The sequence below is a fragment of the Rana temporaria genome, chromosome 6, assembly GCF_905171775.1.
Source record: "Rana temporaria chromosome 6, aRanTem1.1, whole genome shotgun sequence".
NCBI classification, from domain to species: domain Eukaryota; kingdom Metazoa; phylum Chordata; class Amphibia; order Anura; family Ranidae; genus Rana; species Rana temporaria.
In genome coordinates, this window is record NC_053494.1 from 60,239,493 (window position 1) to 60,311,581 (window position 72,089).

The 72,089-nt window shown below is 43.7% G+C and overlaps 1 protein-coding gene across 1 annotated transcript; it reads left to right on the plus strand.

Moving 5' to 3' along the window:
• Nucleotides 1-4,746: 4,746 nt before the first annotated feature.
• On the plus strand, nucleotides 4,747-56,009 carry LOC120943535 (palmitoleoyl-protein carboxylesterase notum2-like). The gene is made up of 13 exons (XM_040356895.1): nucleotides 4,747-4,853; nucleotides 6,902-7,280; nucleotides 7,358-7,410; nucleotides 8,286-8,381; nucleotides 13,802-13,862; nucleotides 23,619-23,677; nucleotides 25,901-26,000; nucleotides 36,174-36,362; nucleotides 38,621-38,721; nucleotides 49,599-49,746; nucleotides 53,031-53,078; nucleotides 54,397-54,768; nucleotides 55,797-56,009. The coding sequence occupies exons 2-12, from the start codon at nucleotides 6,970-6,972 to the stop codon at nucleotides 54,698-54,700; spliced, it is 1,470 nt and encodes a 489-aa protein (XP_040212829.1). The 5' UTR covers nucleotides 4,747-4,853; nucleotides 6,902-6,969; the 3' UTR covers nucleotides 54,701-54,768; nucleotides 55,797-56,009.
• Nucleotides 56,010-72,089: the final 16,080 nt, after the last annotated feature.

Consider the following 72,089-nt stretch of genomic DNA (forward strand, 5'->3'; position numbering starts at 1 on the left):
GTAGCATTTTACAAACACACTATATTGTCCAAATGTTTGCTTTCATTTAAAAGATGATCGTATGTCGGGTACATAGATACCAAACACGACATGCTTTAAAATTGCATATGCCCATGCAGCAGCGGCAAACTACATATATTTTTAAAAATTCTTTAAAAGCCTTACCACTTTAGATTTACAGAGGAGCTCTACTGCTAGAATTTCTGCCCTCAATCTGAGATTCGTGGTGATACCTCTGATGCATGGTGTAATTGCTGTATATAGGACACAAAACGGATGCTTGCGTTTGTCTTTGCGCCTTTGCCTTTATTTTTTATTTTTTTTATAATTGTTATTGTTATCACAAGGAATGTAAATATCCCCCATGATAGCAATAGGTAGTGACAGGTACTCTGTTTTGAAAAATGTGGGGTCTATTAGACTCTAGATCTCTCCTCTGCCCTTGAAGCATCTGACCACACCAAGATTGGTATGATAAGATGCTTTTCCAATTTCTCAATGGTGCTGTTTATAGCCGGCGAAATCAAAGTCATACAATGCTTGTAGCTTCCAGTTTCTTAGGCCATAGAGATGATTGGGGCCATTCTGGTCTCCGATCAGCTCTATGGTCAGCTAGCGTAAAAAACTTCTGCATTCTCGGTTAACCGATGAAGCTGACTGATGGTCCGTCACACCTACACACCATCGGTTAAAAAAACTATTGTGTCAGAACGCGGTAACGTAAAAAAAAGTGACGTGCTGAAAAAAACGAAGTCCAATGCTTCCAAGCATGCGTTGACTTGATTCTGAGCATGCGTGGATTTTTAACAGATGGTTGTGCCTACTAACGATCGTTTTTTTCCCCATCGGTTAGGAATCCATCAGTTAAATTTAAAACAAGTTGGCTTTTTTTAACTGATGGTTAAATAACCGATGGCGCCCACACACGATCAGTTTGGACCGATGAAAACAGTCCATCAGACCATTCTCATCGGTTTCACCGATCGTGTGTACGTGGCCTGAGAAAACCATGCAAGGTGGCGGGGGGGGAAGCTCCCTTCCACTGGTTGTTAAAGCAGTCTAGTGGCTAATTAGCCATTAGGATTGGTTTTACATGAAAGCCGGCCGCTGGCTGAAAAAAAACTAAATCAAGTTGCTGGTCCTTGTTGGGCATATATTTTAATGTTTTTTTTTTCATGTCGCCTGTGGGCTAAACGAATAAAGAAAACCTAAAATATTTCTCTATTCCCATCGATTGATGTGAAATTAAAAAAGGGTGTGGTATGCCCACCATTAGAATACCACCCTGCATGCACCCACTTCTAATGATAGGCATACATGCACTATTCTTTTTTTTGTTCAGCCCATGAAAAAAAAAGAGCCTAACAGATTCCTCCATTCACATCAATGTGGATGAAGAAATCTCTGCCAAGAAAAGTGAATACAATTATATGCCAAAGCATGTGGGCGATCTGCCATGCATCCACCCCAGCCCCTACGATTAGGCATATATGCTTTTTTTTTTACTGTGGTGGTGAAATCATCTCCTACAGTGCTGGGGACACTGATTTACATATTGTGAGAGCAAACCCTGTTGCTGTCAAAATAAACAAATCAACGCTGCAGCTGAATGGTGTACCTGCAACGCAAACAACGGTTAACAATAAATCACAGTATCAATAAAACATTAACTCTGGAAAACAACTTTTTTTTCAGCAATCTGTGCCAAAAAAGAGTAAAAAATATATGACAAAGCACAGGGGCAATCCTCCCTCTGTCCACCCAGCCCCTATGCTTCACCATTTATTCTCTTTTTTTTTAACTGTGGTGCTGAAAAACCCCTCCTACAGCAATGGAGTCACTGATTTTACGTATTGTGAGAGCAAACCCTGTTGTTGTCAAAATAAACAAATCAGTGCTGCAGCTGAATGGCGTACCTGCAAAACAAACAATGGTTAACAATAAAACACAGTAACAGTACCGTAAAACATTAGAATGGCATAACTGCAAAGCAAACAATGGTTAACAATAAAACATTACATTTTTGTTCAATAAAACATTACAGTATAGCATAAAATACAGTAAAACAGTAAGAACAATAAAACAACAAGCATTTTTGGCTTTTTTAAATTTTTATGTTTTTTTTTACACATTTTTCATTGTAACTAGAAAGGTTCCAGGTTAGGGTCTCTCAAAATGCGATAGCCATCTAACATCTTTCAAGACCCTATGTAAAAGTGTGCCCTTTTTTTTTTTACACTTACTCTACTACTAGAGTACCTTTCCATTGACAATTTGACTGCTAGTGCTAGCAGGGATCAGGCGTGACTCTGCTAACGCTGCGGTTTTGTGTACTGTGTATAGGAAGGGTCAGTGATCTACTTATTCTGCACTTGTTTAGGGGGCAGGCGGAGGGGCTTAACGCAGGTGCTGGCAGGTGTCGGGGCTAATCCTGCTAACACTGTGTATTTGTGAACACTATACTATTGGGGTTGGTACTACAGTTCTGATCAGATCAAAGATATTGATCCATTCAGCCACTATACTAGTAATGGAGGTGTGTAGAGTGTGTGTTAGGCCTTGTACACACGATAGGATCGCCAGAGGACAACGGTCTGAAGGACCATTTTCATCAGTCCAAACCGATCGTGTGTAGGCCCCATAGATTATTTAACCTTCGGTCCAAAAAATTAGAACTTGCTTTAGAAATTGAACCAATGGACGCCTAACCGATAGGTCAAAACCGATCGTTAGTATGCAAAAGCATCGGTTAAAAACCTGTGCATGCTCAGAATCAAGTCGACGCATGCTTGGAAGCATTGAACTTTGTTTTTTCAGCACGTCGTTATGTTTTACGTCACCGCGTTCTGACACGATCGGTTAATTAACCGATGGTGTGTAGGCACGACAGACCATCAGTCAGCTTCATCGGTTAACCAATGACAACGGTCCTTCGGACCATTCTCATCGGATGGAATGATCGTGTGTACGAGGCTTTAGTGTTACTGGCAATCAAAGGGTTAAAATCTGAGGCTGTCTGGGATTGACGCTAACTGACGTTGACGCTAACTGGCATCACCCGTGACACTAATACAGTGATCAGAATAAAAGATCTGTACACTGTACTAATGACAATGTGACCGGAAGTGAAAGGGTTAAATAGGGGGTTAAAACATTATTAGGGAATATGTGGCGGGACCCCGATGGATGCTATATAAGACTGATGCTGGCGCTAACTAGCTAACAAGCGTCACCCGTGACACTAATACAGTGATTAGAAAAAAAATCTGTACACTGTACTAATGACACTGTGAGGCCCCGTACACACGACCAAACATGTATGCTGAAACTGGTCCACGGACCAGTTTCAGCATACATGTTCGGTCGTGTGTAGGCGCGAGCGGGCCGAATTCCAGCAAACATTTGCCCGCCGGGCCTTTTCCCAGCAGACAAATATTCCTGGACGTGTTTTAAAACCGTCCGCTGGAATCCTGCCCGCTCGGACATGTACGGTCGTCAGTACAGACCTACCGTACATGTCCGAGCGCCCGCCGTCCCTCGCATGCGTCGAATGACTTCGACGCATGCGTGGAAGCCATTAAATGGCAGGCCCGCCTACGGCGACGACGCGGACACGCCCCGCGTATTGTTTACGCGCGGACTTCTGTACGATGGTTAGTACAGCCATCGTACAGAAGCCCTCTGGCAGACATGTACGGTGAAAACGGTCCGACGGACCGGTTTCATCGTACATGTTTGCTCGTTAGTACCCGGCCTGACAGGGAGTGAAAAGGTTAGCTGGGGGGGGGGGGGGTGATCAGGGGGTTAAGCCTTTATTAGGGAATATGTGGTGGGTACCCTGAATATATCTTGGACTGCCACTAACTGCCGCTAATGCTATTTAGCGTCACAAGTGACACTAATACAATGATCAGTAAAAAATCTGTACACTGTACCTGGTGACACTGTGACAGGGAATGAAAGGATTAACTGGGGGGTGATCAGGGGGTTAAATGTGTGCCTATGTGATCTAATGTCAGTGTAGTGCTTGTGTACTCATGGTAGATGCTCTCCTCTCATGCTGGAACCGAAAAGGGCGTTAAGTATTGTTTGGTGTCAACTTAGATGCACTGTAAATTACCTGGCGCTGCATACACCTACAGTATGGTTTTATGTTTTTGTGCATTTTGTATATTTAGCATTTTGATCAAGTTTTGATCACAGCACGGACCAGATACCTAGATATTGTCACCCACTCATCAAACCCAGGCAGATTCGCTCATCCCTGATACTCACAGAACAGAGGATTTGGGGATTTGGGGAAACATGGGGCGCTTAATCCAAGGAATATAAGGCAAGCCCACAGGTTTGCTTTAATAATTAATCCTGGTTGTAAAATCACAATATTTTTAACTTTATTTATCCCTTTAAACCATGTTTGGATATAATACTTAACTGAGTTAATTTATCTGATTTGCCATGTCTGCTTTCATACAATTTTAATATTAAATAATTAGAAGCAAAGCTCTAGTTATGCAACTTTTACTTCCTGTTAAATGGCAACAAACATGTTCAGTCTTTGGGGGAAACTCCTGTGCATTCTTTGTTCCACAGCAATGATGGTGTTAAGCAGTTTAACCTTGGCAAGGCATGTCTCTTTGATGTCTGTGGATGTCCTGCATTTCAGGGATGTGAGGGGACTAGGCTTGTAATCCCCTTTACAGATCAATGAGTCATCCAGCTGCCATCCAAAATACAGTATATGTGTACCACATCTACAGAGGAAGTGTTTTCTTTCGGAGTTAGACTACTGTCTGACAGGTCTGTCCTCAGAGCTCTCACACTCAACTGTGGTGGCTTATCCACAAACAGAGGTAAGTCCATTCAGCTTTTTGGTAAGATCTTAAAGGAACACTAAACATACATTACAGAATGTAAACATTTGAGATCAGAAGATACGTTATTTAAATGAATGTGATTTATCGGGGATCAGTATTTTAAAATACATGCCTTATTTCTTCTCCCATGTAAGGAAGCTGTCAACTTTCATGGCAGGTACCAATGGGTTTGCATACATTTTAATTTGATCTATACAGGTGTTTAAAATATTTTTGGTAATTTCTCAAATTAACTTTTATAACTTTTATAGATATAATGGTCGTAAAACAAATTACATATTTAAAATCAAATGTTTTTAATGACCAAACAAAAGAAATAAGAACACGTATGTTACTCTAACCACCATCTAAATAATGTTTTTGAGTTTTTGAGGAATCTTGAGTATATTGAATGACACTGAATAAAATATTTTAATATTCAGTACATCAGAGGTCCACAATCTTTTTCAGCATAGAATGTGGAACATGAAAACATAGTAGAAAACGTTTGCTGGATATCAATATTTGAGGAAAACAAATTAAGTTAACATTACTTGACTTCATGCTTATGGGATTATTTTTATTTAGGATGTGGTACATACAAAATGGTATTGAGTTCATGGTAAAAGGCTGCCAAGAACAACATAAAAGCATACCAATAAAATTATGTAGCTCATAAATCATTAACACTTCAGCCCTGGAAGATTTTACCCCCTTCCTGACCACTTTTTACAATTTGGCACTGCGTCGCTTTAACTGATAAATGTGCGGTCGTGCGATGCTGTACCCAAACAAAATTTGCGTCCTTTTGTTCCCACAAATAGAGCTTTCTTTTGGTGGTATTTGATCACCTTTGCCGTTTTAATTTTTTGTGCTATAAACTAAAAAAGAGCGACAATTTAAAAAAAAAATACAATATTTTTTACTTTTTGCTATAATAAATATCCCCAAATTATTATTTTTCTTTTTCAGAAACACATTTCTTCAACAGTTTAGGCCAATATATATTCTTCTACATATTTTTAGTAAAATCACAATAAGCATATATTGATTGGTTTGTCCAAAAGTTACAGCGTCTACAAACTATGGGAAAGATTTATGGCATTTTTATTATTTTTATTTTTTACTAGTAATGGCAGTGATCTGCAATTTTTTGTGGTACTGCGACATTGCGATGGACAGATCGGACACTTTTGACCCATTTTTGGGACCATTGTCATTTATACAGCGATTAGTGCTATAAATATGCACTGATTACAGTGTAAATGTCACTGGCAGGGAATGGGTTAATACTAGGGGGCGATCAAGGGGTTAACTGTGTGCTCTCTCACTGTGTTCTAACTGTATGGGGATAGGACTGAGTAGGAGAGGAGACATTTTGCTGTTCCTACTTACTGGAAACAAACAACACGTCTCCTCTCCTCTGACAGCACAGGGATTTGTGTGTTTACACACACAAATCCCCGTGCTGGCACTCGTGCATGCGACCCTCTGGTGGCTCTTAATGGGAAACCTGTATATATACGGTATTTCACCCAGGAGAGCCATTGCACCGCAGTAAATCTGCGTGAGCCGGTTGGGAACCGGTTAATAGGAGACTTCATGTAAACATTTCATCGTCATGTGTTTCTTGCAATAACTAGGTTGAGTAAACAAGATTATGGCAACACTAAGCCATTCAAAATCTGTAATAAGAAAAATTGCCCATTAGGGCATAATTAAGAAAAATATAATTTTTTTATGCACGTATCAGTAATATTCTGCATGTTCTATCTTGCTTATCTGTATATTTTTCTATAGAATATTAATACAGTTATGTGAAATAACAAAATAATTTAAAAATTTCAATAAATATTTTAACAGCAAGCAGTTTTTTAAAATACTATATTTTTCGGTATAGTAGTTGGTCTTTAAGCCACACGGTGCCTAATTATACAAAGAAACACTCAACTATGCAACACAATAAGTGAAATCACTTCAGATATTTGATGTCATATTTATTAATAAACCCAATAGAACTTCTGAAAACACAACTTTCTTAACAGGGGTGATTGCCAATATATGTTGAACTCCTTGAGGAAAGAGATTGATATAAGGTCAAGTACAAACAGCTATGAAGCTCACAGATTCCTTTGTGATTTTACTATTCCTATTCCTATATCAAGTCAAGTCTCAGAGGACACGGACCAATAAAATGATAAAGACTATATCTCAAGATAAAGGAATTTCTCACCAAGGCATTGAGGATTTCCCCTTGCCCATTCAAGCAATAACTTCATCTAACATTTCTATACTGGAACATCCAATGCTTTCAACAAGAGGCCCTATGCTGTCATCTCCACGTGAGCACAAATCCCCTGAGGATATGAAGCTCCATCTTCTGAAGAATACACATGTGACTTGTAATGATGGCACAACAGCAGGGTAAGACTATCTAGAGACCATTTATGCAAGACAGCACAACTACATGATTCTTATGGCTGTCTTTTCATTATTTGTAGGTACTACATACGAGAAGCCAAAGCAAACAAGCGTTGGATTATATTTTTGGAAGGTACTTATGGAAAGGGAAAGTGCAGGATTCCGCAGACTGGAAAAAAAATTGTGTAACTATAAAACAAATACAATAATGTGTAGCACTACCCCCGTAGGAGCTGCTGGCTAGTTTTGGGCCTGAATGTTACCTCAACACTTATTGTCTAGGGGAAGAAAGTCTGAAATAATTCCAATGTCCCCACAAGATGTAAAACCTCCAATTGTCAGGTTTTATTCTTTTGCTGAAAACTTGTGAAGAAGGTAGAAGGTTGAAGGGGAAGGGCAGGTTCAGGTACACGGTACAGATCACTTGGGAAAAACCCCTAAACTTCAAAGTAATTGAGTGGGTATTGCTCACCCAGAAAGACCCCTCTCACCTGGCCTAGCAGCCGGAATGAAGCATGAACCAGTTCGATAACAGTCTCTGCCACAGACTGCTAGAGAACAAATTGAACAGTCCAGAATCATCTGCCATAGGATGTATCACCCGAACTTCTAGCCGTACAGTTAAAGAGCCTTTAAGCCGACCCAGCGAACTGTAGGACAACCTTAATAAAGTCACCAGGCTTATCCCGAGACATAAGCCTTCCGCTTGGTCTCCTCCAGGGCAGGTCCTCCCCCCAGTTTCCTTCATTAAGTGTAGCTTCCTTCACAGATGAACAGCTTAGGATCCCCCTTGATTCATAGACCCCAGCCAGCATAACTGGGCCTACTAGCAGAGATGCAGCCTCGGGCCAATGTGGTCCCGGGGCTGGAAATCATGCAACACATACCTCGCGCCAGGAGGGCCACGAGGCGAAGGACCCCAAAACATGGCGTCTGCCCCTTAAGAGTTTTGAATATTGCATTATCTTATATTGCATTAAAATGATCTTCCACTTTCTCCATAAACAGGGGGATGGTGTTGTTACAGTAGAGAGACTTGTGATATCAGATATAAAAGTGCCAAACGGTTAATGAGTTCCTCAAACTGGCCAAAGACCAGAAAAGGTAAGTTACCATTGGCTGTTTAAAGTGTATGTTAGTCATTGTTCTTTGATTACACCAACTAAAATGTAAAACACATTTTTTTTGTAACTAATTAATTGATTTATTAATCAGTATTATAAAAGTAGTTGCTTGCCTTAATTATTAAAATTTTTAGCATTGTTCTATTGCTCACCCTGCCTCACTGGCTGTGATTGACACCATGCCAGCCAATGAGGAGATAGAGACCCGGGAGAGCCTTGGCTTATGTGCACATTGCTGGATCGAGTTCGGGCTTAAACAAGTATTGGGGGGGCTGAGAGGGGAGCTGCACACTGAAGTTTTTTAAATTAATGCATAGAATGCATGAAGGTAAAAAAAAACACCCTTTACAACTACTTTAAAGTGTTACTAACCCCACAACAGTAAAATCAGTCTGTATATATGGTAAAACATGCTTGTTATGCCGCGTATACACGATCGGAAATTCCGACAAGAAAAACGTGGATTTTTTTCCGACTGAATATTGGCTCAAACTTGTGTTGCATACATACGGTCGCACAAAATTCCGACTGTCAAGAACGCGTTGATGTACAACACTACAACAAGCCGAGAAAAATGAAGTTCAATGATTCCGAGCATGCGTCAAATTGATTCCGAGCATGCGTGTTTTTTTACGCGTCGGAATTGCATACAGACGATCGGAATTTCCGACAAGAACTTTTCCAGTCGGAAAATTTGAGAACTGGCTCTCAAAATTTTGCTGTCGGAAATTCTGACAGAAAAAGTCAGATGGGGCCTACACAATTTCCGACCAAAAGCTCACATCAAACTTTTCTTGTCGGGAAATTACGACCGTGTGTACGCGGCATTATGCTCACTGTGGAATCTAAGGGGTTAATGCTTTGCAATGTATAAAAATGTTATTTGATCCTGTCTTCCCTGATTTTCTCCTTCTTTTACTGTGCCCAATTCATCTGCTGATAGAACAGAGCTTAGGTGGCACTCTGCACATGCTCAGTTTGGTGTGCATTGCTAGAGAGATTTTTTGGGAAGGAGGGTGCATGTGATCAGCACAGGGCCAATTAGCACTATCCAGACAGAAAGCCAAGGGTCATACACCCTCATAAGACGGTCAGAGAAGAATGAGAACTCCATCTACAAGCTTTAACCAGTGCTCGGCCAGACACTGATAGAAGTCACAAGACTGCTATATACTGCTGATGAGATTAGCAGTTTATATTTACTAAAAAAATTGTATTTCCATGTTCTGTGTACTGTGGGAGACCAGATATAGTGAATGCAGTGTCCTGGGTTTAGTAACACTTTAAGGAAAATTACAATGTTTTTGGGTCAATCTCATTTACCCTTTTGTGACCAGGGTCATTGATGCCTAGATGTCCAGGCCAAGTTTAGCAGCATCCATATGGTTCAGTTACCAAGGGCCAGATCCACAGAGCGAGTACGCCGGTGTATGTACTGATACGCCGGCGTACTTTCAAATTTCCAGCGTCGTATCGTTGTTTTGAATCCTCAAAACAAGATACGACGGCTTCTGGGTTAGATCCGACAGGTGTACGTCTTCGTACGCCTTCGGATCTAAGATGCAATACTTCGGCGTCCGCTGGGTGGCATTCACGTAGTTTTCCGCGTCGGGTATGCAAATTAGCTATTTCCGCCGATCCACGAACGTACGCGCAGCCGTCGCATTTTCTTACGTCGTCTCTAGTCGGCTTTTTCCGGCATATAGTTAAAGCTGCTTTTTTGCGGCGTATAGTTAGATTTGCCATTTTAAGTATGGCCGTCGTTCCCGCGTCTAAATTACATTTTTTCTTTTTTTTGCATAAGTCGTCCGTGAATCGGGATGAATGTAAGTCACGTCTAAGTTTAAAAAATGACGTCCTTGCGACGTCATTTCGCGCAATGCACGGCGGGAAATTTAGGGACGGCACATGCGCAGTTCATTCGGCGCGGGGACGCGCTTCATTTAAATGAAACAGTCCCCTAATTGCCGATTTGAATTACGCGCCGTTACGCCGCTTGAGATACACTACGCTGCCGTAACTTACGGCGCAAATTCTTTGGGGATTCGAACCGGCCTAATGTAAGTTACAGCGGCGTAGCGTATCTCACATACGCTGCGCCAATTTATTTGTATGTGTATATACCACCATATCTATAACTATATAATCACTGACTAATGTGCCTACCTGAAAATTGTTTCAGCTGTTTTTAAAGACATAGACAGCTTTTGTTTGGTAGTTGTTTTATTAAATATCCCATTCAGTTTTTTTATAGACTAACAAATTGACAAAAATGTGAAAAATATTTTTTTTGCTTAAAGGGTTTGTAAACCTTTTTTTTTTTTTTTTAAATAACAAACATATCATAGTTACCTCCACTGTGCAGTTCGTTTTGCACAGTGTGGCCCGATCATCGTCTTGTGGGGTCCCCCGGCAGTACTCGCGGCTCCTCCTGGCATCGGTAAACCCCCTAGGAGAAGCTCTCTCCCAGGGGGTTACTGTGCGGGTGCGCTCCAGAGTTCCGCATTTTCATCCATAGACACAGAATGCCGGAGTCGGCCCCCGCCTCCAGGCGCTTGCGTCATTGGATTTGATTGACAGCAGCGGGAGCTAATGGCTGTGCTGCTATCAATCCATCCAAATTAAGAGCCAAGACAATGGGCAGAGAGGTACAGCACGTCTCCGCCGAGGGAACAAACTGGCTGAGGTGAGTAAAACTGGGTGGGCTAGGGGGTCGGTCAGTGTCAGAAGTTTTTTCACTTTAATGCACAGGATGCATTAAGGTGAAAAAACATGCGGGTTTACAACCACTTTAAATAGGTTATAATATTCTTCTTTAAATGTGTTAAATATATATATATATTTTTGGTTGTCTAACTTTAACAGCCAAAATCTGCTGACTGCTTCTGTCAATGTGTCTTCTTTGTGTAAGGCACAATGGAAGATACACATTAATGTATTGAGCTGTGAGGATGTGTGAAACACATTGGCCCGGATTCACAGACACTGGCGCAAATTTAAGCCGCCGTAGCGTATCTCCTTTACGCTACGCCGACGCAGCGCAGAGAGGCAAGCACTGAGTTCACAAAGCACTTCCTCCCAAATCTGCGCTGGGTTTCTCTGGCGTAAGTCGGCGTAAGTGGAAGTGGGCATGAGCCATGCTAATGAGGCGTGACCCCATGCAAATGATGGGCCGAGCGCCAGACAGATACGTATCACCAACTGCGCATGCGCCATCCCGTGGGCACATCTCAGTGCGCATGCTCACAATCACGTAGGAAAAACTGCCTAAGATACGTTGGATCACTGCCTATGGTGTGAACGTAACCTACGCCTAGTCATATTCACGTCCTACGTAAACTATGTAAAATACGTCGGCTTGTGTTCCCTGTTGCAGCCCTTTGCATGGATGCTGCTGAGTAACACCTCCTTTATGGGGCATAACTATAAGCCGGACATATGACTTTACACGCACTGCGTCGGACGTACGTACATTCGTGAATCGGCGTATCTCCCTCATTTGCATATGTGAATAGAAAATCAATGGGAGCGCCAAATACGTCCAGCGTAAATATGCGCCCACTATACGCCGGCATAGGCAAGTTACGTCGGTCGGATGAAGCCTATTTTCAGGCGTATCTTAGTTTTGTGGGCACGGCGAACAGATATGACGGTGCATATCTGCACTTACGGGGCGTATCTCGAGATACGTCGGCACAAGTGCTTTGTGAATCCGGGCCAATGTTTTTTAATGCTGCTAAGCACTTTTTGAAATATATGTAAAATTAAGTCTAAAGCTTAAACTCCTCGCTAAAAAATTCAAAATATTATTATGCAATGATTCATATTTACTTGATCGAAGCATCACTGTCAGAAAAAAGAGCCATACTAGTTACACTACTTCTTCAGTGGGCAGTGCCTCAGATTTTAGCTGTCTTAAAAAGTTACAGTATCTTCTTATAGAGTTAAAGTATCTTCTGCATCCGGCACTTTCAGATGTGGCAGATATTTTGGTCCCCTGATATTTGCTGAGATTCCATTTGCCAGCCCCTACGGCAATACTGTATCCTGTGTTAGAGGACAGCATTGATTGGGGGATGAAGCATCCAACAAAAGTGTGTTGGATGCAAAAGATTTTTTGGCAACCATAGCTCTTGAAGACAGTGAGGATCTCAGGCACCATTTGCTGGTGAGGTAATAATTACATCCCTTCTTTCGCAAGCAGTTTGTATTTACAGTACAGTACATATTTAGAAAAACACCATAGTCTAGGATAAGGCCACCTTGGAGTTTGTTCCCTTCACCAATATGTACAATACAACGTCCCTCTTGGTAATTTTAATATAATGAAGTATTTTGATTAGACTTCTCAACAGGGAGAGATGGCCTCCAGAGCAGTGTTTCTCAACTCCAGTCCTCGAGGCGCCCCAACAGGTCATGTTTTCAGGCTTTCCATCATTTTGCACAGGTGATTTGATCAGTTTCACTGCCTTGGTAATTACCACAGTCATTTCATCTAAAGGAAATCCTGAAAACATGACCTGTTGGGGTGCCTCGAGGACTGGAGTTGAGAAACACTGCTCCAGAGTTTCAAAGCCTATTACGATTGTTTATTTTTTGTATGCTTTTATTTATTTTTTATTGTTTTGTATGCTTTAGGGCTCCTTCACACGGAGCGGACCGTTTCTGGGTCCGCTCCGTGTGTCTCCGTCGGCTCAGCGGGGATCCCCGCTGAGCTGTCAGGGGATAGGGCAGTCCCCGCACACAGTGCAGAGACCGCCCTGTCTCAGCTCCGCTCTGCCCTATGGGGAACCGGATGCAGACGGACCGGCTGTCCGTCTGCATCAGTTCCGTTCCGCCGGACGGAAGAAAAATAGGGTTTTCTTCCATCCGAAAACCGGATCCCGACGGACGCGGACGTTAGCGGATGCTCCATCCGCTAACGGACGCGATCTCATAGGGATGTATTACAAGTCCGTTAACGGACTTGTAATAACGGACAGGCGGAGCGGACGTCTGAAAGGGGCCTTAAGCAGCTACATTCAGCAATTACATGTTAAAATATATGATACACAACCCATGAATCAATAAAACTTTTTTTTAAATATGTAAATAAATAAAAACAGCAACATCGTTTTTTTTTCTCTTGGGAAAAACTCATAACAGTTTATATTTTTGCTGTCATAGAAAAAAAAAAAAGAAAAAAGATCTATTTCTATAATCACAACATCTGAAAAGTTGGATTTATACATACGGTCTGCAAATTGTTCTGAGGCCCTCTGATGTGATATATATATATATATATATATATATATATATATATATATATATATATATATATATATATATATTACTTTAACACACCTCTGACCAAAGAAATGCAATTTAAGTTATATACATTTCAATCATTGTTTTTGACAGGCACAGGAATTCTCTCGTCCAGGCAAGATGAGAATCCTCACTGGTGGAATCTAAATGCTGTGTATGTCTACTATTATTGTGATAAGTATAAAGAATTGTCCAGCACTGCTGTGAATGTCTTCTAAAAACAAAAATGCATGAACAACTATCCCTGAATATCACCAATGCATTTAAACCAGTGGTCTCCAATCTGTGGCCTGGGGTCAGATGCAGCCCTTTGCTTGCTTTTATTTGGCTCTAAAACCAGCAATGGGGCTCAATTTACTTCCAGTGACACCAACGATGGGGCAAAATTTCTCCCAATGACACCAACGATAGGGCATTGTTTTTTCCCACTATAGTCTGTCCCCGCTAAAGGCCCCTTTCACACAGGCTTTCCAGGCCTGATTGGAGCCTCCATTCTTTCCCATGGAGCGGTGGATGTCTGAGTGACATGTCCGCTGATACCCGCTGCTATCCGATCCAATCCAGTCCATGAAATCCAGATGAATGGAAACCCTATTTTCTATTCGTCTGGCCGATCAGATGGGATCGGTTTAAAACGGACAGGTGGTCAGTTTTCATCCGATCTTCCCATAGAGGAGAGCAAGACTCTGACAGGTCCATCTCAGCACAGTCAGCAGATACAGACCTGTCATCCGCCTGCTCAGTGGGGATCAGCGGAGCAAAGCCGAGTCCGCCGGGCACACTGCCCATGTGAAAGGACCCTTACTGACAATTGGGGTGGTGTACCAGATTCAAAAACGAGAACAGGGAATTGCTACTCAGTGGTCAGTGAACTTTAGTGAAAAACGGTTTCCAAATTGTTGTGGAAATGGAGAAAGTGGAAGGAACAATAATTATGGGTGGAGATTTTAATTTCATAATGGATGCAAAAATAGAAACTACAAGTACTCATTCCTATAGAAAAAACAGTCAGTTAAAAGAATTTAAAGAATTACTGGGAAAATATCAAATGATAGACATATGGAGGGCTCAACATCAGACCAAAAAAAAACTATTCTTATTCAAATATATATAATTCATATAATAGAAATAGATTATTTCTTTATTAATCAATCCGGTCTGATGATGACTCCATTAACAGATATAGAAATTTTTACCTGGTCAGATCATGCCCCGATATATCTAGAACTTGGGATAATTGAATAGAAAAGCCTGTAGGAATGTGGCGATTAAATGACAATTTGATCAAAAATAAAGAATGTGAAAAGGACATTCGACAAGCAATAAGTGAATTTTTGCAAATCCATAAAACAGATGATACCTCAATTCCCATGCAATGAGAAACACTAAAATGTGTGCTGTGGGGACTATTCATCAAACATAGATCAAGATAAAAAAAGGAAAAAAAACTGAGAATAGCTCAATTAATGGGGGAAATTTCAAAATTAGAAAATATACATAAACAAAATTCCAATTAATTGGAAATAATGGGCCAGATCCACAAAGACGCGGCGTAACGTAAAATTTTCCATTTAAGTTACACTGCCTTAAAATTTCTACCTAAGTGCCCGATCCACAAAGCACTTACCTAGAAATTTTCGGCTGTGTAACTTAAATTCCGCCGGCGCAAGGCGTTCCTATTCAAATGGGGGCGATTCCCATTTAAATTAGGCGCGCTCCCGCGCCGGCCGTACTGCGCATGCTCGTGATGTCATTTTCCCGATGTGCATAGTGCGAAATTACGTTACGCCGAGCTTTGTGGATCGCGACGGGTCAATAAAGTTGCGTCGGGAAAAAAAAGAGATACGGCGAAAAAAAAAAAATTCAAAACAAAAAAAAATCGCGCCGCTGGACAGAAGGGTCTGCTTTTACATGGTGTAAACAGTTTACACTTTGTAAAAGCAGCCCTAATTTTGCGTTTGCAAACTAAAACTTACGGAGAAAAAACGAAGCTGAACAGCTTTGTGAATCTCCGTAAGTGCTAATTTGCATACCCGAGGCGGCATTTCGACACAAAATGCCCCCAGCGGCGGCTGCGGTACTGCATCCTAAGATCCGGCAGTGTAAGTCCCTTACACATGCCGGATCTTCTGCCTAACTATGGAAAACTGATTCTGTGGATCAGTTCCATAGTTAGAAACAGGGATACGACGGCGTAACAGCAGTTACGCCGGCGTATCCCTTTTGAGGATCTGGCCCAATAATTTTAAAGAAAAAATAATGGAATTACAATTTATGTTGGATGAAGAGTCCATTTGGATGAGGGATAAAAATAGAGTACAGTGGTATCAATATGGAAACAAAATTATAATATTAGCTAGAACAATAAAAAAACAACAACCCTGACCTTCATAGTAAAAATCCTAAAAACAACTGGGGAATTGACTTATGATCCCATAGAAATATCTAAATCTTTCCACACATATTATTCTAAATTCTATAATATAAATATACAACAAGAAAATAAAGAAAAGGAAAAAAAGGGAGCAAGAAATTCGTCATTATATTAAGGAAACTGCTTTACCTACATTTTCTAAAGAAAATATAGAAATACTGGAAAAATAAATATCAACAGAAGAAATCCAACAAGCTGTTTCCGAACTGGTTCTGGGCAAAAGCGCAGGACCAGACGGTTATACTTCTAGATTTTATAAGGTATTTCAAGATATAATTATACCTATCCTAAGAAGGACATATAATTCCATATCAAAAACGCAAACCTTCGCACCACAAAATATGGAAGCCCATATCACATTAATCCCTAAGCCGGAAAAGACCATACACTATGTAATAATTACAGTTTCCCTTACAAATATAGATATAGGATTGTATTCAAAAATGATTTCTAATAGACTGACACCTATCCTACCTAGACATATAAATTTAGACCAAACTGGTTTCACGAAGGGAAGAGAAACTAGAGATAACATCATAAAAACATGTACATTGATAGAATATGCCCAGAAAGCTAATATCCCAGAATGTCTTTTATCTATTGACGCTGAGAAAGCGTTTGACAGGGTGGGATGGTGGTTTTTAGAAGAGACATTAGTCCAATTAGGAATAAGCCCTAAAATGCTCGGTAGGATTGTCGCATTGTATTCCAACTCAAAGGCAAAAATAAGAACAAATGGTATGTTATCTGAGTATATAGAAATATCAAACAGTACCCGACAGGGATGTCCCTTATCCCCATTATTATATATAGTGGTAATGGAACATCTCATTATAGCAATAAGGGAAAATAAAAATATCCAAAGGATTAATATTAAAGGTAAAGAATATAAAACAGTAGTATATGCAGATGACCTATTAATATATATTACTAACCCTATTATAATAATTCCAAATTTGATACAATAATTTAAGCAATTCGGGGAACTAAGTAATTTTAAAGTTAATTACGATTAATCAGAAATGTTAAATGTATCAATAACAGAAAAGACACAGATACTTCTGCAAAAAGATTTCTCATTTAAATGGCAGAAAGAAGCAATTAAATATTTGGGAAAATACATGCCAAGTAATTTAAATAATTTACAGGATTTGAATTACAATGCGACAATCCAAAAAGCTATACAATTACTTCAAAAATATAACAAAATAACGTATTCCTGGTTGGGATCGATTAATATAGTGAAAATGGATATATTACCAAAATTATTATACATTATTCAAGCAATACCTTTGGTTGTTCCAAAAAAAAACAATGATGCAATTAACCACTTGCCGCCCGCCCTATTACAAAATGACGTCGGCAAAGTGGTTTCAATATCCTGACTGGACGTCATATGACGTCCTGGGGATACTGAGCCGCTGCGTGCCCCGGGGGCGCGCATCGCGGTGATCGTTGTTGCAGGGTGTCAGTCTGACACCCCGCGGCACCGATCTAGGTAAAGAGTCTCTGAAGGAGACTCTTTACCACGTGTTTCAAAAAGGGGGGGTTTGGGACTTTGAATGAGGCATATGATAGACACTAACCATAGGCCTCCATCCCTGTATATGTGTAAAAAAGGGGGGAAGTTGGAACTTTGAATGAGATGCGTTAAGCAGTATGCGAGTAAATATATATATGGAATATAAAAAATGTTTCCATATTAGCCAGGCTCAAGGTTGCCAACCAAAAAAAAGCACTAAACCAAATTGATCTGTCTAACTGTATGCAATTAAAAACAGAGGCGCAATGTCATTTGGGACTTCGCCCATATGATTGACGTGCCTAAGAAAAACTCCCACCGGAATATACTGTCCCTTAATGTCCAAGGTTTAAACCTACCACAAAAGCGCACAAAAGCATTCAGATATTTTCAGTCCAAAAAAGCACACGTAATCTGCTTACAAGAAACTCATTTCACCCCTACCGCTACCCCAAAATACTATAACGCATCCTATCCGCAAGTATACTCGGCTTCTGCCTCTGTCAAAAAGAGAGGTACCTTAATTGCATTCCACAAAACAGCACCATTCACATTGACGTCAGAAATTAAAGATCCAGAGGGTCGTTACATAATTCTAACTGGATACATCATGGATTCGGCAGTGACCATCGTGTCCTATTACGCACCTAATGTCAACCCACTGGCATTTATGTCACACCTCTTCCAAACAATCAATACACATAAGATGGGAGCCCTATTTGTATGCGGAGACTCCAATCAGGTCCTCCTCCCTTTCCTAGACAAAACACCCTATTCCCCCCAAAACAAACAAGCTAAATGGAATTTTTCCAATCTGTTAGCCAAATACAACCTTGTGGACTCCTGGAGAGAAACTAACCCAACAAAACGCAATTATACATACTACTCTAAACCTCATCAATCCTCTAGCCGCATAGATCACATATTTTTAACTACAGGAATGCTGCCGGAGGTGATTGCATCCAGCATCATTCCCATCCCCTGGTCAGACCACAACGCAGTACTTACCACAGTAGCTTCAACGATTCCGAAGAATCATGACCCAACTTGGTATCTCCCGGAGATACTGCTTAAACACCCAACATACTGCTCAGAAATTGAACGTAACTTCAAAGAGTATCTAGAATTGAATGCAACCCCAGAAATCTCCCCACTTACACTCTGGGAAGCACACAAGCCGGTACTGAGAGGGATTCTACAGAGACAATTAGGAATCCTTAAGCGCAAACGGAAACAACTAGCAAAAAACCTTGAAACAGAACACGAATTAGCATACATGGCCTTCCAACAGCACCACACTCCCAAGTCCAAAGCCCGGCTCGATAAAGCGAGATTAGAATACGACCTATTCCTCACAGAATCTGCAGACAAAACCCTACTTAGGTCCAAGCACACATACTATAAAAATGCCAACAAATCGGGGACATACCTAGCTAGAGCGCTAAACTCGATCAACAAAACCTATAACCCTATAAGATTAAAAATCGCAAATAACTATACCTCCAGTAACCCAAGCAAGATAGTGAAGAAATTTAGCGCGCACTTAAAGAAACTGTATTCAGAAACAAGCTCGTTTAACGAATTAGAGGCTGAAGCCTTTTACTCACAGATCAAATTACCACATTTAAACGAAGTTCAAAAATCACAGTTAGATGAGATAATATCACAAGAAGAGGTAGCAGAAGCCATCAATGATCTAAAATTGAATAAACGGCCTGGCCCGGACGGGTTCCCAGCTAGATATTATAAAACATTCAAGGATTTAATCTCCTCTAGGTTGGCAGAAGCATTTAATGACTTAATAAAGCAAAAATCCTTCAGGCAAGATTCACTAATGGCCACTGTGACGGTATCGGTATGATATCCCCGTCAACGTTCCCTTCTTCCCATAACGAAAATCACCCCAATATTCCACGAGGAGGGATATCCCTGGAATCGCCCAGAAAGCCACACATGAGACCAGCTTACTGCTTGAACAACACAGACTTTAATGTTATAACACACAGCTTATATGTCATTTCCAAACTGTTACAATGACAAATCTCCGCCCCCCTCACACTGGGGCTTCCATACAGATGAGTAGGTAGACACGACGGGGCCGATGCTGAAACACATTTTCTTTAGACAATGACATCAATGACGCTGAGCACTAGCTGTACTGAATACATCAACCAGACCGCTCGACCCCGCATATAGAGAGATAATTACCACAATGAAGCAATCAGAATAATTAACACAAGCCACTTAAACCCAGCTCTCCTTCACACAACACAATAGATCAATTAACCTTTAGAAATAGTGAGGGGACATTAGCACATCAATAACCTGGCTAGCAGGGAGCAGTAAACTGAGACATATAGGCAAATGTATCACAGCCACCATTTGCATGATCCCTAAGCCACACACAGACACTACCCTAAGTGAAAATTACCGTCCAATATCTATGCTGAACGTTGACATTAAATTGTTAGGGAAAATACTAGCGCGCCGTCTAAACAAATTTATTGGAACACTGATCCATCGTGATCAGGTAGGATTCATGCCCAATAGGCAGGCGGGGGACAATATAAGGAGGGCAAACTTAATTGCACACATCGCTAAAAAGAGAGGAATCCCCGCGTGCTTTGTCTCCTTAGATTTAAAGCAGGCTTTCGACTCCGTCTCTTGGTCATATTTAGAATTTAACTTGCGGAAATGGGGTTTTGGACCCAATTACATACAGTGGATTCTGGAATTGTATAAGAACCCCAAAGCATACGTTAAATATGCGGGGTACAAATCAGAGGCTTTCAAAGTACAAAGAGGTACTAGACAAGGATGTCCTTTATCCCCATTATTGTTTGCCCTCCTTGTAGAACCCCTCGCACAAAGGATCAGAACTGAATCTACAATCCTTGGTATAGAACTGGGAGGTATCAAACACAAGATTTGTTTATACGCAGATGACATTCTCCTTTTCCTCTCGTCGCCCCAGGTCTCAGGCCCCAACTTAATCCCTATCCTGAATCAGTTCGCGTCATTCACAGGTTTAGCAATAAACCCCAAAAAATGTAGAGCCTTAAATATTTCACTGTCCACCATTGAACTAAGTGCCGCTAGGTCAGGTCTCCCTTTTGAATGGCAAACAAAAAGCATCCCATATTTAGGTATACACCTAACAGCCGCAATATCTGACCTATTTTCGTTTAACTACCCCACTCTCCTAAAACACATAACAAATCTCATGAAATCTTGGGCCCAACTCCCGTTGTCGTGGTTTGGTAAAATAAACGCCATCAAAATGACAATCCTACCAAAACTACTTTACCTCTTTAGAGTACTTCCCATCCCCATACCGGCTCATTATTTTAGAATAATCCAAAAAAGAGTTTCATCCTTCATATGGGGCTCCTCCAAACCAAGAATTAAACCCCAAACCCTACATTTACCCAAAGTTGACGGAGGTCTGGGTTATCCCAACTTCTTACATTACTATTATGCAGCACAACTAGCAAATTTAGTGAAGTACCACGCAAAATACGAATCACCACTGTGGGTGGCTATAGAAGCGTTAGAAAGCGACCCTATCTCAATTTCCAATATGCTCTGGATCTCCCCAAAATCACGCAAATATGTAAGTAATCCCATTCTTAAACATTCACTATCCTTATGGGACAAAATCAAATCCAAGCACTGTCTACAATCCCCGCACTCGCCATTACTCTCATTTTTCAAGAACCCTGCATTTTATCCAGCGTGGGTTTATCCAGGCACTTTCAAAGAATGGGTGAAAAGGGATTGCACGCAAAAATACAAATTTTTAAATTCTTCTTCCATTATTCCCTTCCCAACATTATGTGAATCACATGGTATCCCTCAAAAGGAACTTTTCAGGTGCCTGCAAATAAAAAACTTCTTTCAACCCCCGGCAGACACATCCGCCCTACCAATTCAGCTGTCAGTCTTTGAAACCATCTGTACAAAAGATCCTCATGCAAGAGGCCTGATATCTGCCATCTATTCCCAAATAACTACACAACCCAACAAAGGGAAACTTTTATATGTCCGCCGATGGGAGGAGGATCTGAACACAGAACTGAGTGACTCGGACTGGAGCCAAATATGGTATAATACCAAAACAGCATCCCCAAATGTGATAGCGTCAGAGACAAATTACAAAGTGCTCTCTAGATGGTACTTGGTGCCAGCTAGAATTGCTAAATTTACACGCAATTACTCAGACCTATGCTTTAGGGGATGCTCTAACATAGGAACTTATTATCACACCTGGTGGTCGTGCCCGAAAGCGCAAACATTTTGGCTGAAAATATTTCAAATAGCAAACATTTTACTGGGAAAGAATATTACGCTAGACCCCAAAATAGCTTTACTCAATTTAAAACCTACTGAAATAACAAATGCACAATTCAAACTTATAAGACAACTTTTCACAGCCGCTAAGCAAACAATTGCCAAAGCATGGAAATCCCCAAATTTGTCAGTGGAGGAAGTTCACACCAGAACAAACACAGCAATGACTCATGCCAAAATGTCGGCCATTGACACGGACACGATTACCAAGTTCGAACAAGAATGGAAACCTTGGATTACCTATACAATGTCTAATACTTTTAATAATGATGTCTTGATGCCATGGTAGCCCAGCCATTGTAGCGATAGCTGCATTTCTTGCTGAATGAAGTCGTCTCCCGGCCTAGTCCTGCAGACTCCCTTGCATTATCCTCTCCCTCCTGTCCCCCCCCCCTTTTTTTTTTCTTTTTTTTTTTTTTCTTTTTGTTTTGTTTTGTTTCTGTCTTTGTTTTCGTCCTTGCGTTATGGACCGCAACTAGGATTACGATACATATTCTACTTTAGATACCTCTGATGGATAACAAATGTTGAAACTTTCACTGTGGTACATGATAAGCAGATCTGTGAGTGGATATATTAATATAGATTGTATGGCATTAAGTTACACTTCGAGTTACCCCACCACGGAAATATTATATTGTAAGATCGTTACAAACTTTTTCAACAAGGACATATCGTTATTGTTATAGGAAAACTTCAAGATAACATACATGCGAAAGAATTCTCTCCTTAATTGTAATGTTTTCTTATTCTACAATGTTTGTACAATTCCTTTGACAAATCACAAATAAAGACTTTTGACAAGGAAAAACTCCCACCGGTGGATAAGGCGAGTCATGACTTTCCGAAAATAGCCAAACTGCGAGTCGGCCCTATACGTCGCCTGCGCAGTCAGCTCTACATGGCTCCTAGTTGGTGCGCAGGCACCGTTTAGAGCCGACTCGCAGTTCGGCTATTTTCGGAAAGTCATGACGCGCCTTATCCGCCAGTGGGAGTTTTTCTCAGGCATATCAATCATATTGGCGAAGTCCCATATGACATTGCGGCACTGCACAGGAACGCCCAGTCCCGTGGGAATGAGTACCCGGAAGCCGGGAGGAAAATAGCGATAAAACCGTATGTACACTCCCCCCCCCCCAAAAAAACGGCATACTGTACATGTTTGCGGTATACTGAATGTAATGTTATATACTTGTTTTTTGGGTGAACCCCCGCTTTAAGGATTTAGAAAAGATCTGTAAGGAAGAGTGGACCAAAATCCCTCCTGAGATATGTGCAAACCTGGTCACCAAGTACAAGAAACATTTTACCTCTGTGCTTGCCAACAAGGGTTTCTCCACCAAGTACCAAGTCATGATTTGGTTGGGGATCAAATACTTTATTTTACTAGTGAACTGCAACTCAATTTATAAACATTTGTATCATGTCTTTTTTTCTGGATTTTTGGTTGGTATTCTGTCTCTATCATTTAAAATACCGGTACACCTATTATTTTCTTTGTAAGTAGGCAAACTTACAAAATCTGCAGGGGATCTAATAATTATTTTACCCACTGTATATACTTTTATTAATTTATTAATAGATATTTTCCTTTCTTTCTCCAGTTTTGTGCCCTACTGCTCAAGTGATGTCTGGAGCGGAAACATATCCAAAGCTAATAATGGTATAAATATTGTTTGTTTAACAAGATTACCACTGAAATGCTGCATACACACGATCATAATTTCTGACAACAAATGTTTCAATGGGAGTTTGTTGTCGGAAATTCTGATCGTGTGTAGGCTCCATCGGACATTTGCTGTCGGAATTTCCGACAACAAAAATTTGATGATGGTACATTTTACTTTTGATTTAATTAATTCAATCTGAGGCTACACTCACATTTTTTGCAACAAAAATTTGAGAGCTGGTTCTTAAATTCTCCAACAACAAGTTTTGTTGTCCGAAATTTCCGATCGTGTGTACACAATTCCAACGCACAAAATTCCATGCATGCTCGGAATCAAGCAGAAGAGCCGCACTGCCTATTGAACTTCATTTTTCTCGGCTGTCGTACGTCTTGTACGTCACCACGTTTTTGACGTTCTAAATTTCCGACAACATTTGTGTGACAGTGTGTATGCAAGACAAGTTTGAGCCAACATCCATTGGAAAAAAATCTGCGGTTTTGTTGTCGGCATGTCCGATCGTCTGTAGGCGACAATAGGCTAAACTGTTGTAGGTACTATTATGGCCCAGATTCACGTAGATGGGCGCAAAATTGGGCGGGCGTAACGTATCTCATTTACATTACGCCGCCGCAAGTTTTTCAGGCAAGTGCTTTATTCACAAAGCACTTGCCTGTAAAGTTGCGGCGGCTGAGCGTAAATCACCCGGCGGAAGTCAAATTCGGCGGGTAGGGGGCGTGTTTCATTTCAATGAAACACGTCCCCGCGCCGAACGAACTGCGCATGCGCCGTCCCTAAAATATCCCAGTGTGCATTGCTCCAAATGATGTCGCAAGGACGTCATTGGTTTCGACGTGAACGTAAATGACGTCCAGCCCCATTCACGGACGACTTACACAAACAACGTAAATTTTTAAATTTTCGACGCGGGAACGGCCATACTTAACATTGGCTGCACCTCATAGACCCAGGGGCAAATTTACGCCGGGAAAAGCCTAACGTAAACGTCGTAACTTTACTGCGTCGGCCGCGCGTACGTTTGCTAATTTGCATACTCGACGGGGAGATCGACTTACGCCTGTCGGATCTAATGGATATCTATGCGTAACTGATTCTAAGGCCTAGTACACACGAGAGGATCGATCCCCGGAAACGGTCCGGAGGTCCGTTTCCGCGGATAAATCCTCTGGCGGATTTTGATCTCATGGTTGTACTAACCATGAGATCAAAATCCCCGCGGAATTCCCTCCGCGGTGACGTGTTGCGCCGTCGCCGCGATGATGACGCGGCGATGTGCGCGACGCTGTGATATAAGGACTTCCACGCATGCGTCGAATCATTACGACGCATGCGAGGGATGGATTCGGACGGATTGATTAGCATGTTAAGAAATTTTGATCCGCTGGAAATCCATCGGCTCGAAAAATATCCGCGGATAAATATCCGCTGGATCGTACACACCAGGGGATCTATCCGCTGAAACCGGTCCGCGGATAAATTTCAGCGGATCGATCCTCTCATGTGTACGGGGCCTAAGAATCAGTCGCATAGATACAACGGCGCTACGCAGAGATACAACGGCGTATCTGGAGATGTGCCGTCGTATCTCTTTTGAGAATCTGGGCCTATAGCTCTAACTATTTCAATCTATTGAAAATATAAAGCAGTAAGTGTAAAAAACATGAAAGACATTTTCATAAATGTTCTAAAAATAAAAACATGCCTTCTGTTGTCTTTGTAGACACCAATCTTTTCCCTATCTTGCCTTCCTTCTCTCTTGCTGCTCCTGATTACACTATCTCTGTTGATCTGTTTATTGTACTAAGTTATAGCATTACTCCTTTTATAGGATTATTTATATAGGACATGACATACCTCATGGGTAACTATATGCTTTGCTCTCTCTTCTACTTTTAAGATTCATGTTTTTATACAATGTTTGATCTTGGTTGTATTACGGAATTGAGGACTGTTTTATATTCCTTATATAGACTGATGGCTCTTGACTCTTGCATTTCTACTATGCGTTACCCATACATGTGGGCACTGACATGATCAGGTCCCTTTAACCCTTTTGTACTTTACTGACATGTTATTACATATCTGTCGATATGTCATATTGTGCCTGTTAAACTACTAATAAAAAAGAATAAACATAAAAATAAAAACATGTACACAACAGATTTTCATTTCAGATTTGTTTTCCTTCTGGTTTCCAGACTATTCATTCATGGGATCATTAATAATTCAGGAGGTAATTCGAGATTTAGTACCAAGAGGCATAAAACAGGCCAAAACTGTCATTCTGGCAGGTTCCAGGTAAGTTTTCTTCAACTGTTAAATGTTTATGTATTATGTAACGTATTCACTAGTGTGGCAAAGGTTTCTACTCATTCCATCTCGTATAGAGAAGGGAAGTATCACTCCATCTGCACAAATATTGCTTTGGTTAAATTGGCAGGTTTAATACCTCTGGTAGTGGCAGGCGTCTCATGCTCTGTACACACGATCGGACCTTTGTCCGACCAAATTCACAATGGAATTCCATCGGAGGAAAAGAGAACATGTTCTCTATGTAAACTCAGATGGAATTCATCGGAATTTCCGATGGAATTACTCCAATGGGGCATACACAAGGGTCGGAATTTCCGATGGAAAAAGTCAGTCTAACTTTTTCCATTGGAAATTCCGATCGTGTGTACGGAGCATTACTCTCCTGTGATCTTCTCAATGGTTCCCTGTTGTTTCTGTGTGTTTTGTGCTCTGTCATGCTTCTATGAGCTGCTGTAACCTATTCAAACAGGGGGGCAGAGTAGCGCTGCCATTAAGGGGCCTATTAAAGTAAACCAGAATATTTCACTATTCTTGACAAGGGAAATAACATTTCAAACAAATATGTCCCAGAAGTGCCTTTGATGCCAACTTCCATTTGTAGGAGACAAGTCTCCTAATCTCTGTGCACTTATGTATTCACGCAACATGCTACACCTCACCTGTCACTGCTTACTTTCAAACATTTCTTTAGTAGAGCACTGTCTTTGTCTGCATCCTTGACCAGAGCCCGCTCTTTGCCATTTCCTTCACCTTCAGACACATAACCTAAGCCTCGTACACACGATCGTATTATCCAACGGGAATTGTGTGATGACAGGCTGTTGTCGGAAAATCCAACCGCGGACAACCGTGGACAAATGTGGGACAGCATGCTTTAAAATTGTCTACCAACAATTGTGTGTTGTCGGATTTTCTGAGCGTGTGTATACAAGTCCAGTGGACAGAAGTCCAAAATACAAACACGCATGCTCGGAAGCAATTCTCACCAAACAAAACATTAGCAGGAGTTGCCCAAAGGGTGGCGCTAAAGAGCTGAAAAAACACGTAGTTTTGTGTTTGTTGGCCGACAATTCTTTGCCGTTTGTATGCAAGACAAGTTCCTGGCCAACGCTCTTTGGACAAAAATCCTACACTTTGTCTGTGGAAAATCTGATAGTGTTAGAATTTACAGCCCATTATAGACCCACTTTTACTGTGCACTTGATCCCTCTCTCATTCATCAGTACAGCCTGAATTCTTTCACTTAACATACCTGAAAACTGGCAATAAAAACAAACTTTAACTTAGCTTTCTCATACATTGTCCCACTGTGGCATTGAATCTTACAAAATGCTGAAGGGGCACATATCACTTTCTAAGTGCCCTAAGGCTCAACCCAAGCCCAGGAAGGACTATTTATAAGAGACAGCAAACAGTACAAGTTGCATAGTTGCAAACATTGTAAAAAAAATTATAGGGACACTTTTTTGTCTGTAGACGGATTCTTATTATAATTAGGGTGCGGGGCATTTGTTTTTAAGTGTGGTGTAGCAGGGAAAGAAAAATGTAGAGCGCGCCGCTGCAAATAATGGCCGTGGCTTAAACATAATATCGGGTGTGGCTTACAGGGGTGTGGCTCAAAGGGGTGTGGTTCGAGTCTGAGATGAACAAGGGAGGAGAGAGAAGGAAGGAAAGAAAGAGGGATGGAGGGACAACAGGCTCAGATCCTACACCACAATAGAAATATGTGTATTCCACAAAATTTAACAATCAGCAGAAAAAGATACTCCAAACACCTGGTATCAGCTCTTCAATCATCCCGGCACCCTGGTTGTTATGGTATCAGGATGATTGAAGCGCATTATTTCTATTATTACATTGTAATATAAAATTAAATAGTTCAACTCACCATAATACAGAATCAGTGAGCCCTGAGTGTGTCACTTGCCACATCGCCTGCCACCAGATGCCATCAGGTGTCCCCAGCAGAGTCCCTCTTTACACCAGGCATTCCCAGCAGAGTCCCACCTTACATCAGCTGTCCCCAGCGGAGTCAATCCTTACATCAGGTGTCCCCAGCAGAGTGCCTCTTTACATCAGGTGTCCCCAGCGGAGTCCCACCTTACATTAGATGCCCCCAGGGGAGTACCTCCTTACATCAGGTGCCCCCAGCGGAGTCCATCCTTACATGAGGTGTCCCCAGCGGAGTCCCTCCTTACATCAGGTGTCCCAGATGGAGTCCCTGCTTACATCAGGCTCCACAGCAGAGTCCATCCTAACATCAGGTGTCCCCAGTAGAGTCCCTCCTTACATCAGGCTCCCTAGCGGAGCCCCTCCGTACATCAGTTGCCCCCAGTAGAGTCCCTCCGTACATCAGTTGCCCCTAGTAGAGTCCCTCCTTACATTAGTTGCCCTGATTAGAGTCCCTTGGCTCTGCCTCTCGTCAGGAGCAGGCCACTGGGCAGAGGGTTGGCGGCAGCTCCATTTGCAGGTGTTCAGTGGAGAGCAGAGGGTCGTCCAATCCGTGCAGCTAACTGGCTTCAGTGTACAAGAGAATTGTCTACTTGTACACTGAAGAGAGAAGCCAATTTGCTGCACGGATCGGAGGCCCCTCCCATCTCCACTGAACACACGGCGAAAGGAACCAGCTAGCTGGTAAGAGATCTCGTGACAGGCGCCATATTTTCGGTGCCAAAAACAGTCCTGATTCCCAGGACAAAAGCAAAATCCTGGGAGGGATTTTGATCGGAACAGACTCAGATCGGGACGAGGGTTCAATTATCGGGACTGTCCCGGTAAATTTGGGACTGTTGCCAAGTATGCCACCTATGGCCAGATTAATACTCTTTCCTTTTTAGTACATTTCAGTGTACAGATAATCTGAAATTCTATTAGTAAAACACTCTCTTCTGTATCTGGTTTATAACCTATACAACTACAGTATGGTCATAATGTATTAGCTTTGATCCCATGTTTGCTATAGCCATATACACCTACTCATGTTTTGCAACATAATTTTTTTTATTTGGGTTGTAGGTAGTGTTTTATATTTCCCCACCTACACCTATTGTTAGGCGTTTACATGAAGCACTAAAGAATCTCTTTATCAGGTCAGCCTAGAAGTTTACATCAATAAATGTATTACCTTGATCTATAAGTACAGAATAGTGGGGGAAGGCACATCAACAAATGCGCCTTAATGTTACCTTGGAGAGAGGACTATCACTGTTAACCCCTATGTTACCTTTAATCAGAAAAATAAGTCTTTAAATATTTCCCATATATGCTTACAAAATGTTTTTGTACTTAACAAATAAAGATCTGTCAATGATTATCTATTATCTGTTCAATGCATGCTTAAAGCGGGAGTTCACCCATTTCTAAAAAAAATTTTTTTCTTCCCCTAGATTCCTGCTCGTTCGGTCTAGGGGAATCGGCTATTTGTAGTAAAATATGAGCTGTACTTACCCGTTTTCGAGCTGCATCTTCTTCCGTCGCTTCCGGGTATGGGTCTTCGGGAGCGGGCGTTCCTTCTTGATTGACATTCTTCCGAGAGGCTTCCGACGGTCGCATCCATCGCGTCCCTCGTAGCCGAAAGAAGCCGAACGTCGGTGCGGCTCTATACTGCGCCTGCGCACCGACGTTCGGCTTCTTTCGGAAAATCGTGACGCGATGGATGCGACCGTCGGAAGCCTCTCGGAAGACTGTCAATCAAGAAGGAACGCCCATTCCCGAAGCCCATACCCGGAAGCGACGGAAGAAGATGCAGCTCGAAAACGGGTAAGTACTGCACATATTTTAATACAAATAGCCGATTCCCCTAGAGAAAACGAGCAGGAAGCCAAGGGGAAAAAGTGCCCTCTAAGGGTGAACCCCCGCTTTAAAGCTGAACACACTGGGGGAGATTCACAAAGAGATACGACGGTGTATCTCCTGATACGCCGTCGTATCTCTGAGATCCGACGGTCGGATCTATGCGACTGATTCATAAGAATCAGCTACGCATAGATCTCCCTTAGATCCGACAGGTGTAAGTGACTTACACCGTCGGATTTAAGTTTCAATCTCCCGCCGGTCGCTAGATGGCGCTTCGTTTTTTTACGCAACGAATATGCAAATTCCGATTTCCGCCGATTCAGAAACGAACGCCCGCCCGTCGCTTTTTTTTCCCGTCGTTTGCGTTCGGCTTTTTCCGGCGTATACTTACCCCTACTATATGTGGCGTATCCAATGTTAAGTATGGCCGTCGTTCCCGCACCGAGTTTTGAATTTTTACGTCGTTTGCGTAAGTCGGTCGCGAATACGGATGGCCGTAATTTACGTTCACGCTGAAAACAATGACGTCCTAGCGACGTCATTTGGAGCATGCGCACTGGGAAATATCGCCGGCGGCGCATGCGCAGTTAAATCGGCACGGGGAAGCCCCTCCCATCTCCACTGAACACACGGCGAAAGGAACCAGCTAGCTGGTAAGAGATCTCGTGACAGGCGCCATATTTTCGGTGCCAAAAACAGTCCTGATTCCCAGGACAAAAGCAAAATCCTGGGAGGGATTTTGATCGGAACAGACTCAGATCGGGACGAGGGTTCAATTATCGGGACTGTCCCGGTAAATTTGGGACTGTTGCCAAGTATGCCACCTATGGCCAGATTAATACTCTTTCCTTTTTAGTACATTTCAGTGTACAGATAATCTGAAATTCTATTAGTAAAACACTCTCTTCTGTATCTGGTTTATAACCTATACAACTACAGTATGGTCATAATGTATTAGCTTTGATCCCATGTTTGCTATAGCCATATACACCTACTCATGTTTTGCAACATAATTTTTTTTATTTGGGTTGTAGGTAGTGTTTTATATTTCCCCACCTACACCTATTGTTAGGCGTTTACATGAAGCACTAAAGAATCTCTTTATCAGGTCAGCCTAGAAGTTTACATCAATAAATGTATTACCTTGATCTATAAGTACAGAATAGTGGGGGAAGGCACATCAACAAATGCGCCTTAATGTTACCTTGGAGAGAGGACTATCACTGTTAACCCCTATGTTACCTTTAATCAGAAAAATAAGTCTTTAAATATTTCCCATATATGCTTACAAAATGTTTTTGTACTTAACAAATAAAGATCTGTCAATGATTATCTATTATCTGTTCAATGCATGCTTAAAGCGGGAGTTCACCCATTTCTAAAAAAAATTTTTTTCTTCCCCTAGATTCCTGCTCGTTCGGTCTAGGGGAATCGGCTATTTGTAGTAAAATATGAGCTGTACTTACCCGTTTTCGAGCTGCATCTTCTTCCGTCGCTTCCGGGTATGGGTCTTCGGGAGCGGGCGTTCCTTCTTGATTGACATTCTTCCGAGAGGCTTCCGACGGTCGCATCCATCGCGTCCCTCGTAGCCGAAAGAAGCCGAACGTCGGTGCGGCTCTATACTGCGCCTGCGCACCGACGTTCGGCTTCTTTCGGAAAATCGTGACGCGATGGATGCGACCGTCGGAAGCCTCTCGGAAGACTGTCAATCAAGAAGGAACGCCCATTCCCGAAGCCCATACCCGGAAGCGACGGAAGAAGATGCAGCTCGAAAACGGGTAAGTACTGCACATATTTTAATACAAATAGCCGATTCCCCTAGAGAAAACGAGCAGGAAGCCAAGGGGAAAAAGTGCCCTCTAAGGGTGAACCCCCGCTTTAAAGCTGAACACACTGGGGGAGATTCACAAAGAGATACGACGGTGTATCTCCTGATACGCCGTCGTATCTCTGAGATCCGACGGTCGGATCTATGCGACTGATTCATAAGAATCAGCTACGCATAGATCTCCCTTAGATCCGACAGGTGTAAGTGACTTACACCGTCGGATTTAAGTTTCAATCTCCCGCCGGTCGCTAGATGGCGCTTCGTTTTTTTACGCAACGAATATGCAAATTCCGATTTCCGCCGATTCAGAAACGAACGCCCGCCCGTCGCTTTTTTTTCCCGTCGTTTGCGTTCGGCTTTTTCCGGCGTATACTTACCCCTACTATATGTGGCGTATCCAATGTTAAGTATGGCCGTCGTTCCCGCACCGAGTTTTGAATTTTTACGTCGTTTGCGTAAGTCGGTCGCGAATACGGATGGCCGTAATTTACGTTCACGCTGAAAACAATGACGTCCTAGCGACGTCATTTGGAGCATGCGCACTGGGAAATATCGCCGGCGGCGCATGCGCAGTTAAATCGGCACGGGGACGCGCCTGATTTAAATTGTACACTCCCCCTAGCCGCGGAATTTGAATTCCGCCGGGGGAGTTACGATCCGCCGGCGCAAGTTTGGAGGTAAGTGCTTTATGAATACTGCACTAGCCTCGCAAAATTGCGCCGGCGGATCGGAAATCAGATAGATTATGCGGATCTAAAGATCCGCTAATCTATGTGAATCTACCCCACTGAAAAATCTCCTCTGTAATCAGTGTTGATGTCACTGCTTGATATTAGCAGGCAATGCCTCCCCAAACACTAAGGTGACCACATTTTCAAAATGAAATCAAGGAACACGCTGCAGACTACGCTCACTGTTAATGGGAATGGGATGGGACAGAGTAGGGGTTAATAACAGTGTGAATACCATGCCATACCAGATGGGTTTTTTTTTTCCTGGCCAAATTGTGCTAACAGTGGGAAATGCTTAAAGGGGTAAACAATTTATTTTTTAATGCACTACGAAGGCTCTCAAAATTTAGAGTTAGGACTGCAGATAATACTGGGGTGCCGTTAAGAAGCTCTGCAGCGTACGCATGTATTTGCAAATGTATGCAAAGTAAACCCTAGTTTTTAATTTAAACTGTTTTGCCGCGTACACACAATTGGATTTTCCGTCAGAAAAACCTTGGATGTTTTTTCCGACAGAAAAGCTTGGCTTGCATACACACGGTCACACAAAAGTTCCCTGAACTTTCGTCCATCAAGAACGCGGTGATGTACAACACTACGACGAGCCGAGAAAATTAAGTTCAATGCTTCTGAGCGTGTGTCGAATTGTTTCCGAGCATGCGTCGGAATTTTACACGTCGGAATTGCTACAGACAATCGGATTTCCCGATAGGATTTTTTTTCGTCTGAAAATTTGAGAACCAGCTCTCAATCTTTTGTCGACGGAAATTCTGACAGCAAAAGTCCGATGGAACATACACACGGTCCGAATTACCATTCAAAAGCTCACATCGGACTTTTGTTGTTGGAATTTCCGATCGTGTGTACGGGTCTAATACAGGATAAATCGGTTGGTTGCAGGCTGGTCGGTAAGAAGAGCTGGGAATTCTTTTTGGTCTTGTTTGGTAAACAAAACCTCAGCGTACTTTGCTCTGAATAGAAATTGAGTTGGGTTCAGAGTGCAGAGGTCAGGAGTAAGTAAAGCATAGCGTGCCAGGGTCAGGAGTGAGTATTGTGTAAGGTTCAGAGGTCAGGAGTAAGAAAAGCATGGCGTGCCAGGGTTAAGAGTGCGGGTCCGGCACTCACTGGCACTACATTGTATCTACCGTGTTTCCCCGAAAATAAGACGTACTCCTAAAATAAGCCATAGCAGGATTTCCAAGCATTTCCGAAATATAAGCCATACCCCCGAAAATAAGACGTAGTGATGGGCGTGACTATGCGTAGCGGTAAACAAGACGTGATAGGCGTATGTACCGTAGTGTACTGGTGCGGAGCTGTAAAAAAGTCGTGCAGCCCTTCTTATCTGCTCCATCGTGACAGCTGCTACGGTATCTCTAGGTGACCGGAGAGGTGTCGGCAGCCCCATCAATAAGGTCGGCTCCCCCTGTCAGGTCCCGCTGAAAGTGAAAGTAAAAAGTCTCCTCAGTGAAGTGACGCTCTGTCCTCAGGGGAAGAAGTAAAGCTGCTCCCCAGCACTGAACAGCAACAGTCTCTCACCCCACACAAACACCAGGGTATCCCCTGGTAAAAGGGGGAAAAGCTTCAGCAGACTACTGAGCCCAAAGAGATCACCCCAGCTCCACTGTGCACCACATCAGAAGAAGTAAAGCTGCTCCCCAGCACTGACCAGCAACAGTCTCTCACGCCACACAAACACCAGGGGATAGGGGGAAAAGCTTCAATAAAATAAGACATCCCCTGAAAATAAGCCATAGTGTGTTTTCTTGAGGAAAAATAAATATAAGACGGTGTCTTATTTTCGGGGGAAACACGGTACTAACACTTGACACCATGACCACAAATAATTTATTTTCCTTCTATTTGTTAGCACTAGCACTTGAGTCCTTAATTGCTCGGTACCTTCCATCAGATAAGGCGACACAGGATCATTCCTGGATCAGTAGGCCCCAGTAACTTCTGGGCCTACATCTCAGTTGCGAGGCCTCAGGCCAACATGGCCCGAGGCGGAGACTGCCAACACATTCCTGAGGCCAGGAGGGCCCTCAGGTGAGAAACGGAAGACGAACCCCACAAAATGGTGTCTGTCCCTTAAGTACCCCTCTCCCAAAATGCACAGCGGGTTCACCACGCCCTCTGGGCTGCTTCTAGGAAAGAGCTACCCAATGTATCCAGCCTACTGCCTTTCCAAACCTGGCCAGCGGTGACAGCGACACCCATCGTCAGGAGAAAAATCATGCAACCAGCTGAACTGAGACAGAGCCACAAGTTAGACACAATCCTTCTGAGCCAACTAGTTCTCAGATAACTACAATTTTAACACATAGCGTCCACTCATTGAGAGCAGGGCGCAACATTTACTTACACTGGAGAGTGCACCTGCATGGGTGCCCCCTTGGAATGCGGGTCTCCGAAGGGGCACTTGAGAAAAGGAGGAGCAAGGAGCGTTGCTGGGGGACCCCAGAAAAGGAGGATCGGGACCACTTGCACATAGTAGGTAGGTATACCATGTTTGTTATTTTTTTAAACAAACCTTTACAACTCCCCTAATTGAACAAGTTGAAGTTAGAAGCTGATTGGCTACCAGATTTTACATTTTCTTGTTTTAGTAAATCATTCTCTATGTCTCAGAACTTGGTAGTATTTGATTTGAAACAAAGATAAAGTGTGCTGTATTACTCTCCAATAATTTTGCACATTAGCAAACTAGGTTATGTTTAGTACACAGACATGTGGCAACTCATTACAAACCCATAGTTTAATTAAAAAACACAGTTTTACAGAATATTGGGCCAGATTCACAGAGATTTAGATCGGCGCAGCGTATGTGAGATATGCTACGCCGCTGTAACTTACTTTGGGCTGGTTCGAATCCTCAACGAATTTGCGCCGTAAGTTATGGCGGCGTAGCGTATCTCTATCGGTCTAATTCAAATCGGCGATCAGGGGACGGGTTTCATTTAAATGAAGCGCGTCCCCGCGCCGAATGAACTGCGCATGCGTCGTCCAGAAATTTCCCGCCGTGCTTTGCGCGAAATGACGTCATTTTTTTAACTTAGACGTGAGTTATGTCCATCCCTATTCACGGACGACTTGCGCAAAAAAAATAAAAAATTCAAATTTCGACGCGGGAACAACGGCCATACTTAACATGGCAAGTCTATGTATACGCCGCAAAATACCAGCTTTAACTATACGCCGGAAAAAGCCGACTACAGACGACGTTACAAAATGCGACGGCCGCGCGTACGTTCGTGGATCGTCGTAAATCGCTAGTTTGCATACCCGACGCTGAAAACGACGCCAAAGTATTGCATCTAAGATCCGAAGGCGTACGAAGCCGTACGCCTGTCGGGTCTTACCCAGATGCCGTCGTATCTTGGTTTGAGGATTCAAACTAAAGATACGACGCGGGAAATTTGAAAGTACCCCGGCGTATCAGTAGATACGCCGGCGTACTTGCTCTGTGAATCTGGCCCATTGTCTTTAGCGGTGCATAGTATTCTCTACAGAGAATAGAAGGATGCGTGGAGGGAGGACTTGACTTCAATGTTCAGGCATAGCATATTTGTACCGGATGACTACAACTTATGATGAAAACTATATAATGGCTGATGCTAAATTCATTATTGTTTGTGTCTAAGGATGTGACTTCACATTAAAGGCTAATACTGTATCAAGGTAATGTGTTTTTCAATAGGTGAGGTTTATTTTCTGGGAAGTATAAAGTTCAGCATCTTTTTAACATGTCCACCAGACCAGAACCTTACAATTTTAACTTTTTGTTTTCTTTTTTTGCTCCAGTGCTGGAGGTACTGGAGTCCTTATCAATATTGACCGAGTGTCAGCACTTGTAGAAGAGCTAACAGCAGACACTGTGCAAGTACGAGGCCTTGTCGATTCTGGGTGGTTTTTGGACAAGAAACAAGCAAAATCTGAGTGTACAGATGGCTCCTCATGCGCATTAACTGATGCTATCAAGAGAGGTTTGAAGTAAGTGAAAAAAAAAAACATTTAAACATTTAAAGCAGGGGTGCCGCGGGAATTCGTTTTTTTTTTTAATATGCATCTGCCACTCTTAAGATAGTTAATATGGTACTCACGTGTCCTCTTTTCAGAGGCCTCCGCATTGTCATTCTGCCGCAAAAGATAATTTATAAAAATGTTCGCTGATCGCTTCCATCTTGCTTGTGGGCACTCTGAAGCCCACAAGCAAATCCTTCCGGGATACAGTGAATGCTGATGTCCCAGCATTCACCGCTCTATCCCGCGCATGTGCAGTGTTGACGGCGAGCGGCGTTGTAAAACTACACAGTATTGGCGATTTCACCTGTTTGTCCTGAATTAAAATGGCGGAATTGTATCCGCCCTCGTCACGTGACTGGCTGCAAGAGTCACGTGACGTGTCAAATCACGCGATAGTTTGTCTTGTTAGCTAGAGAATCGTCTCCTTGGCAGCGTCACGCTGTGCCCCCAGGAGACATTGCAAAGTAATCCCAAGAATCACTGGGGGGAACACAGCAAGATGGACATGCCCACTCCCGCGGGAGCTAAACCAGGAAGTGCCTGGTTCAGACATCATAAACACGGTATGGGATTTATTTAAAAAAAAATTGATAGTCAACTTTAAAGATTGAAACTGAGACGGTGGGATTAACGAACATTTGTAAATTAGGGTGAACCTCCGCTTTAAAGTAGAATGTATACAGTTTCCACTATCACTATTAAACAGTTGAAATTGTAAAGATTCAATATCTGAAATCTCCACCCCTTCAAATATTTCTACCAGACTATAGATGGTCAGCAGGGACCAGCCAAATTTTGATCCATGCGACAACATTTTATCAGTGGCAGCAGGCAGTGGGTTGCAATCAGTATATTCTGGGGAGGAGACCCACTACCAGAATACAATGGCACAGCGGCAAGGATTCCACCATCCACCGTGCTTGTGTGGAATCTGGGACTACGTACAATCATTTTTTCTTTTTTTTTTTGGCCAGTCTAAAAAGTATTAAAAGAAAATTACAAGCATTGGGAAACTTTTAGACTGTAAGCTAATGTTGTGTACCCTTTGTTTTGTATATGCGTTTGTTATTATTTATCTTCACTTATTCATTCATTGTTAGGAATAATGTAATGAAACACCAATTGTGCACTCCAAAATAAAACCAGCTAAAACAGACAAATTTTGACTCATGTATGACCAGCTTTAGATATTAGAATGTATCTGTGCTGTAAACTAGAAATTCTGGATACACATTCACCCAGGGTCATAAAAAAATACATTGTATGGCTCGATCCACCATCCAAAATGAGAAATGATCAAGATATTTTCCAAATTTGTATTAAAAGTAAAATATGTAAATACTTTCAGCATTAAAAATGCTTTAGGCTGGGTTCACACCTATGCGAATTGGATGCGGTTTTCACCGCATTCCAATTCTCATGTCAGAGATTTTGACCAGCTCTCTATGGAGCTAGGCAGGGCCGTTTCAAGGAATTTGGGGGGGGATTGCTGCTGAAAACATTACTTCATTTGTTCGGATTTCTTACAATCTCTAGCCTAGCCTGCATACACGTGTATGGGCAGCACACTCCTCTCCCCACCATCCAGGATACCGCTATACCCCCGCACAAGACACTCTACCTCTATCCTCTGCAGAGCCTCACAAGACCGAATTCCACACGCCGGCATATGTTGGCATCCGTGCGGCAGGAGATTCAGTTTGCTGTTCCCGGGCCGGACTGAAAGGAAGTGAACACTCAGTGTGTGCACTTCCTGTCCGTCCGGCCGGGAACAGGAAACTGAATCTCCTGTACCGCGCGGTTATGGTACCCGGCAGACCGAACTGCAGGAGAAAGCAGCGGTGCGGCAAGGGCCCGCCGTGCTGGGGCCCCTGGCCAGCTCGGGGCCCCAAGCAGTTGTTTGGTTTGCCTGTCATGTTCCGACGGGCCTGGAGCCGGGTCACATATCTCCACTGCGGCTCGGGTGCGAATTTGCACAAAATTCGGGCTGAAATGGTGAATGTGGACGCATCGGACCCCTGCTGTGAGCTGCATGCGGCAATAATCTGAACTCAACCTAACTGTGCTTTACAAAGAATGTTAACTTAATTGTAGAATTTGTTTTTGTTAAACTTTTGTGTGTAATAATACTGCTTTGTCATAATAATGATAAGAGTCAAATTCTTGAAAAATCATCATGAAAAATCAATATAGTCCAGTCCTGTTTATTTGTATGTCTCCTGCAGGCTTTGGAATGGAGTACTTCCAGATAAATGCAGACAACAGTTTAAGAGAGGGGATGAGTGGCAGTGCTTCTACGGCCCCAAGTCCTTTATATCGATGAAATGTAAGTACCACTAGTTTTCCTATAGCCAGTACATGCCATCAACTCCTGATTTAGAAATTAGATTCAGTTAATACTTAAAAACTATCCCATAAAGGCCACAAAGGCCATGGTTATTAAAGTGGGGATGGCATGGCCAAATCTATTTGGAAGGAGTTTGCCGATTTTTTATTACATTTTTTTAAAGTCAGCAGCTACAAATACTGCAGCTGCTGACTTTTAATATATGGACACTTACCTGTCCTGAGTGCCCGCAATGTCGGCACCCGAAGCCGATCTGTCCCTCGACCCTCGGGTGGAGGCGCCGCCATCTTCGGTAAGGGAGTCAGGAAGTGAAGCCTTGCTGTCTTCTGGGACCTGTGTGTCTCCCAGAAGACAGCGGGGGACAGAGGAGGCACCGGATGTGGTGTAGGTTGCCACGAAAGGAGCCAAATGTGACACCGGAGGGGGGGTGGGGGAATCCGAAAAGCGGAAGTTCCATTTTTGGGTGGAACTCTGCTTTTAGTTTTGAAAATAAAAGCTGATTGGAAATCAGTTGCCATGCACAACTGCTTCAGAATTATGTCTGCTTCAGTTTTAGTAAATTTCCCTTAAAGCCAAGCTCCAGTACCCATAATAAATTGTTTTAAATACTTCCCCATGATCGTTATTATTTTTATATTTAGATTAGTCTATAATTATAATTGTATTTATGCAGGTTACTGTAAAATCGTTAAATATTTACATGATCGCGGAAACAGGCAGTGGGACCTCTCTGCTGTGGGCATCTGAAGTCCGCTTCTGCCCATTTCTGGGATTTGGTGCAGTTGGCTACCCAGCATGCACCCCCCCCCCCCCGATCTCTCACCTGCCCAGTAATGACAGAACAGGTTGTCAGGTTGTGATGGCGGAAGTACCTGCCCGTTTGCTATGGCAACTAACATGCCAATCCCATTCAAACCCTAAAGGCACTGTAGACAGAAAGACACTGTAGATAGACAGACAGACACTGTAGACAGACAGACACTGTAGACACTATAGACAGACAGAGAGACACTGTAGACAAACAGACACTGTAGATAGACAGACACTGTAGACAAATAGATAGACAGATACTGTAGATAGACAGACACTGTAGAAAGACAGACACTGTAGAAAGACAGACAGACAAACAGATACTATAGACAGACATACACTGTAGATAGACAGACAGACACTGTAGACACTTAGACAGACAGACACTGTAGACAGACAGACAGCCACTGTAGATAGACAGAAGAATGAACAGACAGACACTGTAGATAGATAGATAGACAGACAGACACTGTAGACAGACAGACACTGAAGATAAACAAACAGACAGACAGACACTGTAAACAGACAAACAGCCACTGTAGATATACAGACAGACATACACTGTAGATATACAGACGGACAGACACTGTAGACTGACAGACAGACAGACACTGTAGACAGACAGACAGACAGACACTGTAGATAGACAGACAGACAGACACTGTAGACAGACAGACACTGTAGACAGACAGACACTGTAGATAGACAGACAGACACTGTAGATCGGGGGTTGGCAACCCTTCGATGGCGCTGGCTACCAGTCAACCACAGACAGGTTACAGATACACCGCAAAGATGTCCCGCTGTTGCTGAGTCTGCCAACTCGGTCCTTGCTCCAGAGTGGTGCATGGGCACACTCACCCAATTCCAGGCTGCAGAGGCAGTCCCCGCCACTTGCATACGTGCAGCTGCGGAGAGAGAAAATCCTCTGAAATGGCTTAGGCAGGTTCGGGCTCTTCTCCAAACACGCCAGAGTGCTTTGCCCCCTCGCCAGTGGCCCTCCTCACCAATCCAAATGAAGGTGAAAGAAGTGGAAGGGATCAGGGCTATTGCACCTTCCCTGCGTCACTCTGCATATAAAATGTCTTTAAACTCCAGCCCTCCTGCCATTTCAGCCTTACTGCCACTCCAGCTCTAATGACACCCCAATACCATACCCCATTGACACCCCAGCCCTCCTGATTCCCCACAATACCATACCCTCCTGATCCCCCCAATACCATACCCTCCTGACACCCTCCCAGTACTTCCCCACCCCTGACCCCCCCTATATCTTGCCCTCCTGACCACCCTGTACCATGGTACCATCTACCATACATGCTACTGATGTCTGCACACCACCATATATGCTACGACCTCTGTACACTGCCCAATATGCAACCAACCTCTGTACGCCACCCTACATCCTAACCGACCTCTGTATGCCGCCCTACATCCTACCAACTTCTGTCCGCTGCCCTACATCCTACCGACCTCTGTACGCTGCCCTACATCCTACCCATCTCTGTACACCACCCTTTAATCCTAACCGACCTCTTTACGTCACCCTACATCCTAACCAACCTCTGTCCACCGTCCTACATCCTATCGACTTGCGTCTGCCACCCTACGTCCTAACGAACTCTGTCCGCTAGCCCCACCTACTACCGACCTCTGTACACCACCCTACCTACTACCAACCTCTGTGCACTGCCCTAAATTTTACTTACCACTGTACACTGTCCTACCTACTACTGACCTCTGTACACTGCCCTACATCCTACTGACCTCTGTACACTGCCCTACATTCTACTTACCCCTGTACACTGCCCTACATCCTACTGACCCCTGTACACTGCCCTACATCCTACTGACCCCTGTACACTGCCCTACATCCTACTGACCCCTGTACACTGCCCTACATACTACTGACCCCTGTACTCTGCCCTACATACTACTGACCCATGTACACTGCCCTACATACTACTGACCTATGTACACTGCCCTAGCTACTACTGAGCCCTGCACACTGCTCTACATACTACCGAGTCCTGGACGCCTCCCTACATACTCCTTACACTGGCCAGAAATCAGAGCAGGTAGACAGGCCTGAAATTTGTCAAAAAAAAACAGCTTGCAGTGCCAGATGTTCTGCTTTCATGATAAACTCCAGCATCAGACTTGTGGGGGTAAACAATTGCTTCTCAAACATGAAAAAAATGTGAATGAAAGTGAATGCCAAATTTCTCACTGAAGCTAACATAGGGTAAGTTTATATTTTTACAGTGATATTAGTTTTAATAGATTTTTCTAGGTTTTTTTTTTTTTTTTTTTTTTTTTTTCACCTCAGCTTATTACCAAATTCTAGAGACCAGCTCATGAATCGATGCTTCTTACGTCTCTTATTTGCGGTTTGCATCATGAGTGGTATTTTTGCATAGCCAGAGTATGGCACAAGTAGCCATAACTTCCGATGGGCTTCAAAAAGAAATTTTTTTTTTTTTTTTTTTTTTTTTTTTTTTTTTTTTTTCCCTCACTTGTACAATATATTCACAGGTAATAAGTATAAGTATCGGCAACCGGCGAGGGGCTAGAATCTTATCCATGCTCTAATTGTTTCATGTCCCCTCTTGGATAACGACACTTCACTACCATATAAAGCAGAAAAATCCCCCCCCCCCCCCCCCCCCCCACCCCCACGTGGCGCCCAGGGATCTTGTCTTTTTCCATCGCTGAAATGTCTGTAGAATTTTACCAAAAATGCGTATGATTTGAAAATAACAGTCTAAACGATCGGGCTTGGTTTCGAGGCCACTAATACCCCATATCCACAAAATCGAAGGAATTAGGGTATTCTTAGACTCTCTATATAACTCCCTGTTTTTTTGTACTCCTTCCATTTTTCCCATTTTTTCTTAAAATCCTTGCTTGTCTCTGAAAGACTTTCCTTGAGCTCTTCCAACCTATAAGTTTCCTCCACTGCATCTATCCAGTTCCACAGGGATGGGCCTTCCTTTTCCTGCCACCTTTTAGGTATGATTCTCTTCGCTGCATTTAACAGGTGTGGTAATAAGGACTGCTTATATTTTTTTATACCCTCTTGACTCCCGTGGAAGAGCACTACCCAGGGGTCTTTCTTTATCACCTTACCAGTAACCTCTTTTATTTGACTTATTATTGTGTCCCAATAGGTTTGGATTTTCGGGCAAGTCCACCAAATATGTGCCATCGTTCCTCTCTCCGGGCATCCCCGCCAACACTCAGCGGGCTGGTCTGCTCTAACCTTGTTAGCTTTATCAGGGGTCATATACCAACCCGAAATGCACTTATAATTTGCCTCGGCTGTTCGTATATCTATTGCGGAGGAGTGTGTTAATTGCATAATCCTCAGGAAAGTGTTTGTGCCTCTCGTGATTTCTAGCTCCCTTTCCCATTTATGTATATACGGTGCTTCCTCCCGTGCTCCTATCTTAACCAGTATCCCATATAATTTAGTGATTGTGCCCTTGGAGTTTTCCGATTGACATATCTTCTCGAGTGGTGTCAGCTCCGCCCCCGTCCGTAGAGGATGGGGGAGATGCCGCACAAAGTGATGCAGCTGGGAGTAATGCCACTTATCGAGATTCCAATCCTCTGTTCTAGCTTTCAATTCTTCGTATGTCATTATCTCTCCATCTTTTGTGATATCTCCTAGGTGTACCGTGTTATTCCTAATCCAGTTACCACCTATTTTTTTTTCCCCAGGTGCAAAGTAAGCGTTATCTTTTAAAATCATTAGTGGAGAGTTGAATTCCCTATTCAAAAGTGTCTGAGTTCTGTCCCACATTCGTAGGGTGTCCCGTGTTATATTAAAAGATTTGTGGCCCAGTGCTCTATATTGTGCAGGGATCCAAATAATATTATTCAATTGTGACCTAGCTTGTGTCTTTTCAATTTGCACCCATCTTTTACCTTTCCTGTCCCGAGCCCATTCCACCGCACGAGATAGAACCGCCGCTTTGTAATAGCTTTTGATGTCAGGCACTGACAGACCGCCCAGAGACTTTCCCTGTTTTAGGATAGAAAGTGATATTCTATGCTTTTTGTTTTTCCAAACATAATTCATTAAAAGGGTATTGAGAATTCTCAGAAATTGCTGAGGCAAGGCAATAGGGATTAGTAAAAATTTATATAGTATTTTGGGGACCACCACCATCTTCAGCATATTAATGCGCCCTATCCATGATATAGGTTTATTTACCGTTCTTTTTAATTCATTTTTGATCTCGTTTAGTAAAGGGACGTAATTTATTTTATATATCTTTTGTACCGTGTTAGCCAGTTTAATACCAAGATATTTTATTTCTTTGCTCCATGGGAAGGCACATATTTCTTTAACCCGGTTTTCCTCACTTTTGTTTAGGTTTATATTCAAAATTTCGGATTTAGTTACGTTAATTTTGAAATTTGAAATATTACCGTATTGTTGTAGGATCTTAGAAAGCTTAGGGATGGATTTACACGGGTTAGTTAAATAAAATAAAATATCGTCGGCGAAAGCCGACAATTTGTGTTCCTCCTCTTCGACTCTGACCCCGCTGATCTCTGGGTCATTTCGAATCATGGACAATAGAGGCTCTAGGGATAGGATGAAGAGCAGGGGAGACAAAGGACATCCTTGTCTTGTCCCATTTTTCATCTCAAACGACTCCGATAGCGTACCGTTAATTTTGATTCTAGCCGTAGGATGATGGTAGAGTGTATTTATCCATCGGGATAACCTATTGCCTATACCCATGACTGTAAGTGTCTCCATCATAAGCCCCCAGTCTACCCTGTCGAATGCTTTTTCGGCATCAACCGACAGGAATAGACCTGGGGGCGCATTCAGCCTTATGTTCTGAAGCAGGAGAATTGCTCTTATACTATTGTCTTTACCCTCTCTATTGGGGACAAATCCGACCTGGTCGGGGTGCACCAAATAATGCATAACCCCTTTCAGACGCTCAGCCAGAACTTTGGCAAAGAGCTTAATGTCCGTATTAAGCAAGGATATTGGTCTATATCCCGAACAGAGTGAGCAATCTTTCCCTTCTTTCAAAATTAATGTCACCGATGCTGCTAACGCTTCCCTGCTAGTTTCATATTCTGAACCTAGGCCGTTGAAATATTTACATATCCTTGGTATTAGAATCTTACTGAATCTCTTATAATACCAGACAGAGAACCCGTCAGGGCCAGGGCTTTTTCCCACTGTCGTGTTTTTCAAGACATTTTTAATTTCTTCTTCAGTTATGGGACGATCCATGTTAACTCGATCAAACTCCTCTAATCTAGGGAGTCCCGCTTTTGCAAGGAAATCGCGTATTTTGGCCTCCTTTTCCCCTTTTTGCAGCCCTGACTGCTTTATTGTATATAATTCCTCGTAATAATTCTTAAAGGTAGCTGCGATTTCTCTTGTCGTGTAGACCAGATTCCCCTCTTTTCTTTTAATTTTTCCGATAAAATTTCTAGTTTTCTTTTTTTGGGCCATTTTGGCCAAATGCTTACTGGGTTTATTACCCCAAAGATACCTCTCTCTGGCTATGCAGTTAAGTTTTTTCCTCGCTTCTAGATCCATGATCTCCTTGAGCGCGTCTCTTTTTATGATTAGGTTGTAATAAGTCTCTTTTAGTCCCTGTTCTTTGTGTTTACGTTCTAAGCTTGCTATGTCTTTAGTCAGGGTCTCAGCCTTCCTTTTTCTCTCCTTTTTTTCCCTGGCACTCTCAGCAATTAATATCCCTCTAATATACGCTTTATGTGTCTCCCAGAGAGTTGCGCTTGATATCCCCTCAGTATCATTTGTGGTAAAAAATTGTTTAAGATCCGCTTCCACCCTACTCGCCACCTCTTCGTCTCTGATCAAATTGTCGTTTAATAGCCACCTCGGCCGTTCACTCTTTTGTAGGGATGATTTAATCTTCATGGTAATTGGGGCATGATCTGAGATGGTCATAATTCCAATGTCCATCTCAGTAATCAAGTCCAATAGCCTATGATCTACCAGTATGTGGTCTATTCTGGTGTACGTTCCGTGTGGAGGAGAAAAAAACGTGTAATTATGTGTGTTTGGGTGGAGTACCCTCCAGGCGTCCACTAAATGACTATCATGGATCTTGTGTTTAATTTTTTGTAGTTGCACGTTCGCTGTCTCCTTCACCCGGGACGTACTGTCTTCTCTCGGATTCATGACGAAGTTTAGGTCCCCCATCAAAATTATATACCCCTCGGCGAAATTTTCCAATTTGCTCAGGATTCTACTTAAATATTGGATTGGATGTACATTCGGGGCGTAAATATTTGCCAGGGTATAGACAGTGTTTCCCAGTTTTCCTTTTAAGAATAAAAATCTACCTTCCGGGTCTGTCAGCCTTGCCTCCAGGATAAACCCAATCCCTCTAGCAAAACCAATAGCTACACCCCTAGCGCGTTTGGAAATAGCATCCCCGTAGAACCAGGTAGGATACATAGGAGAGTACAACTTTACATTAGAATCCAGAGTCAAATGGGATTCCTGTATAAAAACTACATCAGCTCTGTATTGTTCAATCTCGTCCAAAACCTTCAGTCTTTTAGTTATTGAGTTCAAGCCCTTTACGTTGTAAGATAGATATTTTACTTCTGTCATTTCAAATCCCTACGCCATTTCACTAAACTTTCTGACAGATCCACTGGGAGCCACGTTCACTATCCCACCCCATTTTTGGAAGAGGAGAGTCACCTCTCTCTCTCCAATCCTCCCCTCCCACTCCCTCCCTCCCCCCTTCCCCTGCCCCTGACGAGGCCAAAACATCGCCTCTGAACCGCAAGGATCCTCCCACCCCACTATCCGTCGGTTCTCGTGTAATGAGGTGAAGCTACCCAACGCCACCTCTCTCATTCCCCCCAAGGACAAGTCCTTGGGAGTGGATCTTTTATGAGTGAGGATTTGGACCTGCCCTCACCGCCCCCCCCCAATCACCCCACCCCCCCCAACCCCCCTTGTCCGCTACCAATCCCGAATCTCTATACCACTCAAAAAGACTGCTCCACCCATCCGGGCAGTTCCACGATGGGCATATCCAATTTACCGCAGAAGCCTGGTACATCTTCTGGGAATATCAGTTTTGCTGATACCCCATCTTTGTATCCAATCAAGCATGCCGGAAACCCCCATTGATATTTGATGTTAGACATACGCATCTGCTCTAGTAAGGGTTTGAGATGCCTTCTTCTGACCAGAGTTTCCCATGCTAGGTCAGTGAAAATCTGTATCTCCACCCCGTCGAAACACAGGGGAGGTTTCCTTCTCAATTTAGACCAAATCTCAGCTTTGTCCTCAAAAAATCTAAACCTTACTATTATGTCCCTAGGCCATTTGCCCTCCCCCTCCCTGGTTCTTCCTATACGGTGCACCCGTTCTATTTTAAGGGGTTCCTCTGAGCCATTGTCCAACAGGGGTAGAAACAAATCATTAAGAATTTTCCTCAAATCTTCACCTTTCTCCTCTTTAATGAATCGGATTCTTAAATTTTGCCTTCTATTGCGATTTTCTTGGTCTTCTAACCGATATTGTAATTGTCTCTGATTTTGTTTCATTGTGTGGAATTGGTCTTTTAGTTGGTTTAATTCCAGTTCCTGTTGTTCCATTTTTGTCTCAGCTTTCTCTACCCGCTCCAAAATATAGGTTATGTCTGATCTTAACGTACCTATTTCTTCTCTTATCACCATTTCCAGCCTCTTTAACATCCCCTCCAGTTCTACCTTAGTGGGTAGGTGCGTGTCTATTCTTAATTCGTCTAATTGGCTGACTTCATGTTCGCCTTCCGTTGACGTGTCGGCAGCTGGGTTTACCACCCCCCCGGCTACTTTTTTCGATGTCCCAGCCTTTTCGTTTTTTTTTGTTAAACCTGGACTTTTAGTGCTCCCATCTGGGGTCATGTAGTGTCTAATGGTACTAGTAGGGGGGTTATCCTTAGAGATTTTTGGGGCGGAGCCCCTTGTTGACCTGTTCATATTGTGTTTTTTGATACCTCTGATACGTTTCCCCAGTTTGAAAATACGGGGAAATCCCCCCTCCTTTTTCTCTTTCTCTCCCTCTATACACGGTTTATTATCCGTTAGAGGCTATCCGCTCTGTCAGGGAGCTTTCTGGATATAACCACTTGAGTAACAAAGGTTACCCCCGGCCTCTGGAGGTACAGGCCCGAACAAACCGCCTGCAATGGATCAGTGTAGACGTAATATCTCTATTGAGGTCCAAAAATCCCAGCGGTAAGCCGGGTCTAAAACACAATGGTTGCACAGAGCTGAGAATAGTGTATCATAACATACGAATGCCTCTATCTCCAAACTTAGACCTTGCCGCCCGGGGTCCTCCGCACTTACAGGGCAATGACCCCCGGACCGAGAAAAACCAGCACGGCCAGAGAGCTAGAGCAGGAAGAGATGATTTTATGTCTTTGTTTAGGGGCTTATCGACCGAATATATCAATTGTTTGGGAGGTACTCTGGTATTCTGGGGTGTAATTTCCTGGTTATTTAGCGCTTGAGCGGTATAGCTATCGTTATTCTGGTGTTGAGATACTTGCCCTCTAACCGTACCCCCAAAGTCCCGTCACTGAGCAGCGATCATAGCGATGGGGCCATTGTTTTTACCACTGAGTATGGAAATGGGATCAACCCAGAAGACACTAAAGAGGGTCATATAACAATTCCCACACTGTGTTCCATCATAATATTGTGCCCTTAACAGTATTACCCCAACAGGGTTTTATCAGTGTGACTCAGTCCCGTTTCCAATAATCAGTTTATAGTGCATCTCACTTCTCAAGAGATTAGCAAACAGTTGGAGGCAAGCAATGCATAGCAAACAGTTGTTTATACAGCATATAAAACTCTTACCAGTCCCATCTTGTTATCCTCATATATCACGGCTAGGGCAGATAAAGCATAGATATTACCTGACTGGTGCTTTGCTTCCTAGGGATCCGATAGAGATATCAGTATCTGCGGGGGGGAGGGCGGGGGACTAGGCTCCCTCAGACTCATCCGCACTGAGCGGCACTTCCTCAGCACGTCGTCCCATTCAGGTGACCGGCGGAGGAGAAAGAGAGCGGGGGGGGCTCGGCTGGACGGCGGAAGGAAAGCTGCGGTGTGGGGTGTACTATCGGCGGGCTAGCGGCTCAGCAGACACGCTCCCTGCTTCGTAGCCGCCCCCGCTGGGACACCCTTAGATCCTCCGGCATCCTCCATCCTCCGTCAGCTGCTGGCTGGGTCCACGGCGCGGGCTGCTCCTCCCTCGGCGCGCGCACGCCTCACGTGCACCGCGTCATGACGCACCCTTTTTCTAGGTTTTTAATGCGGTCTCCACTTTTTATTGGGGGCTTGCTAGTTATTTTTTTTTAAACGGCCGCTGCACCCCGGGGATCTGATCTTTGATTTCTTTCATGTTGTCCAGGTAGATCTCCATCTTTCAAAGGTTGCCTACACCTGCTGTAGATAGATAGACACTGTAGACAGACAGACATTGTAGATACACAGACAGAGAGACAGACACTGTAGGCAGACAGACACTGTAGATAGACAGACAGACACTGTAGGTAGACACTGTAGACAGACAGACAAATAGACATTGTAGATAGACAGACAAACATACACTGTAGATAGACAGACAAACAAACAAACAGACACTGTAGATAGACACTGTAGACAGATAGACATTGTAGATAGACAGACAAACAGACACTGTAGATAGACAGACAGACACACACTGTAGATAGACAGACAGACACTGTAGATAGACACTGTAGACAGACAGACAGACAAATAGACACTGTAGATAGACAGTGTCAAAAGACAGACATACACTGTAGATTGCAAGACAGACAGATACAGAGCGGTGCGTAAGATATTTATTTGTGCTCCTACTACCTAGACACTTTCCTAGACAATAGAATCCAGAATGAAACCAATCAATACATTGTTAAGGATTCTGACAAACTATTCTGGACCCTTTATTTATTTGTCATTATCGTTCAGTCTCAGCCATTGCACTAACTGTGTTTCAGCCCCTATCTTTGTGGTTCAGTGGCTTTATGATGTGGAACAGCTAAGAATAGAAAACATCCAACCTGATTTCCAATTCATGACAGCAAATCAGTGGAATAACATACAGATCATTGGACGAGAGCTGAAGAAGTCGCTGCGTGAAGTCCCGTAAGAGATAAGCCATTTTGTTTTCCATAGAGTTTATGGTGATGTTGGCTAGGAGTTGCTCTTTGTGTCAATGCTAGTTATTGGTATGGATGTAACAGCAGGTCTAGCACAAATAATTACAAAATCATGTATTTTTTGCTGGGATAGCTACTGTAACTATTAAGGACTGTTCTGCACTGAAAAATTTCAGAGTATTTGTATGGAAGTAGAACATATTACATTCAACTGGGCCCCTCTTACTTAAAGTATAACTAAAGGCAACATTTTTTTAAGTTTTGAATTTTTACCACCCTCCAACCATCCTCACTAAGTGAAGCCATATGGAGTATACATATGCTGTAAAGCGGGCTCTTATGATTTAAACCAGGCAGTGAAGAGGCAACATAACCCCTAATACCCGCCTGTCAAATATTCTCTCAAAAGCAATCCACCATGGATCGCTCTTCAGAGGGCTATCACATAGGTAAACAAATCCCCAACATTCTGAATTATATGTTTGGCCATGCTAATGGGTAGGCAGAGTCAGGGATGGATTGGGACAGAAATTTGGCCCTGGACTTCATCCAGACTGGCCCACTTTGACAGGTCTCTCCCATGGTGGCCGGACAACTCCCGCACCCCCCCCCCCCTGGCCACCCAAGCCCCCTCTCCCCCTTCACTAGCCACTAGCCGTTCTACTTTATTAGAGTAGAACGGCTGGTACTGGTACTTATATAGGCAGTACCAGTGGGGAAGCTAGACATTATTTCACCCGGGGCAAAGAATCAGTTCGGTGAACCCCTTATGGGACAAGATTAGGCAGAAGTAAGAAACTCCCAGGCCATAGCTGTTGAGTCAGCTGTCTGTCCCCTCCCCCCATGCTCCTCCGTCTCCCCCCTGCTTCTTTGTTCCCCCCAGGTGAGCGCTGCGGGAGGGAGAGACAGGGGAGTGGAGGGGGGCAGCAGTCCGCTGTCACTGAAGCCGGCCCACTGAGCCATCGGCCCACCGGGAAACTCCCTGTGGTCCCAATGGCCAGTCCATCCCTGGGCAGAATAGGTGACTTATTGGGTGCTTTAGCAAGAGGGGGTGCAAAAAAGAGAAGGACCTTAAATGATGCTGCTGATCAACACCTATTATCATTAAATGAAAAATAAGCCCCATATTTTTTTATTTGTGATGTAAGCAATCACACATTAATAACTTCTGTTTTACAATAGCTACTAAAATGCTGCCAGAAATTTCAAGCAAACCGGTCATCATAGAAATATGGAGCCTGCCGCCGCTGACCTTTCCTTCTGCTTGACTCAAAAAGAGTTGGAGTGGGAGACAGCCAGGCAAATAGCATTTTCATAAGAAGATCAGCAATGGCTTACTCATCTTAGCTTAGGTTCCTTAATTATTAACAATTCAAATGGCCAGTTGTTCACAGTCTTTTACTGTAGCTAAAGGGGGAATGGTTGGGGGTGGTAAAAAAAAGCAGCTTAACTGCTAGTGTGAATGAGTCCTGACACTTTTATCATGCTTCATATGGTCATAGTCACAAAACACTTTCAATGCTCTTATTGATACTTGCTTATTTGATTTGATTATTAAAAAAAAAAAATAGGTTTTGAAAGCTGTGTCTATTAAATATAAATATAAACTAACCATGGTAATATAACTAGTTGTTTAATTTTCAATGGACTTTTATGTTATACTATACCTGTTACTAAGTTGTAGAATACACCTTTAGGGCCAGTTTACACCACATGCAGTCCAGTGCATTTTTCTGCATCAAAAACGCATGGAAAGTAGGTCAAATGATGTTCAATGGCATAGTACCTTGCAGTACCAGTGCATTATGGTTCCAGAAAAAAAGTAGAACATGCTGCATTTTTCCTGCACTGTTCTGTACTGGAAAACTGTAAAAAGCATCAAAAATGCACTGGAACGCACTCAAACACACCAAAAACACACCAAAAACACACTGGAACACACATGTCCTTATTTAGACCCCTTTCACACTGGGGCTACCTGTGCATTAGCGGTAAAGCGCCGCTGATTTTAGGGGTGCTTTACTGCTGTTTAAGAGGAGCTTTTGCCGCTTTTCAGATGCTAGCGGGTGCTTTTAACCCCCAAAAAAATGTTAAAAACTCCTGTGTTGAAGCGCTTATGAAATGCTTTTCAGGTGCTTCGGAAGCGCTGCCCATTCATTGCAATGGGCAGGGGTGTTTTGGGAGCGTTGTAAAGGTTTTATTCACTTTTCGGAACATCCCGCAAGCGCACTGTCCGGGTGTAAAAGCACCCATTGCAAAGAATGGGAAGCAGTTTTCAGGTGCTATTTCTAGTGCTAAAGCGCCTGAAAACTGCCTCAGTGTGAAAGGGGTCTTAAGGTTAAGAAAAAATAGGGAGGAAAAATTCACTGGACTGCATCAAAAACACATTGAAACGCATCAAAACGCACATGCAGAAAAGCATCTGGAACGCACCCAGACATGCGTTTCTATGGTGTGAACTGGCCCTTAAGGATTTTTTAGCCAGATTCAGGTAGAGTTACGACGGTGTATCACTAGATACGCCGTCGTAACTCCGAATCTGCGCCGTCGTATATTTAAGCGTATTCTCAAATTGAGATACGCTTAAATGTTGCTAAGATACGACCGCCTGCGCCGTTGTATCTTAGCTGTCTATTTACGCTGGCCGCTAGGGGCGTGTACGCTGATTTACGGCTAGAATGCGTAAATCAGTGAGATACGCCTATTCACGAATGTACGCTTGCCTGTCGCAGTAAAGATACGCCGTTTACGTAAGGCGTTTTCAGGCATAAAGATAAACCACCAAAAAGATGGTCCAGCCAATGTTAAGTATGGACGTCAAATTTTTACATTTTTACGTCGTTTGCGTAAGTCGTCCGTGAATGGGGCTGGCAGTAATTTACGTACACGTCGAAAGCAATAAGTCTTTGCGGCGTAATTTGGAGCATTCGCCGTTCGTTCAAAACGTCATTTACGTGGGGTCATGCTTTATTTACATAAAACAAGCCCACCTCTTCACAATTTTAATTAGGCACGCTTACGCTGGCACATTTACGCTACGCCGCCGTAACTTAGGACGCAAGTGCTTTGTGAATACAGCATAATATACGCTACGCCTGCCTAACGTGGCTATTTAGGTTTTGAAAGCTGTGTTTATTAAAAATATATATTTATAAAACTATCCATAGTAATATAACCAGTAGCTTAAATTTTAACCAACTTTTATGTTGTACTGTGGCTTAGTTGAAGAATACACCTTCAATAAACATGCTTTCGTTATCTTCATTACAGGGCAGTTTTTGCTCCAGCCTGCTTCTCCCACACACTCATTACAGAAAGGTAAGAATAATGCAGACATTCCAGCTGTTCTGCTTATCTTAAAGAACTCTATTTTGTCTTAAAACATTCTAATAGCTATAATTTGTTATCTAAAGCCCAAAGCAAGCCCAAACTTTCTAGCTTTGAATAAAGTGGGGAAGGGCCAATTCCACGTACACATGACCGTTTTTCATGACGTGAAAAATGCAATTTTTTAAATTGGTCATTAAAAACTATCGTGTGTAGGCTCAATGGGCATTAAAAATTTAGAACATGCTCTAATTTTTTGTGTCGTTTTTCACGTTGTCGTTTTTCCCCGTCATGAAAAACGGTCGTGTGTAGGCTTTAACGACGGGAAAAAAAAGGCGCAGAAGCAAGTTATGAGACAGGAGCACTCATTCTGGTAAAACTATCGTTTGTAATGGAGATAGCACATTCGTCACGCTATAACAGACTGAAAAGCACGAAGACTGAAAAGCGCGAATCGTCTCTCATCAAACTTTTACTAAAACAAAATCAGCAAAAGCAGCCCAAGGGGTGGCGCCATCCGAATGGAACTTCCCTTTTATAGTGCCGTCGTACGTGTTGTACGTCACCGCGCTTTGCTCGAGCATTTTTTTTTTTTCACGATCGTGTGTATGTAAGGCAGGCTTGACAAGAATCATGTCGGGAAAAACTTTGTTTTTTTCCAGGACATTAAAAACGGTCGTGTGTACGCGGCATAAAACTTTGGCTATGGTTGTCCATACATAGGCAGATTATTATTATTTTTTCCCCTCATATACATTATGGATAAATAAATCCCCTAAAGTAGTTCTAAAGGCTCAGGGTTTTTCATCTTAATGCATTTATGCATTAAGGTAAAAAACCTTCTGGGTGCAGCTCCCCAGCCCCCCCCCCCTATACTTATCTGTGCCCCATCTCGATCCAGGGATGTGCATGGGTCTCTCTCTCCACATTGGGTCACACAGCAGCAGGAGCCATTTGGCCTCTGCTGATGTCAATCACAGCCAGTGAGCCAATAAAGAGAGAGTGGGGCAGGGCCAAACTGTGCTCTGTGTATGAATGGACACACAGAACGTGGCTCGGGAGTAAGCCTGCTCGAGTGCTCCTGTAGCAAGAGGCTTGCTATTGGGGGCACTCAGCAGGGGGGAGGGCCCAGGACCACCAGAAATGGACACCAAAATAAGAGAAGAGGATAAGGTCTGCTCTGTACAAAACCATTGCACTGAGCAGATAAGTATAACATGTTTGGTATTTTTATAAACTGTTGATTTATAAAAGCCTTGCTTTTATTTAATTCAGATGTAGTAAACAATCTAATTTTTTTATTTAACAGCAACTGGCTGGATTTTCAAGTAAAAGGAGTGAACTTGGCTCGAGCTTTGCAATGTTGGGAGAAAAGCCTACAGGAGCGAAGAGGTCACAAGACTGTCATCCGTGGATGTCCCTTCCATTTAATAGACAATTGCCATTGGCCTCATTGCAACCCCACATGTCCAGCCCTTCATGATCCTGTGACTGGCCAAGAAGTGACCTTATTGCAAATGTTCCTCAGGCTGAACCTTGAAAACCAGAAGAGAGGTCAGGAGCCCAGAGGAGATCTAAGCCAGTTGATGGCCATGTTAAGAAATGGCGGTTAATCAGAACTTTATTACATTTTATCATACATTATTTATGATAGTTCCTATATCAATGAAACTGAACTTTTTCATTAATGCGGGGTTTCACCCTAAAAAATTTTTTGAACATTACATCCAGCTCACTACCGACATTGACAGTGTGCAGATCTTTTTTTTTTTTTTTTTGGTACATACCTCGTATAGCTATTTTCTTAGCCGGCTTCCGGGTAGTGAATCCCGCGGGAGTGAGGCCCCATACACACGATAGAATTTATCCGCAGATACGGTTCAGCGGACCGTATCCGCGGATAAATCCTCTCTAAGATTTCAGAGGATTTCAATGCGATGGCGTGTACACACCATCGCATTGAAATCCGCGCTGAAATCCTCTGCCGATGACGTGTCGCGCCGTCGCCGCTATTATGACGCGGCGACGGGCGCGACGCTGTCATATAAGGAATTCCACGCATGCGTCTATTCATTACGGCGCGTGCGGGGAATCCCTTTGGACGGATGGATCCGGTAAGTCTGTACAGACGAGCGGATCCATCCGTTGGAATGGATTCCAGCAGATAGATATTCTGTGCATGTCGACAAATATTTATCTGCTGGAAATCCATTCCAGGGGAGATTTATCTGCGGATAGATATCCGACGGAGTGTACACACCATAGGATCTATCCGCAGAAACCCATTTGATGGGATTTATCTGCGGATAGATTCTATGGTGTGTATGGGGCCTGAGCGTTCCTATGCAGCAGTTAGTGATTGACATGATGACAAAAACTACCCCCCCTCGTCGCATAAGGAGCGTCACGAGTTGCCGAAAGAAGCCGAACATTGAGTCGGCGCTATACGGCGCCTGCGCACCGACGTTCGGCTTCTTTCGGCAACTCGTGATGCTCCTTATGCGACGGGTGGGGGAGTTTTTGTCATCACGTCAATCACTGACTGCTGCATAGGAACGCTCACTCCCGCGGGATTCACTACCCGGAAGCCGGCTAAGAAAATAGCTATACGAGGTACGTACAGCAAAAAAAAAAAAAGATCTGCATACTGTCAATGTCGGTAGTGAGCTGGATGTAATGTTAGAATTTTTTTTTAGGGTGAACCCCCGCTTTAAGCTTCAGTTGGCTGAAGGATGCTTGAAGATGGAGTGTTTAAACTACCCAATAAGCTCTATTTTTTATGTGGTTTACAGGTTATACCAAACATGTACAAGTTTCTGCAAAAAGTTAGATATATGCAAAAACCAACAATATTTAACTTGATTTTAACTTAAACTTTCTTATAAAAGTTAAAGGGTAATAAATCCAAACACAAAGATGTAATATATTGCAGCGTATCAATCCCTAAATATGGTGGCTGCATTCGTTTTCTTTCATTTATTTATTTTAGGCTTTTTTTTCTCTTTTATTTTTACCTGGTGATCCAGTCATTAACAAACACACTTCTAGATGATGGAGCAACTAATGCCTTGTACATACGATCGAAAATTTCGATGAAAAAGGTCAGACAGAATTTTTTCATCGGATATTCCGACCGTGTGTGGGCCCCATCGGGCTTTTTTCCATCGGAGCTTAGAAATGAACATGTTTTATTTTTTTCCGATTGAAAAAAAATCCAATCGGAAATTCCGATTGTCAGTGTGGAACTCCGATGGAGAAAAAAACATGCATGCTCAGAATCAAGTCGACGCATGCTCGGAAGCATTGAACTTAATTTTTCTCGGCTCGTCGTAGTGTTTTACGTCACCGCGTTTTGGTCGGTCGGAATTTGGTCTCACAGTGTGTATGCAAGACCATCCCATCGGAAATCCAGATCGTGTGTACAGGGCATAAGAAACCTTTAGACAGCAGCATTGTCAGTCTGTGCAGAGGGTAGGGTTAGATTCACTAAAAGATTTCAATGAATTTGACTAACAAATTAAAGCGGTATTAAACCTAAAACCAAAAATGTAATACATTGCAGTTTTCTATTATGATTTTTTCCCTCTGTTTTCCCCTTATGATCTGACCAGTAGCATTCCCCCGCTCTGGATAAAGAAGCACAGGGGCAGCAGCATTGTTAAAGCAAAGTTTCCACTGGTCCCTGCTGTCTTCTGGGACCTGTGTGTCTCCCAGAAGACAGCGGGGGAGCGGGGGGCAGAGTAGGCGCGGTGATCTATGCCTGGAATTGGGAGCAAATACCTGTATTACACGGGTATCTGCTCCGTCCTCTCCCTGAAGGGTGCCAAATGTAACACCGGAGGGGGGGGGGGGGATTCCAAAAAGCAGAAGTTCCATTTTTGGGTGGAACTCCGCTTTAAAGTGATTATAAAAGGTTGGAATAATAATAATAATAATAAAAAAAACATCTTATACTTACCTGCTCTGGTTTTGCACAGAGCAGCTCTGATCCTCTTCTTTTTGGGTCCCTTGCTGGAGGTTCTGGCTCCTCCTCCCTGCTGAGTGCCCCCAATGAGTGCTGGGGGCACTCAAACAGGCTCCTGTCACACTCCTGTGAATGGACACAGCCCTGCTTTCTCCTCATTGGCTCACTGGCTGTGATTGAGGGCTATGTGAGCCAATAAGGAGAGAGATAAAGGAAAGACGCTGCTCTCATGCACATTGGTGGATCAAAATGGGGCACAGGTAAATATATGGGGGGGGGGGTGGTCTGGGGGGAGGCTGTACCCAGAAGGTTTTTTACCTTAATTCATTGAGGTAAAAAAAACTTCTGCCTTTGGAACCACTTTAATCTGGGGGGAAGGAAGTATGTGATGTACTAGCAGATTTAAATACACTAACACGTTGTAGCCAAACTCCACTCACACTGCAGCTACTCAAGCTGTTACAGCAAGTTTTTTTTTCCTCTCTTGGGGTAAAGATTTTACATAAACAAATAAAAGTGGACCATTATAAAAATCCCAGTCACTGTTAAATGGTTTGTCTCAACACACTAACTGATATATTTGCAGGAGAGCTTCTCCTGCTGAAAAACAACAGACTTACTGGTTGGATCACTAGGTGAAAATAAAAGAAAGAAGCCTAAAAAAGGAAATGGATGCAGCCACTGTCAATTGGTAAGCTGAAATACATATATAAAATCTTAGTGTTTGTTACACATTTCAAAGGTTCTAGGTATAAGACATTATTTGGTAAAAATAAAAAGCATGTCATGCATGAGGAACACTTTTTGATGTAATACTCCATCTCTCTTACTCAATGTTAATGAGATAGAGGGTATTTTTGTGTGTGCAAGGTTATATTTTAAGAGAGAAAACAAGTGTAAATCCAAGCAGCAAAAAGGTAGTAGTAAAACCTTGGGGCCAGATTCACATAGAATTGCGGCGGCGTAACGTATCGCATTTACATTACACCGCCGCAAGTTTTACGGGCAAGTGCTTGATTCACAAAGCACTTGCCTGTAAACTTGCGGCGGCGTAGCGTAAATCCGTCCGGCGCAAGCCAGCCTAATTCACATGGGGCGTGTATCATTTAAATTAGGCGCGTTCCCGCGCCGAACGTACTGCGCATGCTCCGTTTTGAAATTTCCCGCCGTGCTTTGCGCGAAATGACGTCGCACCGACGTATTTTTTTTGAACGGCGACGTGCGTTACGTCCTTTGCTATTCACGGACGACTTACGCAAAAAAAAAAAAATGTAAATTTGACGCGGGAACGACGGCCATACTTTAACATGGCAAGTCTAAATTTAAGCCAAGAAATAGCAGCTGTAACTTTACGGCGGGGAAAGCCGACTAGCGACGACGTAAGAGAATGCGACGACCGCGCGTAACTTCGTGGATCGCCGTAAACAGCTAATTAGCATACCCGACGTGGAAAACAACGCGAACTCCACCCAGCGGGCGCCGAAGTATTACACCTACGATCCGAAGGCGTACAAAGCCGTACGCCTGTCGGATCGAAGCCAGAAGCCGTCGTATCTTGGTTTGAGGATTCAAACTAAAGATACGACGCGGCAAATTTGAAAATACACCAGCGTATCAGTAGATACTCCGGCGTATTTCAGCTGTGAATCTGGCCCTTAGTTTGAGAGCAACTTGGTTTGAGAACCTTTTGCAAGAAAATGTCATAAATTTGAACTTGATGTACAAGCAATGTCTTGATATACAAGTAGTGTCAAGTCACAAACAGAGTAAAGAAGAGTAATTGTAGCAATATGATTACATTTAATGAAGGTACAACATTTAGCAACTCGCATCCTCCCAACTCATCATCCTCCGCACCGCCATCGACATCATCCCTTTCCACGCTGCACTTCACGCTTTCAGATCACTCTACTGCAGGGTAGTCTTCCTGGTCATGATTGCAGATTGACAGCTTTGAGAGCCGGCAGTGCGGAGTATGGTCTATGTGGAAAGATTTTCCCCCGAATCCCTGCATACTTAGATGTGCCTCTTTTAACCACTTGACAACTGGGCACTTAAACCCACTTAATAACCAGACCAATTTTTAGCTTTCGGTGCTCTCACATTTTCAGTCATACAACACTGTAACCAAATGAAATTTTTGTCCTTTTTTTCCCACAAATAGAGCTTTCTTTTGGTGGTATTTGATCACCTCTGCGGTTTTTATTTTTTTCGCTATAAATAAAAAAAATAACGAAAATTTTGTAAAAAAATGAATTTTTCTTCATTTCTATTATAAGATTTTGCAAAAAATGAATTTTTCTTCATAAATTTGGCCTAAAATGTATACTGCTACATATCTTTGGTAAAAAAAAAAAAAAAAATTTGGATATTATTTAGTCTTCTATCTATCTTCCATTTTCTGAAATTCGAAATTCATATAGAATGAACTCAAATTCGAATAGAAAAATATTAGAAGAGTAGAATAATAAAATTATATTATATATATATATATATATATATATATATATATATATATATATATATATATATATATATATATATATATATATTATAATATAATATAATTTTATTATTCTACTCTTCTAATATTTTTCTATTCGAATTTGAGTTCATTCTATATGAATTTCGAATTTCAGAAAATGGAAGATAGATAGAAGATAGATAGAAGAAGCCAGGTCATATTCTATTGTATTTGATTACATTCTATTAAATTCCATTCTGTTCTTTACTATTCTTTGATTTTCATTCTATTGTTTTATTATTTTATATTCTATTTTATTGTATTCTTTTTTAGAAATCGATTTATATTTTTTTAGATTTTGATCCAAATTTGCTTTCAATTTTCATTCGAATTTGTTTTCGAATCGAATTGTTTTTTAGAATCCGATTGAAATATTATCGAATCCGGTCTAAATATTTTCGAACTCGACCAGATTTTTCGAAATTCGGTCGAAAACGAACGAATTACGAAAACGAATTTAACACATGTAACGAATCTAACTTAACAAAATTAATTAAATAACGAATTAAAACAAAACAAAACCAATTTTTCCCTTTTGCACATGATTAATCCCCATGTGGTGGCTGCCATTTGTGGATGGACATTTTATGAAGGTACAACATAAAAGGTTGGAATAATGATAATAATAAAAAAAATCTTATACTTACCTGCTCTGTGCAATGGTTTTGCACAGAGCAGCTCTGATCCTCTTCTTTTTGGGTCCCTTGTAACCACACAACCATCACATTGCTATAATCTTTTTATATGGACTATAAACTGAAGGACTTATGAATAAATGGTTGTGGAACAAATCATTTGAGTTTCCATTATTTCTTATGGAGATATTCGCTTTGATATACAAGTGCTTTAGATTACAAGTGTCACGTACCTGGTGGAGGTCGAGCTGTAGAGAGGGCTTATCTTGCACCTCCTGTCCAACACCCCTGATAGAGATGACAGGGAGTGGCATGAGGGACGGTTTAGCAGGTGACACCAGCTGAGGCTTGACTGGAACCCGATGGCCGTAGATCACCAGACAGGTACTGGAACAACTAGTCGCTGAATCAGCAGGCAGAAGCGTTGCCGAAACATAAGCCAGGGGGTCATCAACAGCCGGGAAGAGCAGGTACAGGAACGTGAGGCTAAAGCAGAGACAGGATACAGGCCGGGTTCGGTACACAATCGAGCAGCGAGGTACAGGAGCATAAGACAGGAGCAGAGTCAAACACAAGCCAAGGTCACAGGTAGGCAGGCGGAAGTTCAAAAGAAGGTACAGGAGAAGCCGGGTCAAACACAGGTAACTGGAACAGAGTCAAGCACAGGTTAACAGGAACAAGCTGAAAGACCACTCAGCAATGTGTGTGTGCCATTGCTTGGTTTAACCACTAGCTGACGGGCGTACGACTTTGTACGGCCGCAGCGCGGCTCCCAATCTCTAACAGGCCGTCTTTTTACGGCTGCCCCTTTGCTCGTTCCCCGCGCGCGCAGCGGGGAACTGCTGTGCTGGCCGTGTTCCTTGGACACAGCCTAACACAGATCGCGGTAAAAAGCCAATCACAGCGGCTATTTACAGCGCGATCTGTGCGGCCAATGAGAGATGATCTCATATGTAAACATATGAGATCATCTCTCATTGCCGGCTCTCCCTCCTCACACAGACAGCGCGTGTGAGGAAGGAGAGGGAGAGTAACCAGCGCAAAAAAAAAAAAAAAGGGAGTAACAAGTGCCACCACCTGTGCCCCCCAGTACTACAGTACCCCCCACAGTACCCCAGTGCCCCCCAGTACTACAGTGCCCCCCACAGTACAACAGTGCCCCCCACAGTACCACAGTGCCCCCCACAGTACCACAGTGCCCCCCCCAGTACCACAGTGTCCCCCCAGTACCACCGTGTGCCCACCAGTACCACCGTGTGCCCACCAGTACCACTGTGCCCACCAGTACCACCGTGCCCACCTGTGCCTACCAGTACCACCTGTGCCCACCAGTACCACCGTGCCCACCAGTACCACCGTGCCCACCAGTGCCACCATGCCCACCTGTGCCACCGTGCCCACCTGTGCCACCGTGCCCATCTGCCACCTCAGTGCACATCTGCAATCAGTGCCCACCTGTGCCACCTCATCAGTGCCCACATGTGCCACCTCATCAGTGCCCACCTGTGCCACAGTCAATCAGTGCACATCAGGACCCATCTCAGTGCCATCTGTGCCGCCTCATTAGTGCCATCTGTGCCGCCTCATTAGTGCCATCTGTGCCGCCTCATTAGTGCCATATGTGCCGCCTCATTAGTGCCATATGTGCCGCCTCATTAGTGCCATCTGTGCCGCCTCATCTGTGTCCACTAGTACACAGGCCTCATCGGTGCACATCAGTACCCATCTCATCAGTACCCATCTCAGTGCCATCTGTGCCGCCTCAGTGCCATCTGTGCCGCCTCAGTGCCATCTGTGCCGCCTCATCAGTGCCATCTCTGCCACCTCATCAGTGCCATCTCTGCCACCTCATCAGTGCCATCTGTACTTTCCTGGCTTGTTAGGGTCTCAAGAAATGAGATAGGCCTTCAGTACATCAGGTGTGATCAGATGTGATAATTTTTTATGATTTGCACTATAGCTTGTAGACTCTAAAACTTTCACACAGACCTAATAATTTCCAAAAACTTTGGGTTATTTTTATCAAAGACATGTAGCAGTATAAATTGTGGCCAAAATTTATGAAGAAAAATTAATAATTTGCAAAATTTTATCACAGAAACTAAGAAAAAATATTTTTTTTTCATTAATAGCGCAATAAAAAACGCAGAGGTGATCAAATACCACCAAAAGAAAGCTCTATTTGTGGGAAAAAAAGGACACAAAAATCATTTGGGTACAGTGTTGCATGACTGAGTAATTGTCATTCAAAGTGTAAGAGCACCGAAAGCTGAAAATTGGTCTGGTCAGGAGGGTGTTTAAGTGCCCAGTATGGAAGTGGTTAAATAGGCTGACTTGCGCCAGTGCGTGCATGCATGCATGCACACGCACGCACACACTGGCTCGCGCGCACTCTGGCATGCGCCAATACATGCTTCTCCTTGTATATACCCTGGTATGCTGTGCGCCAATGTGCGCTTGTCAACCGGGTTTCTCTTACAACAAGCATGTTTCCAGAACTATATATGCTTGCAATCCAAGGTTTTAGGCTTTTAATACCTAATTTACCTCTATATTAAATCAACCTATGTATCAAGTAAAATAGATTGTCCTATTCAGTTAGAGCTGCAACCCTTAAGAATCCCTACTCTACCATTTCGAAATATGGCCCTCCTCTGTGGACTGGCATATATTTGATTCATATACATTTTTTTTAATGAGCAAGAATCTGAATGTCCCCAATCATCTTGCAGCTCTATTAAAAGAGTTGTAAAGGAAAAAGTTTTTTCACCTTAATGCATTCTATGCATTAAGGTGAAAAAGCTTCAGAGTATACTGCCCCCGTCTCTCGTTATACTTACCTGACCCCTCGAAAGTCCCGCGCTCAGCCCCGAGATCCTCTTTGCCGCTCAGCCTGGCCGCTGATTGGCTAGAGCGGATGGATTGAAAGCAGCGCAGCCATTGGCTGCCACTGCTGTCAATCACATCCAGTGACGCAGTGTGCCGAGGGGCGGGGCCGAGTGATACAGTGAGCGGCTATGGCCGCTCGCTGTTTCACGGGAGCGAGTCCGCAAGGACTACACACTATGCGAGCTCTCTCGCATGAATGTGTGTAGTTCTTACGGCGAGGACCAGAGACAGCCACCGAGGGACCCCAGAAGACATGGATCCGGGCCACTCTGTGCAAAACAAGCTGCACAGTGGAGGTAAGTATAACATGTTTGTTATTTTTAAAAAATATATATTTTTTTGTTTACAACCCTTTTAATTATTATTATTAATTGTCTACAGTATGTGGCAAAGAAAGAGAAGAGCTACTTATCATATCTCTTATGATTTGTACACACGATCGGTTTTCCCAGCGGTAAAAAGTCAGCCGGGAAAACCGAGAACCTGCTCGGTAGCTTTTTTCCCCTACACTTGGCCAGTTTTCCTGGCAAGCGCAGGCTTTTCCCCATAGAAAAACTGCCGGCTTAAAAAACGCCAGAAATCCCGGTAGGAAAAAAAAACATATTCTCATTTTTGCCACCAGGATTCCCGGCGGTTTTCCTGTTGGGAAAACCGCCAAGGAGCATACACACGGCCAGTTTTCCCGGCCAAAAGCTGTCATGACAGTTTTCCCGACAGGAAAACTGGTCGTGTGTACGAGGCATGAGATTGGCTTTCAGGCTGCAGTGGCAGTGGTTTTGCTCTAATACTTGTCCCAGATTGCTGTTAAACATTTTGCACTGGAACCTATAAAAAGCTGGGAATTGCCATCAGTATACAACGTCTGAGTATGCAGGAATGCACACTGTAGATCATATTTTTGGAATGCAAAGATGTTCTGGATACATTTTATCTGTATGCATATGTTGCCATATTTCTTTGATGAGATCATTTTATCTGCAAATCCTTGCAAGATTGTCCAGAGTTCAGGAAAATTCCATTTTGAAAGAAAACATTTAGCAGAATACCTTGCATATTTCCTTCTCAAGGCCAGCTCAACCCTGAAATATTTCAATTGTTGCTGGCAAGTTCAGTCAAAAGTTTGTTATGCCTTGATTGTTCTGAATCAATAAAGACCCCATCTGCTCATTGTTATTTTGTTTCTGGCCGGGTTCACACTGGTCGCTCCGACATTGGGAGCTCATGTCGCATGATGTGTGAAAATCAATGTTTCCCTACACTGGCGTAGGAAGGGGGGGGGCAGGGGGTGCTGTTGCCCCGGGCGAACCATTTAGGGGGGCGACTTTCCGTGCCTCCTCCTAATTTTAATTTCCCGTGTCACCGGATGTTCCGAGCGGCCAGCGTGTAATGTGTAATGTCCAGCGCCCTGTGATTGGGCATATGGGGGTCATGTGAGGAGTGGGGCTGGAAGTCCCGCCTCCGCACATGACCGCCATACGTCCAATCGCAGAGCGCCGGGAAAGTCTGAAAATGGCGGCGGCCGGCGGGAGACGTCAGGCACGGAAAGCCGCCGGCGCCGTCTTCCCCTCCGCTCTGGTGCTCTGCGGTACGGCGCTGCCACTGTGTGGAGGGGAGTTGCAGCATGGAGCGAGCTGCGGGTGGATAGTGCTGGCGGCCGGCGGGGAAGAGAGTCGGAACTCCGTCGGTGCTGGGGTCCTGTCCGTCCTGGAGGAGTCTCTGGAGAAGAGCAGACACAGGTAAGGAGGACTCAGAGGATGGACTTCTACTGTAGGAGTTAGGTGGGTCAGTGTCAGTGCAGGGGTCAGGTCAGTGCAGGGGTCAGTGTCAGTGCAGGGGTCAGGTCAGTGTCAGTGCAGGGGTCAGTGTCAGTGCAGGTGTCAGTGTCAGTGCAGGTGTCAGTGTAGGGGTCAGTGTCAGTGCAGGGGTTAGTGTCAGTGCAGGGGTCAGGTCAGTGTCAGTGTAGGTGTCAGTGCAGGGGTCAGTGTCAGTGTAGGGGTCAGTGTCAGTGTAGGGGTCAGTGTCAGTGCAGGGGTCAGTGCAGGGGTCAGTGTCAGTGCAGGGGTCAGGGTCAGTGTAGGGGTCAGTGTAGGGGTCAGGTCAGTGTAGGTGTCAGTGCAGGGGTCAGGTCAGTGTAGGTGTCAGTGTCAGTGTAGGGGTCAGTGTCAGGTGTCAGTGCAGGGGTCAGTGTAGGTGTCAGTGCAGGGGTCAGGTCAGTGTAGGTGTCAGTGCAGGGGTCAGGTCAGTGTAGGTGTCAGTGCAGGGGTCAGGTCAGTGCAGGGGTCAGGTCAGTGCAGGGGTCAGTGTCAGTGCAGGGGTCAGTGTCAGTGCAGGGGTCAGTGTCAGTGCAGGGGTCAGTGCAGGGGTCAGTGTCAGTGCAGGGGTCAGTGTCAGTGCAGGGGTCAGTGTCAGTGCAGGGGTCAGTGTCAGTGCAGGGGTCAGTGTCAGTGTAGGGGTCAGTGTAGGGGTCAGTGTAGGGGTCAGGTCAGTGTAGGTGTCAGTGCAGGGGTCATTGTCAGTGTAGGAGTCAGTGTCAGTGTAGGGGTCAGTGTCAGTGTAGGGGTCAGTGTCAGTGTAGGGGTCAGTGTCAGTGTAGGGGTCAGTGTCAGTGTAGGTGTCAGTGTAGGTGTCAGGTCAGTGTCAGTGTAGGTGTTTTAAAAAAAAAGCTCCAAAATATTTAAGTCCCCCACGTTTATGCACATATAAACGTGGATGTTTATATAAGGGGGGGGGGGGCGAAAAAATTTTTTCGCCCCGGGCGCCCATAACTCTGGTTACGCCACTGTTTCCCTATGAGAGCCGTAAGTCGGTCCCTGTACTACTTTGGTACGACTTTGATCCTACTTTACTCCATTGAATATTATTGAAGTCGGACCAAAGTAGAATCCTTGTCCTAACCATCTGTCTTGTGGCATCCAACATGTGATTACAGCAGTAGTAAAAGGAATTTATCTCACTCTGGGATTGTTTTGATCGGTCAAAGAACAAGTCAGACTATCACAAAGTCGGATCAAAGTAGTATCCTGTTCATGAGGCCGGGTTCACACTATACTACACGACTTTCATCCTTCTTTGCTCTGCTACAATGCTCCTACACTGATACTACATTGGTCCTACATTTATCCTACATTGGTCCTACATTCATTCGACTTTCATGAACAGGATACTACTTTGATCCTACTTTGTCCTGGACTTGAAGTCTGACTTTCAATGAGCAGGGATCAGACTTGGATCCCTGCCAATATCAGGCTCTGTGTTTGATATGAATCTTGAGGGGGAACTCCACGCCAAATTTTAACAAAAAAAACTGCATGGGTTCCCCTCCAAGAGCATACCAGGCCCATGGGTCTGGTGCGGATTTAAAGGGGAACCCCCCTACACTGAAAAAACGGTGTGGGGGTCCCCCCAAAATCCATACCAGACCCGTACCTGAGCAGCAGCCCGGCCGGTCAGGAAAGGGGGTGGGGACGAGTGAGCGCCCCCCCCTCCTTAACCGTGCCAGACCGCATGCCTTCAACATGGGGAGGTAGGTGCTATGGGGCGGGGGGCGCACTACGGCCCCCCCACCCTGCCTCCATGTTGATGAGGACAGGGCCTCTTCCCGACAACCCTGGCCGTTGGTTGTCGGGGTCTGCGGGCGGGGGGCTTATCAGAATCTGGGAGCCCCCTATAACAAGGGGGCCCCCAGATACCGGCCCCCCACCCTAGGTGAAAGAGCTAAAGAAGAGAGGGGGGCCCCGGAGCTGACTAATAAAATATTTTAAAAACCTGTGTAACGTGTTTATTTCTTTTCAACACTTTACTTCCAGGTGAATGGGTAGGGGTACGATGTACCCCATACTCATTTACCTAGGGTGGGGGGCCGGTATCTGGGGGCCCCCTTGTTATAGGGGGCTCCCAGATTCCGATAAGCCCCCCGCCCGCAGACCCTGACAACCAACGGCCAGGGTTGTCGGGAAGAGGCCCTGTCCTCATTAACATGGGGGCAGGGTGCTGTGGGGTGGGGGGGCCGCAGTGCGCTCGGATACGGGTCTGGTATGCATTTTGGGGGGACCCCCCGCCGATTTATCGGCGTAGGGGGTACCCCTTTAAATCCGCACCAGCCCCATGGGCCTGGTATGCTCTTGGAGGGGAACCCATGTCGGTTTTTTTGTTAAAATTTGGTGTGGAGTTCCCCCTCAAGATCAGTAGAATACATGTCGCATGCCAAAGTCGGAGCATGCTAGACTGCATTCCGACTTTGATCCTACTTCAATGATGTTCAATGGAGTGAAGTAGGATCAAAGTCGGACCAAAGTAGTACAGGGAGCGTCTTCAAAGTCGAACCGACATGTGTCGAACCAGTTAAGATGGCTCCCATAGGGAAACATTGCTTTTCACACATCATGCGACATGAGCTCCCAATGTCGGAGCGTATGTCGGACTAGTGTGAACCCGGCCTCAAAGTAGGATGGATGTAGGACCAATGTAGGATCAATGTAGGACCAATGTAGGATCAATGTAGGATCAATGTAGGACCAATGTAGGATCAATGTAGGACCGATGTCGAAGAGCAAAGTAGGATGAAAGTTGTACCGCTGTCGTGTAGTATAGTGTGAACCCAGCGAAACTCCACATTTGTTGATTAAAAGAAAAAAATATATATATTATTTCTAGAACAAATGTATAATCTAAAAGGATTTTTATAACATTTCCTTGTAGATTTTTATCTTCGGTTCTCTGGATAAAGACTTGCTGTTGCATTAGCCTGCCTGAGTCTGCCTGCTGTAATAAATCAAGCAAGACCACAATATGATACAGTGGAACCTTGGATTACGAGCATAATCTGTTCCAGGAGAATGCTTGTAATCCAAAGCACTCGCATATCAAAGCAAGTTTTCCGATAGAAGTCAATGGAAACGAAGATAATCGTTCAGCATTGACTTCTATTGCATGCAATATCACATGTGGCCAGAGGTGGGTGGCGCCGGAGAGCCTCTAAAATACTCAGAGACAGCTCCGCTGAACTTAGAAACCCTCGGAAACACTCGGGAACTGAGTATTTCCGCATGATCCTGAGTATTTCCGAGCGGCTCCGAATCGTTCCAAGTGCACACCGCAGAGGCTTGATTCCTGCTCATTTTGTGAGTCAACACTTGCAAACCAAGTCAGGACTTAAAAAAAAAAAGTTGCTCGTCTTTCATAATGCTTGTCAACTGCGTTACTCGTAACCCAAGGTTCCACTGTATATAGAAAGACCCATCCCTTTACCCTTATCTCACTAAAGCTGGATCAAAATTATACAATCCCAAAGGGGCTGACCGAAATTGAATTTGTGTATATTTCTCATTGTTTGACAGAAGCTGATTGGACCTGCTGGAAATTTTTCATTCAATCAGTGGCTGCAACACTGATCAGTGTATGCTCCTCACTGTCTGAGTACATTGTCCTGGTGGGGGATTCCTGCAACCACCTTGCCTGTGTTGATATAGAGCAGGGGTCTCAACCTAGCAGCCCTCCAGCTGTTGCAGAACTATAGTCCCATCATTTCTCTGCCTGTGGGAGTCACGCTTGTAACTGTCAGCCATGCAATGCCTCATGGAGCCTGTAGTCCCACAACAGCTGGAGGGCCGCCACTTTGGGACCCCCGATATAGAGGAATCCTCAGTAAACACAAGGACAGAAATTAGATCCCAAATTTGTCACCTGCAGCCATTTTCACTACCTATCAGGGGCGGACTGACAACTCATGGGGCCCCCGGGCAATAGAAGATTATGGGTCCCCTGGGCTTACAGATGGCCACCATGCCAAGAGGCAGTGCAGAGACGGAGCAGCTAAAATCTCGGGATTTTCACATCAAAAGCATGTCGGTTTCGGACATATCAGGGACAGATCTAAAAAAACATAGATTTTTGCATACTGTCCCTGGTTTTACTGAGCCTGGCAACTCTGATGGGGCCCCCTAGTGGCATGGGGCCCTCGGGCAGTGCCCGAGTGACTCAATGGTCAGTCCGCCTCTGCTACCTATTCTACACCTGTATGTCAGGTCATTCTGAACAGGCAAAGTGCTGACTTTGCATGAATCTGTGTATTGTATTCAGTGGCGGTGCGGGAGCAAGAGGGGGCGGCACTCTTGCGCTCTCTATGGACGCACCGCCACTGACCAGCTCTCTGTTTAAGACATCTGCTTAGAATTATTATGAGAATAATACAATTCTATGCTATTTCAAAAGAAGGGTTGTACACTGCTGGTATCACCCACAAGAAACTTGCTCAGGAAGAACACCATGGCAGGACCAAGTTCTGTCTGAGCCGTCTCCAATAAAGTTTCTTGTGGATGATACTAGGTGTGCAACCCTTTGCATCACCTGCTACAAGAGTGTGAGTCTTATTACCTGTCAAATGCCCTCTGAAGAGTAGTACTTCACGGACTGCTCTTCAGAGGACACCACAAGTGTAAATGAGAACTGAAAATGTGGTCTTTGGCCCAATATACCGTATGATTTTTTTGCATGAAGTTCTCTTTTAAAGTGGAGTTCCACCCATAAATATAACATTACATCAGTAGTTTTAAAAAAATGTCATTAGTCCTTTAAGAATTTTTTTATTTTTTTTTAGATGCCTTGAAAGTGTTGTTGCTAGGCAGAATAGTTAATCTTCCCTCTTCCTGCACCTATGTGCTTAAGCTTCCTAACCTACACCGCACAGACTCCTGGGAATGTAGTGGGTGTAACTTTCCAGGAGTCTGTGCACTCCCCATTCTCGAAGAATCATGTGACTTGGACAGTACAGGTGCTGAAACCTGATCTGAAACCTATTACACTGCTTGTGCAGCACTGAGCATGTGCGAGATCTGCAAGGCTGAAATCCAGGAAGTCATACAGTCTGGCTTCATGATGCCCACACTTAAGATGGCCCCAGTCAATTTCTATTTTATAAAGTGTCTAAATGCTGTAACAACCTAACAAAACGGACCTTAGTTTACAGACTAACTTTACTAGAATACATTAAGCTTGTGTATTACAGGGGTATTTATATTTAAAAAGTGAAATTGTGGCCGGAACTCCGCTTTAAGGCCTCGTTCACCTGAGGCTATTACATCTGTGCCCCACGCAGGATCGTTTTTACTGGCACGGACATGCACAGGTCATATGTGCATCCTCATGCAGGCAGTCCTATTGTCTGTCTACTGCACCCAAACCTGCTTTATTGTCACAATGGGACTGCATGGATGTAATTGCCCAGTGTGAACGCGGTAAATAAAAGTGCCAAATGCCCATTAGTAATATTCCTTATAATTCTTTTTAGGTCTGATTCTCTGTTCTGAAATTGTTCGTCCTCCTCATGTATAATCTAATGGTGAAGTATAGTAAGATGATTATGTAGACAGAAGACTTTTTTCCACTGTGAGCTGGTAAACAATAAGTTATTGCTGTAGGGCCAGGTCGGAAAACATCTGCTGTGCTGGTTAGAGATGATGAATGGGATGAATGCGTTTAGTGGAAACAAACTCAATGTAAATAATGGTTATAGTGCCTTCATTTATCACTTCTAGGAGAACAGGCTTGTTTTCACATTTACTTTCATCGTTCTTCCTTGAAAACAACTAAATCCACCATGAAAATAAATTGAAGAAACTTTCTAGCAGCAAGTGTTACACAGTCTGAAGTTTTGTAGAGAGTTTTTTGAGTCAACTCAGAAAAGGCCCAGATTCACGTAGAGGGCGCATATTTTGGCCGGCATAGCGCATCTCATTTGCGCTATGCCGACGTAACATAGAGAGGCAAGGCCAGTATTCACAAAGCACTTGCTCTGTAAGTTACGGCGACGTAGCGTAAATGGGCCGGCGTAAGCCCGCCTAATTCAAAGTAGGCAGGTAGTGGGCGTGTTGTATTAAAATGAATCGTGACCCCATGTAAATGAAGCGCCCAACGAACGGCGCATGCTCAGAATCACGTCTAATTTACGCCCTAAGATACGACGGGTCAATGGCAACGACGTGAACGTAACCTACGCCCAGCCCCATTCACGTACGACTTACGTAAACGACGTAAAATCCGACGGCAGTTCCGACGTCCATACCCTAACATACTTAGACCAGCTATTTGGTGCTTTAACTTTACGCCGAACGTACGCCTTACGTAAGCGGCGTATACTCATGCGACGGGCGCAAGTACGTTCGTGAATCGGCGTATCTTGGTCATTTGCATGTTCGACGCGTAAATCAATGGAAGCGCCCCTTGCGGCCAGCGTAAATATGCGCCCAAGATACGACGGTGTAGGAGACTTACGTCGGTCGGATGGAGCCAGAATTAAGGCGTATCTGGTTTCAAGAATACGGCGCATAGATATGACGGCGCATCCATGGACTTACGCGGCGTATCAGTAGATACGTTTGCGTAAGTCTTTGTGAATCCGGCTAATAATGCCCACTTTTATATACAGTTAGATCTTATTGTTTGTTGGTTTTGAAACATTAAAGTGGTTGTAAACCCTCTCTGAGAACTTTCACCTACAAGTAAGCCTAGATTAAGGTTTACCTGTAGGTGCTTGCAATATCTCACAAGACCTACACTGTTTAGGAGATATTTGCAACAAATAATGCACAACGGCGCAGGCATACTGAGAGTGCCATTGCTGAATGGCATAATGCGGTAAGTGACGGCTGCCGTGCGCATAAGCGGGAGTGATGTCATCGCTGCTCTGGCCAGTCACAGCGCCGGAGCAGCGATACCCGGAAGGAAGAGGGTGAAAGATGGACGCTTTGTGGAGGCGAGGAAATCGGGGACATCGCAGGCTTCGGTTTTAGGTAAGTGACACATAATGGACTACTATGCGATGCATACAGAGGCGTTGATAGGGGGATGCGGGCCCCCCCGGGTGACACCCACTAGAGGGGTGACCCCATCCCGTTTAAAAAAAAAAAAAAAATTTTTTTTTTTTTTTTTTTTTAGCTGACATGTGGGGGCAGTCGGCAGTCGGCACACAGGCACAGCCCCCTCCTCTCTGTTTG

Coding starts and splice junctions, on each gene's coding strand:
- LOC120943535 (XM_040356895.1), top strand. CDS start 6,970: ATGAAGCTCACAGATTCCTTTGTGATTTTACTATTCCTATTCCTATAT. Junction 36,363..38,620: donor GCTATCAAGAGAGGTTTGAA/GTAAGTGAAAAA, acceptor TGTCTCCTGCAG/GCTTTGGAATGGAGTACTTC. Junction 53,079..54,396: donor CACACACTCATTACAGAAAG/GTAAGAATAATG, acceptor TTTATTTAACAG/CAACTGGCTGGATTTTCAAG.